Source organism: Apostichopus japonicus, chromosome 17 (assembly GCF_037975245.1).
Source record: "Apostichopus japonicus isolate 1M-3 chromosome 17, ASM3797524v1, whole genome shotgun sequence".
Classification (NCBI taxonomy): Eukaryota; Metazoa; Echinodermata; class Holothuroidea; order Aspidochirotida; family Stichopodidae; genus Apostichopus; species Apostichopus japonicus.
The window spans coordinates 23,593,249-23,664,384 of record NC_092577.1 but is presented as its reverse complement, the minus strand read 5'-3'; the positions used below and the strand labels follow the sequence as shown (position 1 = coordinate 23,664,384).

The following is a 71,136-nucleotide window of genomic DNA, read 5'->3' as shown; positions in this document are numbered from 1 at the left end:
TAGTTCCATTCATAGGGAAATTTCTAACAAAGCCCTAATACAACAACAGTAATTTATGCTCACAAACTTTGTTGCCAAAGTAATGCTAAGCCCTGATATCAATTGCAACACACATCAGTGTGTGAAGACTATCTACCATTATCATCATACCAAGTTTGACGAAATTCCGACTAGTAATAGTAGCCAAGTAATTGCAATTTGGAGTATTTCACTTTTGACCCCATGACCTCATTAATATTCATGATATGAGCACCAAAATCAACAGGGTTAATCTACTTACTATGGGCCACCCACTCACCAAGTATGGTAATGATTGGTCATTCCCTTGTTGAGTTATTGTGCATACAAACTTTTCATAACAAAATAATGCTAGCCCCCCCCCTATAAACATGCATGATATCAATTGCAACACACATCAGTGTGTGGAGACTATCTACCAATATCACCAAGTTTGACGAAATTCAAATAAATAGTAGCCAAGTTATTGCAACTTCGGAGTTTTTCACGTTTGACCTGTGACCTCATTAATATTTTTTAACTTCGTATAACTTCGCACACGAAGGTAAGGGGGTCAACCCATTGACATTTATGATCAGAAGGTACCTTTGACATCTGAAAATTACATCGAAACTGTAAAAATCCCCAAAACACGAAAAGGTCACCAGAGGTCAAATTGAGGTCAAGGGTCACCCAGATGCGGGTCGACAACTGGATTACATTGAAGCAACTCCCAACTTTGACGGACAGTTCGTTCTCAAGTTATCACAAAAATACTAGTTTTTTATCATTAATTGACCTTTGGTGACCTTGGATCACATGACCGTTAAGTTTGAAAATATTCCCCTATACCATTTGCAACTTGTCCCAAAATATCAACCATGTCACACCTTGGAACTGGGAATTATTGCACTAAATGTCTGAAAATTTACTTTGACCTCATATAACTTCACACACAAAGGTCACCTGGGGTAAACCTATTGACATTTTTGATTGGTGAGACGTGAATATAGCATTAAAACTGTAAAAATTCAACCATTTTTTTCTTTGCCCATTTTCTCACCCAAAATACTACATTTTTAACATTAATTGACCTTTGATGACCTCGGATCACATGACCGTTAAGTTTGAAATAATTCCTCTATACCATTTGCAACTTGTCCCAAAATATCAACCTTGTTACACCTTGGCACTGGGAGTTATTGCATTAAATGTCTGAAAATTAACTTTGACCTTCTATAACTTTACACACAAAGGTCACCTGGGTGTCAACCCATTGACATTTTTGATCGGAAGGTACCTTTGATATCCAAATCTAGCATCAACACCAAACATTTTCTTTTTCGCCCGTTTTCTCCCAAACTAAGCACATTTTTTTAAATGTGACCTGACCTTTTGACCTTGGTTTCAAATGTAGTTTCATCTGCTGATTCCAAAAATCAACACAAGTCTGTACAGCCATCCTAACTCCGACCGAAAACTTTGACCCCATATAAGTTCGCACACAAAGGTCACACGGGGGTCAACCTATCGATATTTATGATCGGAAGGTACCTTTGACATCTGAAAATAGCATCGAAACTGTAAACATCCCCAAAACATGAAAAGGTCACCAGAGGTCAAATTGAGGTCAAGGGTCACCCAGGTGTGGGTCGACAATTGGATTACACTGAAGCAACTCCCAACCCTAACGGACAATTCGTTCTCAAGTTATCGCAAAAATACTACTTTTTTAATATTAATTGACCTTTGGTGACTTCAGATCACATGACCGTTAAGTTTGAAAATGTTCCCCTAACCAGTTCACAACTTGTCCCAAAATATCAACCTTGTCGCACATTGGCACTGGGAGTTATTGCAGTTTTAGTATTTTGGGTTTTTGGACCAAAACTGACCTTTGGTGACCTTTGTGGGCACCAAAAACAATAGGGTTCATCTACTCACTATGGGCCACCCACCCACCAAGTTTGATCATGATCAGTCAATCCCTTGTTGCGTTATCGTGCATACAAGCTAAAGCGTCACACACATACACACACACACGCCAACCTGAATACATAGGTTCCTTTGCTTTTAGCAAGGAACCAAAAAGCAATAACAAAATACAGAGTAACAGAGCACAACCACTGCAGCACGTCAGCTGTTGATATATCACGCTGTTGATATATTTTCCATTTTAAAATCACGTTCCTCGCGGCAAGGCAGTGTTCTAATTATGAAAAGAAAAGCCTACGGCACCCAGTATTCCCAGGCGGTCACCCATCCAAGTACTGACTGCGCTCTACGTTGCTTGACTTTGGTGATCGGACGAGAACCGGTATAGTCAACGCGATATGGCCGTAGACATTAGAAGAAGCCAATGTTGGTTATTGCAATTTTTCATCGTCGTGGCAACATAATTTTATCAATTATGAAAAGAATAGCCTACGGCACCCAATATTCCCAGGCGGGTCACCCATCCAAGTACTGACTGCGCTTTTACATGTATATATATATATATATATATATAATATTATAATATATGAAAACAATCGAAATATTTTTTAATATATTCCATTTTAAAATCGCGTTCGTCGTGGCAAGACAGTTTTTTAATTATTAAAAGAAAAGCCTACGGCACCCAGTATTCCCAGGTGACGTCGGTGATCGGACGAGAAGCGGTGTAACAGAACATTTTTTCCCCCTAACAATTTTCCCCCAACGGGGGGAATTTTTACTACGATAAATTCACCCCCCCCCCCCACCCTGAAAATTTACTCCCCCACCATAAGCATGATCAATGTTCCTGCCAGCACCTGCGCAAGTCTTTAGCTTGCAATGAATTTCATAATATGCCTATATTCCAATAGGCGATATCTCAAATTGAGTGTATGATGAGATGGTCGATCGCTTGTTCATGGCAATTAAACGCTACGAATATATCCTTCACGTATTCGCAACATTTTGTTAGTGGCCAGCGGACAGTTAGTTGCAAGGATTGGTGCAATTTAGCCAGTTGAGAAAATCAGTAGCCAACTCCCAATATCCAATTTCATATCGAGGAAGTTCAGTGTCTAGAGTAATTCAATGGTGTTCAATCAGTTTCTTCTTGCTTCTTCAAATGGTTCACAGAATAAAGTTTATCCACAGTGAAGTTTACTATCTACATTGATTGGAGTTGATAATAATCTTTAACCTTGTTAGTGTAGGGATTTCATTCAGTCTTGTTCAAGTGGGGAGAATTGTCATCTATTGATTGAGGTTAGACTCAAATCATGATTGACATGGAACAGGGGCGTACGCACGGGGAGGGGGGGTTGGGGGTTCAAACCCACGTGTTATTACTATTGATTTTGATTAAGAATGTCGGTACCCAACGGGGAAAAGAATGAATCAGTCAGTCACGATATAATATTTATTATATATATATTTATTATGCAACTTATCAACATATCGAAACTCCACTACTGGTAGAAGAAAATGAAATATCATTATTACAATGAATTGCCTGAAGGAAAGAGTTAGTATGTAAGAAAGTAGAGGTAGCTGAACTCTCTTGGAATATATAATGAAGTCCTGAATAATGTTACATGTAGAATACAACATTCAATCTGTTCATTAAAGCCCCAATCAGCCTTTATTTCATGTATTCCTTTCAAATAGAGGATATCGATAGTAAGGGAAATTGAAGATTGATCACCATTTTTCTCCAAGACCACAGAAGATAGAGTGCTATAATTTCGGCTGAATTACTTTTCAGGGATGGGGTATCGAATGATGGCATTCGTTTTCGATATCATTGATGTTTATTTCTGCGAATATCTCAAAGGCTGATTGGGGCTTTAAGTTGGCATCCCTTTCATATGTGCAAAATTACACCAAAAATGTTCCCCCTGCTATGCATTATATCTCATAGTGGCCTTAGTGTTAGTCACACCACATTACCACACGTTTTCCTTGATGATGGATGTACACACTCAGAGTGACATTCAGGTCATGGTGTTGTGTGATGAAACTTAGTACATATCAACCTAAAAATGTGACTAGTGGGCACTGGTTTACAACTGCCTCTCACAATATATTTCAAACTCAACAGTGTTAATGAGTAACAATTAGGACGCACTGTTCACTCCATTCTCCAACTCACACAATGTTGAGCTTACTAGGCTACTTACAATTGAGACACATTGATTACATATGACCTTCTCCCACAGACAAAGAAACATGACATCGAACACTACATCTCTGACACACCTTCATCGATCTGCTACTTGGCAGCCGACATGGGCACGACAAGTCTATCTTGAAGTTCTCGGTTGGCAGCACTGGGGGGAAAACTCCTTCTTCATACTCCGGTCATCACTCCTTCTTGCAGGCATCGTCTCAGGTGTGCCCTCAACTGGGTTCTGTCGTAGAATGTTGCACCCGGATCTACACCAACAACAATGGTCATTGCAAATGCCAGAGCATACGCCCACAGTCTGAACCATTTGTCTGCTTCTGAGTGGATGGCATCTCAACGGTGATGGCCTCAAAGGGGGCTCTGTAACAGGCTGGCTATGACTCTCCTTGTCATATACACGTACTTGACCTGGCTTACACCCAACAGTGGATATGACAATCCAATGGTTCCTGTTGGCATTATGTACTTGGATGAACTCTTGCGACTGGACTCCAAAGCAGGTTCTCCCCTAAACATGTATCCTGGAGGCCCCCCGCAGCTGGGTACTGGTGTCTTATCAGTGCCTGGGTAGCATTCATTTGTGTGTCCCGCATCCAATACCGAGGTTTCACGACATCTTCCAACTGCTTCTTCCCCAGTGGCCTGAACTTTGGTCTGGTCGATGGCTTGAAGGTGCTGTCGGTGGACTTCCCAGTGATGACACAATCCTCGGTCTCTCTCGCTGCTGTCTCTGCTTCTGGCTTACATTCTACCTTGTCGGCCTCTGTCTCTCCGCTGCTGCCTTTCCACCAGATGGATAATTGTCTGTCTTTCATCTCTTTGTTTCTGGCTCAGTCTCTATTGCTTCGCTAGACTCACGCTTACAGTACACTTTGAGTCTGCTTGCATTCACTGTTTTCTTCATGGTGACATCATCCTTCTCTAGTCTGTAGACACCCTTCTTTACCTCGCAATGAATCAGGTATGGGCCAGTGTACCTTGGTGCCATCTTTCCACCACACCTGTCGTGGTTCTTAACTACCTCCATCAGCACTTGGGGTCCAGCTGTGTGAACCCCTCTGGGTTACAGCGCCTGTCGTAGTTCTTCTTCTGCCGTGCCTGGGCCGTGGTTATGTTTTGCATAGCAGTGTCTGCCGCAGCTTGGCGGAGAGTTTCCATGGCTTTTACTCGATCCTCCATGGTAGCTCCATTTTGTTCTGTTGGTCCTCTTGCATCATCAGTGTTCTCGTCATTTCCAACTGGTAAACGCGGCTGACGACCATAGAGGAGGTAAAAAGGGCTGTAACCAGTTCATGCATGCCTTGACGTCCGGTAGGCAAATAGAACACTGTCCAAGATGTCAGACCACTCATCCTGATTATCCAGGTACTTCAACAGTACATTCTGTGTGGTCTGGTTCTGCTTCTCTGCCAAGCCATTGCACTGGGGATGGTAAGCTGTTGTTATGCGATGGTCCACCCCTGTAGTTCCTCAGACACACGATTAACGAGCTCCCGACTTTGGTCTGATAGTTGAATTTGGGGGCAACCATGCCGACAGATGATCCGATAGATGAATTGGGCCACCTGTGTAGCACTCTTGCTCTTTGTATATGCACAGATCGCTGTAGCAAAATACTGATAGCCCTCTCTTGTCTTGGGCAGTGGACCCACTAGATCTATTCCGATTCGCTAGAATGCCTCGGGTTTCACTGGAAGTGGCTGAAGTTACCCGCGTACTTTCTTGAACGCTTTGTTCAACCCTCTGGCACGTGTCACATGTTCGAAGGAAGTCATGGACATCTTTCGTAATTGTGGGCCAGTAAAACCTCTCCTTGATTCGGGCCTGGTTCTTGTCCCTCCCAAAGTGTCCACTTAGTGCTTGAGCCTCCTTCGTGTCTCCGAGTCCTTCGTGGCATGCCGCAACTATGCGTTATTGCTCCTCTCTACTGGATATCACCCGAGCCATCTGATCTGTGAAGGGAAATGACAGTAGAGCTAATTAATAAGTATTTTTGGCTAAATTGCATTCCAATATTTGAAGATGTATATATAAACCATTACAAGCCAACTGTATATGGGAATGCTGTACAGCCAAGAAAGCAGAAAGTTAACATTTGGAATGTGACGTCTGAAATACATACATACCAAGCCAAAATATAGATCGCAACAAGCACAAACCTTTCTCAAATTACATCATGTAGGATGAGCGACTAGCAACAAGTAATTTTTACAGGCATACACCAACCTGAAAAGTCAGTTTCCTACACAACTCTTGTATATATCTCTCAGAAAGACTGATGTGAAATATTAATTCAGTTGTTGCTGTATGATAGTTGTACTGTATTCCCTCCAGGATGTTCACTTCCTATTTACATTCCTTATAGTTTATTTGGGTTGTCACTAAAATCTGTTAACACTCATCTATTCGGAACTTTGCTTTTACAAAAATAATGCTTTTGCTCTCGGTTCCATATATACATGTAGCATAAAAAACTCCACAGTAAAGCTCCAACTTTCAGGTTTCCATTGAATATAAAACTTGTGCTTTTTACGTGACCCGTCATACGGGATACAAAACGTCACGGCCAAACGGCACTACCAAACCATCCCATTCTTACAAACGAACCTCAGGTCAAGCGAGCCAAAAAAAGTACATACGCTCACCGACCTGCAGAGACAAAACGCCCAACCCCCCACTGAAATATTAAAAAACTACAAAAGGACGACCAGCACGCAGCGAAACAAAACACCCTTCCCCAGCACACCACCGTCCAAAAAAGGCAGCCCTAGATAAACGGCGAAAATCACCTGAAGGCGAATGTCAGACTTCACCGCCTCCAGGACTGCCTGCCAACTGGCAAATTTCCCCCTAAAAACAACATCACATCTATTCCTCCAAATAAGTTTTTTTACAACAGAACAAACATAAATAATACGCTGCAACACAGCAACGGAACAAACTGGAGGATCTAATCCATACAAAACAAAACCCCGTCCTACCGACCAGGAACGGTCTCCCGTTAAACGGTCGGTCCAGGACTGAAACCACTCCCACAAGTTCAAAACAAAGGGGCAATGCCAAAAAACATGGGCAGTACTCTCTAAGCTGTCACAGCCGGTCCTCGAGCACAGTCCATCACCCAATAGCCATTGATACCTTTTCAGATTGGTCACCAAGGCACCGTGTGCAATTCTCCATGCAAGGTCACGGAGCCTGCAACCATTCAGCCTTGAATGCACCGAACGCCATACTTCGACAGGATGACGTCCCTGTACAAAAATTGCATTCAAGGCCCTATCCCGCAACGAAATGTGAACGAGGGCCGGCTGTGACAGGTCAACAGGGGGCAACTCAATCAGAGCGGAGCAAATGACACGCACCGCCCTGTTTGGAGTACTACTATGCGGTTCTCTGTTGCTAAACAGCGCCGGGACCCATCGACGCAGGTGCAAACCGCCCCAAAAACGTACAAAATATGAACAAGGCAACCCTGGGTCAGTTACCGCTACAAACAACTGCTTAAATAACAAGCAAGTTAACTTACTTCCCAGATGAACCACCCCTAACCCACCCTTCTCCAGTTTTTGGTACATTACCGCCCTTTTGACAAGCTCTGTACCACCCGACCAAATAAATGAAAATATCGCTCTCTCCAACCGCACCAGGACGCGACGCGGAATTGGATACACCGCGCCCGGGTACCACAAGATGGGCGAAACAAAACGATTAACTACGGTGACTTTCCCTAGGATCGAAAGCCAGCGGGTGCCAAAGGTTTCGAGCCTGCTCTCAAATACCTCAGCCCTCTCGCTCCAGGTGACATCACCAGGTGCATCGTAGCCGAACCATATACCATTAATTTTGATATTCTGATCCGACCACGACGCACCGAATGGTAAGTCTCTGTATCTCCAGCTACCAAGACGAAGGCCCTTTGTCTTTTCTGGATTCAACTTCGCCCCGGTAGCTCTCTCAAAAATAGATAAATCCTGCGAGAGTGCGCGAAAGGAGCCCAGACTCGAAACAACACATGTCACGTCATCTGCATATTGAGCGCATTTCACTTTGGCACCCCCTGGCACAACGAATGGAACAAGTTTGGAGTCCCTTTCCAAAAGACGAGAGAGGGACTCGCTAAACAAAACATAAAGTAATGGAGACAGAGGGCACCCCTGGCGCACCCCCCTCTCTACGTTAAAAACCTCCGAACAAAACCCATTTACGATAACAGAACTGAAACTTTCTTCATACAAAACAGAAATCCATTTACCAAAATTTGGGTGCAACTGAAACGTCTCCAATACGTTCATTAAAAAACCGCGATCCACCATGTCAAAGGCCTTCTGCTGGTCCAGAGACACCAATGCACATGGCAGATCACGCTCAATAACAAAGTCGGTCAAGTCGCGCATCAACCACAAGTTCTGCTGGATGCAATGACCCTTCACTGCACAAGTCTGGAGATCACCCACAAGATGCGGCATAGCCAGTGCAAGGCGGTTGCACAAAGCCTTAGCCAGCAACTTGTAGTCCACATTTAACAAGGTGATCGGACGCTTGTTACGGGGATCCAAGGAGTCCCCAGACTTGGGCAGCAAAGTAATCATGCCCATACGTTGACTTTGGTTTAACAGTCCGTTTTGGAAGGCGTCCTCGAAGACGGCTCTGATGTCGGGTCCTATTATTGCCCAGAAGGTTCGGTAGAACTCCCTCGGAAGCCCGTCCGAACCCGGGGACTTGCCATTCTTCATCTTCGAAAGCGCCTTCCAAAGCTCAACAGTGGTTATTCCGCCCCCTAAAATATCATTGACATCGTGGGGAACGGTTTTTGAGATTCCCCTCAATAATTTAGCCTGTGCCGACAAGTCGACATTGCCACGCGTAAACAAACTCGAATAATACTCTCTATATACGCGGACAATGCCGTGAGGGTCACTAACCACGCTCCCATCAGTAGCGCGCACAGACGGGACGCGTCTGTCACCTGCCGATGAGCTAACGGACTGGTAAAACCTCAGTGAAGGGCGCTCCTCGGCTTCCACCGCTTCGACACGGGCCCTGACGCGGGCACCGTGGTACTTTTCATCGAGATAGGTCTGCAAAGCGATGACAGCCGAAGGGTCGCCAAACTTCACCTCCGCGCACAGCTTCGAGAATTTTTCTCTTCGACGCCGTGCGCGGGTCACGCAATACTGAATTGCGTAGCGTTTGATGCGCAACTTGACATCATCCCACCATTGGGATGTAGAAGCAAAGGCCGGCTTCAATGTTTGCCATCCTTTGTACCTGGTCTCGAAACCCTGGCGGAACTCTGCCTCGCCAAGAATCCGACAGTTAAGCTTCCATAGGCCCCGCCCGATGGGGAAAATGGAAGGCAAAACAAAACGTGCTACCACAGTGTCATGGTCAGAGAGCGGACAGCTGAGCGTCTCGCAACCCGAAAAATTAAAACTTACGGGCGCATACACTCGATCTATCCTGGAGGCATCTTCTCCGTTAGGCTTCACCCACGTATACACCGTACAACACGGGTGCATATGCCTCCAGACATCGGCTAAAAGGTGTGCCGAAGTGAATCTTTCCAATTCTGTGATCCCAGCGTCAGGACTAGCAGACACAGAAGCCCCGAGTCTGTCAAGACCCGAGTCTGGGACACAGTTAAAGTCTCCGACCATGACACATGGTGCACTACCAGGAACAAAGGAAGGCAGCGTGTTAAAAAATTCTCGTCTAGCAGAAGGCCGATTGGGAGCATACACATTGCAGAGGGAGATGTTACCCTGTGGATACTTGAAAAGAATGCAAACCAATCGGCCCTCGTGATCCGTCTCCACCCTAGTGGCACAACCCGCCTGACGAGGTGACAGAAGGATGACAGTGCCACAGGATGAAGACGAACCAAACGAAGCATGCAGCCCACCACCCCACTCATAAGCCCATAGAGGGACATCTTCTTCCAAAATATGTGTTTCTTGCAGGCAAACGCAGTCGACCTCCATTGAAATACAATATTGGAAAATGCGACTGCGCTTGCGATGATCCCTCATGCCATTCACGTTCAAAGTGGCAACTGAAAATGTATGGGCCATGAGAGGGCAATGGGGCAAAACTACGCCGACGACGATTCTGTAAGCTTCAAGCGCGCTCTAGACGACATATCGTCGTCCGAGTCGTCACTTGAGGCCGACCTTTTTAGAGAGGGTTCCCCCATCTCGTCGTACCAGCTCGTCCCAGTGGCACGTTTTGGCTCGACGATCACCGAGCCCCCGGAGTCGCTGTCAGACAGAGCCTCCGGAGACCCGATGACCACCGAGTCCCCGGAGTCGCCGTCGGACAGAACCTCCGGAGAATCGATGACCACCGATTCTCCGTCAGACAAAGCCTCCGGATCTGGCGATACCGGCGGCGGACTGGGGACGGAACTGGACGAGTTGATGGGGGAAGCTGGTGGAGACTTTCTCGGTGCGGGCACGGGGTTGGGGTCTGCAACGACGGGGGAGGGTGAACCAGGTGCAGGGGAGGGTAAAATCCCACCAGATTCCCCCTCCTCTCGTGAAGTACTAGGTGCGTCGGAACTTGACTTACCCCCACTCTTAGTCCTAGAGACATAAGAGGAGGGACAAGCTCGAAAGACATGTCCCTCCTTCCCACATAGTGAACACACAACCTCGTTTGGGCAAGCGGTACTATCATGCCCAAGACGAAGGCAGCGCCCACATTTCTTGTTTGGGCAGCCCTTGGCTTCGTGCCCGGTCTCCCCACACCTGAAGCAGGTACGGGGCTGACCGGGATACCGCACGTGGGCTTTGTGCCCTGCTATAAACAGGAAGGAGGGAATGTCCTGTTTCAGGTCGATCCGAACCTGTCGGTGCCCGTTCAACACCCCAGGGGCTTGTGCATAGGAGCACATTTTGGCAGCCTTGACAGCCCCGAACCGACCCAAAACCGTTACGACAAGTTCCTGCCGCACCTCTAGTCCTACGTGGATGATAGTTACCCATACGGATCGCTCGTATGGAGTAACTGTCATCCCCTCGACGTTACTCAGCAACGTGACCCCTTTCTGACGGGCCACGTCACTGGTAAAACGTAAATCGTACGTATTACGACCCTGGAGAGCTTGCAAAGCATCAACCTCTCCAGGCACAACAACACCCTTGCTCTTCAAAATACTAAAAACTTGCACCGGTGGAACAGCTTGTTCACCGGTGAACGACAACTTAACTATCCGAGAATCACGGCGCGATGCCATGATACCGAAGGTGGCTAGGCCACAGGGGAGTAACACAAAACAAACAAAAGACCGGATAGTGAAACAACAAACGATATACGAACTGAGGAAAACACACGAACACAAGCTATCACACCCGCCTGGCGGGAAGTATAGCACAGCACAGTACAAAAACAGCTGTAACAGATGAAGAGCGAGAGCGAAAAACACGTCCGCACTCCACGAAAGCCAACTGCCAACTCTGCCAACTGCCAACCAATATAAAACTTGTATTCATGTGTCAGAACAATGCACTAGAACTTTCCACAATGGCTTCATTTTTGGCATCTCTGGTTGACACATTTGGTATAATAGAAACCCTAGCCATTAAATGGGTTTCAGAAATTTCAGTGCATTGTTGGAAATATCATTTGTACTTGTCTTTTTTTCAATGCCAGCTGTCTAATCATTATGCATATTTGAAAGAATAAATATATACCTTGTTTGTGTCCAATGTAGAAAAGTGCGCCATCCTTGATAGTGAAATTCCGACAAGTTTCTTCTGAATTCTTTCTTCTGATCACCGCTAAGTCCCTCAGGATATGCTTGATTCAAGCAGTAATCAAATAAATAATCAGCAAATCTATCACTTCCTTCAGTCTCCATGGTATAAATTGAAAAATTGTGATGACCAGGGCATTTGGGTCCACTCTATATACCCAACATTCCCACACCATATCAATCAGGACTATCTGTGGAACAGTATGTATAATTGGCTTCAGTGCAGCAATCCCTTTCATGTTCACCCTCATAAGCCATGAATTAAGATAATCGATTGAGCTTCACCACAGCTCATAATCAATAATCAATAAGTCAACCCCTTCCCAATAAACATGGAATCCTCCTGTGGAACCATCAGACCAACACAATGAAATAGTTTGAATTTACAATGATTATACTTGACTACATCAGTAACATCAGAGCTAGTCCCATTCCATTCATGGCACTGCATTCATGGCCTAACCCTAATTAGGACCAGAGGACGACCGGGACCTAAAAATGGACGACCGGGACCTACGACCCAAAACAAACTTTTTTTCTCGTCAGTCCCACCCCCGGGAGTCAAAAAGAAATGTTGCCCCCATGAATTTTTTTTTTATTCATAGAGATGCGGCTGGACGAGTACAGTGACCCAAAGTGACCATAAAAATAGCTAACGTTATATGTATGTAAGTCCCGGTCGTCCATTTCTAGGTCCCGAGTGTCCATTTTTGGGGGTGGAACTGATGTGATAGGTCACCCCCTCAAAGCTTGGGTCTTTTTATTACAGCCAAAAAATGCAGTTGACTGTGTATACTACCTTACTGTTTCATTTTTGAAAATGACCACCCCTAGGGTTAAGGTCGAAAATCGTAAACTTTGACCTTTGACCTCCAAATTTCTCGTGGATGTTAAGGGGGAATAGGGCACTGACATATGCAAAGGGCAAGTATATGTCACTTCCGGTTCATGTGTTATAGGGGGTCAAAGGTGAAAAATGTCGTTCCTTCCAAAAAAGGTCAAAAATCGTGAGAGTTACCGATTTCCACGAAAATTGCAACGATGACCTGTGAGGTCATGAGGTCATCGGGTCAATCACAGGTGAAAAATGTAGTTCACTTTTTTTTTTTATTGGATATCATAAGTCGGACCACCGAAAGTGGTCAAAAAGGTTTTTTTTTACCTAAGGTCATACCAATCCAAGATGGCTGCCACTCAAAGTTAAGCCCAACCCCTAGGGTTAGCTACGGTTAGCTTGGGGTTAGCATATTCGACTCCTGTGTGTACACGATATAGTTTTTCGGGACAGAAATTGCTGTCGTGATGTAACTCGATGCGTACTATCACGTGATTATCTTAAACTTTACTTTCTGAATGAGGGCGCTTTAAAGTTTTACCTAGGGGTCCGTTTTTTAGACGGGAGGAATGAGCTATCGACCTGTAACTCACACCGAAGACTTATCACTTGAGTCTGTGCAAAATAAGTTCCGCTTTTGACCTTTTTTTATTCTGACCGGAAGTGACGTCACAAAACACATTATCATCGATTTTTACAAAACTAGATAATCGATTACCTTTTAAATAGCAGCAAAAATATATCGCGACATGTTGTATCGATTCTGTGAATTTAACACATTTTCAGGAATGTTTGACAAAATGGCGGATATTAATAAGAAAATAAATATTAATCATATTTAACAAAAGTATAAAAAATAATGAAAGACCGGAATTAGATTAAACGATGTTTATATAATCTCTAATTATTAGTTTTAACTAAATCTGAAACTTCAAGCAAATTGGGTGAATTTGAATTTTTCACAGAAAATAGCGCCACCACCGGATGACGTCAGAAAATAAAAATCGCGCGAAATACATGAAAATATTGTTCCCGATAGTTTCGGACATGCTGAGTCCATTCGTGCTATTTTGGGAACGATCGAATGTTCCGTTGTTGAGATATGGGTAGAGATGAGTCGAAAAGTGGGTCGATGTGCTACATCAAAACCGGGGATCCGGTGGAAACGGGACATCCGGTGATAATAGGTCACACATAGGGCTATCCATCGATTATAACTTTGGGTAATTTCCATTTGACCTAAGGTGGTAAAAAAGATACTCAAAAGTTGACGTCGGCGCTGGCGTCCTTGTTTAGGGTTATCATAGCTACCACCGGTGAAAAACACCTATTTTTCGGGGGGGTGTCCAAAACGTATAGACTATACCCCCTTCCCGAAGATTAATGCTACCGTATGAGTTGTCAACACGTAGCTACGACTCTCGTCTCCCACATAACAAAAATTCAGCCCAGTCACATACCCTGAGTGGTACTTTTTGAAACTTTTCAAGACAAAAACAGCTATTTTTGGCGCAAATGGAAATTATATAGACAAAAACCTTTTTCCGGTCAGATAATTACACGAACTTAGTGTATGACAATGACAAGGGTGTGTCTTCTACTCCACGTCCAAATTTCATGTCGATGGGTACTTCAGAGAGGAAAGAAGGGGCGGTTGACAAGAGGGAGTTTTCCAACTTTTGCACGTATGAAGAACACGTATTTCTATCGGGTCCTTTGGGACCACGTATCTCCCGAACGGAAGCAGATATGGACGTGCAAGTTGCAGATTTGGGCTCCTGGGCATCCATTACTTCCTGTCACGTAATTTTGACGAAATCCATTTTTTGGACAAGTTACGGTTTTTTGGGGTGAAAAGAATTTTTGACGCAAAGACGGGCAATGTGTATCTTTTCTGATTGTTCTCGACACGCTGATCACGAATCTGAAGTTTATTTTGGAATTAGGTGTTGTGTTGGGGCGTGAAGGGCAAAAAAACCATTGGGAGGGGGGCAGGAGCAAACACAAAACGTTATTATATCATTTTTAAAAGAGCCTCTAAAATATGTTTTTTATAACGATAAATGTGGTGCTATAAAATCGTCGGCATAACGTTTTCTATGAGATATTAATGTTATATTAATGTTTGAACGAAAATTTCTTTTTAAATAATAGCCTGATCACGAATCTCAAGTTTATTTTGGAATTGGGTGTTGATTGTTAATATTGAATTTCTTCTAAAGCAAATTTACACTTTGTTGGACTGATCGGAATTAAGTCCATTCTAGACTACCGTTGTCGCAAAAGTGTCTATAGGTAATGAAAACGTCCTCTCGTAAAAAAAATCATTTACGAAAGGTTTATCGTTACATTCAACTTAAATTAAGAAATGAGTGTTAGGTTAAAGGTTATGCTTAGGATTAAGGTTCGCTGCCTAACACACGAGGTCGTTGACCTGTAACGTCTTCAACTGACAACGCTAAGTTCCAAGTGTTTATATCTTCGGAGCATTTTAAGAGCCATTTGGCTTAAATCACCGTTTACATATTAGCATTTCAGCTTTGAATAAAATTATCTGCCGTAATGAACACAGAGATATTCTGATGGAATCATTCCATATTTCTATCAAAATTCTTTTACACAGAATGTCCGATTCATCGAAGCGAACCCCATGGAGACCTACCCCAAGCAATGCCCTACCTGCCTTGTGGCTTACACAAAACTGCCACGGCACTGAGGCAGGTGCACAAGGTGAAGCGGAGACGCCGAGTGATGGCGAAGATGGCCCAGGAGGAAAAAGAGGGCCGCCAATACAAGGCCCAATCCGGATTGCGCCAGTGTCCAGTCTGCCTGGAGCACCGGGGAGACGTCAGGAAGCACCTGTACAGGGTGCACGCTGACAAGTCAAAGAAAGGAAGAGGATCATGAGGATAATGAATGACCTGCCCGTGACCTCTTCATCCGAGTCTGATGAAGAGGTGAACCTGACCACCCGTACCAAAAGACAAGTGAAAAAGAGACCATGAAGATGTCATGGCATCTTCGTCGTCGGAGGAGACCCAGGAGGAGGATCCGATGCAGGAGGAGGAGTTCCAGGAGGAGGAGTTCCAGGAGGAGGAGCAGGTGGAAGAGCAGGAGGAGTAGGAAGAGAGGGAGGAGATGGAGCAGGAGGAGCAGGAAGAGAGGGAGCAGGAAGAGGAGGAGGTGGAGGAGCAGCAGAGGAAAGAGTTAGTACGCGCCCATACAACCGCGTACAGAAAATGGCTCCGGGGTCGAGAAGGCGGGTCTCTCGACAACGGGAACTCCGCGGAACACGCTAGAAAGATCCGCCGGATGGACAGTTACGTGGACGGGACCATCGCTCAATTCCGTTGAAGGTCGCAAATTAATTTAATATTCACACAGATGCCCAAGGACAGAGCACAGCAGCCGGGGACCGTGGCTGCATACATTTTTGCATACATCAAATTCTTAAAGTGGTTGCGCCTCGAGAAGGTATTGACAGATGAGCAATTTCAACGAGTCGGAGACTTGCCTCTCTGGAATAAAGTCATCCGTGTACAAAGAAAGGAAACAGAGAGGGAGGAAGATGGAGGCAGAGGCCGGCGAGTTGTTGATAGACAGCGCAGACATCGAGGTAAGTAATACTACAGGGGGAAATATGATTTGGATTCTTTTCTGTCTCTAGAGGTGGACAACTGCTTCCCTAAAAGTTAATTGTATTTTGATATCATTTACGTCGATGTCTTCTTTCTCTCACAATCGATTGCAAATTGATTTTATTCATATTTCACCATTCTCTGTTTTATTTGACAGACATTTAACAGTTCTGCATACAGAAAAGCACTCCAAAAAGAATTGCGGCGGTGCGACAGGGATGGCAATATCGACCGAACCACACATGATGAGAATAGGAACTACCTCATGCTTGAGGTAGTGTTGGGTAATAGACAGAGGGCCTCGGCTGTAGCCAACATGACCGTCGGCAACTTTATGAAGGCCAGAAGGCAGAGAAACAAGGAGGAGAGGACATGTGGACGATGCTCGTGTCAGACCACAAGACGGCCACAACGTACGGGGCGGCAACCCTGGCCCTAAACCGGGAACTTGTCATGGACCTCACAAGGTAAAACCCTGTCTTATTGTAGTATGTTATTGGCACCACATTTGCTAGTTTCGTAACAAAGTGATAACCGTAACTTTTTTTTCAATTTCCCACAGAGGCAGAATCCCCTAAAATAAGTGGGAAGTGGTCGATGGACCCATGTGGGTCAAATACGACTCTGGCAAACCAATCACCTCAAAGCGGGTCACCAGATGTATAAGTGCGTGCTGGACGAACGCCGGTTTCACGTCAACGATCTCGACGACGTTGCTGAGAAAAACAATCGTGTCCAAGGTAAGACAACGAACTTAGCTTCGCAGTGAACGATACATCTCGATATATAGAGAAAAAGATCGTGTTTTTTTATATCTGTTAGCGTTAACATTCTAAACCGGTGTAAATGACTTTATACGTTTTACATTTTTCAGTGCTTCGAAGAACAACCGCATGATCTACCTACTCTGGCATCCCACATGACACATACAGAAAAGGTGCAGCAAAAGTACTATCTGGATAGCAAGAAGAGACAGAACGCTGTGGACACTGCTGATGTCATTAGGAGCGTGACCCAGAAGGTACGAGTTATACAATAGGATTTCGTTTTGAACCATACAGAAGGTAATCAAACGTGTAAAGGTTTTTTTTTCCTTTTCTAATCATACAGAGCAAGACGCCGACATACAGGTCCTGGGCCGAGTGGGGAAGAGTTTCGGGGAGCAGCAGCCAGGGAAAAAAAATGAACAGGTAAATAACCCTTCATTAGAAACTGCAGTAAGGAAGAGGAATCGGATGTCTGATTATCTGGGTTTTTTTCTTCTGTTTTTGGTTCCTTGCTAAAAGCAAAGGAACCTATGTATTCAGGTTGGCGTGTGTGTGTGTGTGTATGTATGTGTGTGTGTGTGTGTGACGCTTTAGCTTGTATGCACGATAACTCAACAAGGGATTGACTGATCATGATCAAACTTGGTGGGTGGGTGGCCCATAGTGAATAGATGAACCCTATTGTTTTTGGTGCCCACAAAGGTCACCAAAGGTCAGTTATGGTCCAAAAACCTAAAATACTAAAACTGCAATAACTCCCAATGCCAATGTGCGACAAGGTTGATATTTTGGGACAAGTTGTGAACTGGTTAGGGGAACATTTTGAAACTTAACGGTCAAGTGATCTGAGGTCACCAAAGGTCAATTAATGTTAAAAAAGTAGTATTTTTGCGATAACTTGAGAACGAATTGTCCGTTAGGGTTGGGAGTTGCTTCAGTGTAATGCAATTGTCGACCCACATCTGGGTGACCCTTGACCTCAATTTGACCTCTGGTGACCTTTTCATGTTTTGGGGATTTTTACAGTTTCGATGCTATTTTCAGATGTCAAAGGTACCTTCCGATCATAACTATCGATAGGTTGACCCCCGTGTGACCTTTGTGTGCGAACTTATATGGGGTCAAAGTTTTCGGTCGGAGTTAGGATGGCTGTACAGACTTGTCGTGTTGATTTTTGGAATCAGCAGATCAAGCTACATTTGAAACCAAGGTCAAAGGTCACATTAGAAAAAATGTGCTTAGTTTGAGAGAAAACGGGCGAAAAAGAAAATGTTTGGTTTTGATGGTAGATTTGGATATCAAAGGTACCTTCCGATCAAAAATGTCAATGGGTTGACACCCGGGTGACCTTTGTGTGTAAAGTTATACAAGGTCAAAGTAAATTTTCAGACATTTAATGCAATAACTCCCAGTGCCAAGGTGTAACAAGGTTGATATTTTGGGACAAGTTGCAAATGGTATAGAGGAATATTTTCAAACTTAACGGTCATGTGATCCGAGGTCATGAAAGGTCAATTAATGTTAAAAAACTATTATTTTGGGTGAGAAAATGGGCAAAGAAAAAATGTTTGAATTTTTACAGTTTTGATGCTATATTCACGTCTCACCAATCAAAAATGTCAATAGGTTTACCCCAGGTGACCTTTGTGTGTGAAGTTATATGAGGTCAAAGTAAATTTTCAGACATTTAGTGCAATAATTCCCAGTTCCAAGGTGTGACACGGTTGATATTTTGGGACAAGTTGCAAATGGTATAGGGGAATATTTTCAAACTTAACGGTCATGTGATCCGAGGTCACCAAAGATCAATTAATGATAAAAAACTAGTATTTTTGCGATAACTTGAGAACGAATTGTCCGTTAGGGTTGGGAGTTGCTTCAATTTATTCCAATTGTCGACCCGCATCTGGGTGACCCTTGACCTCAATTTGACCTCTGGTGACCTTTTCATGTTTTGGGGATTTTCACAGTTTCGATGCTATTTTCAGATGTCAAAGGTACCTTCTGATCATAAATGTCAATGGGTTGACCCCCGTATGACCTTCGTGTGCGGAGTTATACGAGGTCAAAGTTAATTTTCAGACATTTAATGCAATAACTCTCAGTTCCAAGGTGTGACATGGTTGATATTTTGGGACAAGTTGCAAATGGTATAGGGGAATATTTTCAAACTTAACGGTCATGTGATCCGAGGTCACCAAAGGTCAATTAATGATAAAAAACTAGTATTTTTGTGATAACTTGAGAACGAACTGTCCGTTAAGGTTGGGAGTTGCTTCAATGTAATCCAGTTGTCGACCCGCATCTGGGTGACCCTTGACCTCAACTTGACCTCTGGTGACCTTTTCATGTTTTGAGGATTTTTACAGTTTCGATGCTATTTTCAGATGTCAAAGGTACCTTCCGATCATAAATGTCAATAGGTTGACCCCCGTATGACCTTCGTGTGCGAAGTTATGCGAGGTCAAGTTAAAAAATATTAATGAGGTCACAGGTCAAACGTGAAAAACTCCCAAGTTGCAATAACTTGGCTACTATTTATTTGAATTTTGGTAAACTTGGTATGATGATATTGGTAGATAGTCTCCACACACTGATGTGTGTTGCAATTGATATCATGCATGTTTATAAGGGGGGGAGGGCTAGCATTATTTCGTTATGAAAAGTTTGTTTGCACAATAACTCAACAAGGGAATGACCAATCATTACCATACTTGGTGAGTGGGTGGCCCATAGTAAGTAGATTAACCCTGTTGATTTTGGTGCTGATATCATGAATATTAATGAGGTCATGGGGTCAAACGTGAAATACTCCAAATTGCATTTATTTGGCTACTATTACTAGTCGGAATTTCGTCAAACTTGGTATGACGATAATGGTAGATAGTCTTCACACACTGATGAGTGTTGCAATTGATATCAGGGCTTAGCATTACTTTGGCAACAAAGTTTGTGAGCATAAATTACTGTTGTTGTTTTAGGGCTTTGTTAGAAATTTCCCTATGAATGGAACTAATGAACAGCAGCAAGGAACCATGAAATGTTTTCATTCTGGTTCTTTCTTGCAGGAGAGCGACAACCAATCGACACACTCAGACGGGACCACGAGCACCAAGAGCCAGATGTGGACGGGCATCCGACATAGTACACGACTTCGACAGGATACATCATGGACCGACAACGACGAGTTGCTTTTGCGACTAATTTTTTGGACCTATTTCACTGAGCAAAGGACACCGACGACACAAGTTAAGGAGGCACTGGACCAACACCCGACGACCAAGCACACGCTCCTTAACAAGCTGACGCTGGAACAAATTACACTTAAATTGCAGTATAGAATTTCTAAGCTAATCGCTCGTAACTGATTTCTTTTTTTGAGGTTCCGGGTGGGGGGGGGTGACGGGAGGGGAGTTGCAGTTTTCACATTACTCGAGTTATTTGTTTTATAATAAAACCAACAATCACATTATTCCTGTCTCTGTCTACTTTATTCTGTTCAAGTGGACACTCGGGATCTCGGCATGTTCTCTTACAAAACCCAAACAATCTGACCAGGACCGTTGCAAACATACAAGTTTCATTCAATTGTGGAAATTAAAACGCCCAACGGCCGATGCCCGGAAACGATGCGACTTTTCTGCCAACCGCAGTTGCGATAGTTACGCTCCTATTTTTAAAAATCGGCTGATAACCTATATGATAACAACATTATCGGTGAAAAACACCTAGTTTTGGGTGGACCTCAAAAAAGTATAGACTATGCCCCCTTCCCGAAGATTAATGCTACCGTATGAGTCAACACGTAGCTACGACTCTCGTCTCCCACATAACAAAAATTCAGCCCCGTCACATACCCTCAGTGGAAAGGATGGGGTATAGAAAAGAGGTACTTTTTTAACTTTTCAAGACAAAAACACCTATTTTTGGCGCAAACAGAAATCATATAGACAACAAGAGCCCAAGGGCACTGTGGTTCCTTGCGTAGGGGTGTATGACAATACACATAATATTATCAAGCAAGATTGGGCTCAAATAGTCAAGTAATTGTGGTACCCATAAAGTTACCAACACTATAGCCAGCACTTTTGTGATCACAAATTGTAATCGGATTTTCATGAAAATGCACTTTTGAGATCTGAACATGGCGTCGAAAATGTAAGAAATATAAGGTCACCTACAAGCGGGTCAACAGATATGATAACATTGGTGACCACAGATGACATGACCGTTAAATTTGCAAATGTTCCACCACCCAATTCACAACTTGTCCCAAAATATCAACCGTGTCACACTCTGGCATTGGGATTTCATTGCATTAAATGTCTAAAAGTTAACTTTGAACTTGTATACATAACTTCACACACAAAGGTCACCCGGAGGTCAACCAATTGACATTTTTCATCGGTGAGACCTAAATTGAGCATCAAAACTGTACAAATTCAACCATTTTTTCTTTGCCCATTTTTCCCCCCAAAATACTCACAAGCATCGAAACTGTAAAAATCCCCAAAACAAGTAAAGGTCACAAGAGGTCAAATTTAGGTCAAAGGTCCCCGAGATGCGGGTCGACAATTGGATTACATTTAAGCAACCTCCAACTGTAATGGACAATTCGTTCACAAGTTATTGCCAAGAACTAGTTTTTTTTATCATTAATTGATCTTTGATGACCTTGGATCACATGACCGTTAAGTTTGAAAATATTCCCCTATACCATTTGCAACTTGTCCCATAATATCCATGACACATCTTGGCACTGGGAGTTATTGCACTAAATGTCTAAAGATTAACTTTCACCTCATATAACTGAACCCACAAAGGTCACCTGGGGTCAACTTATTGACATTTTTGATCAGTGAGATGGAATATAGCATCCAACTATAAAAACTTAAACATTTTTGTCTTTGCCCATTTTCTCCCCAAAATTCTACTTTTTTAACAGTAATTGACCTTTGATGACCTCAGATCACATGACCGTTAACTTTGAAAATATTCCCCTTTACCATTGGCAAGTTGTCCAAAAATATCAACCATGTCACACCTTTCAACTGGGAGTTATTGCTTTAAATGTCTGAAAATGAACTTTGACCTTGTATAACTTCGCACACGAAGGACACATGGGTGTCAACCCATTAACATTTTTGATCTGAAGGTACCTTTGATATCCAAATCTAGCATCAAAACCAAACATTTCCTTTTTTGCTCGTTTCCTCCCAAAATAAGCAATTTTTTTGTAATGTGACCTTTTGACCTTGGTTTCAGATGTAGTTTTATCTCCTGATTCCAAAAAACAAAACGTCAAGTCTGTACAGCCATCCTAGCTCCGACCGAAAAACTTTGACCCCATATAACTTCGCACAAAAAGGTCACACGGGGTCAACCTATTGACATTTATGATCAAATGGTACCTTTGACAAGCAGAAAATAGCATCCAAATTGTAAAAATCCCCAAAACACGTAAAGGTCACCAGAGGTCAAATTGAGGTCAAGGGTCACCAAGATGCGGGTCGACAATTACGATTACATTGAGGCAACTCCCAACCCTAACAGACAATTCGTTCTCAAGTTATTGCAAAAATACTATTTTTTTATCATTAATTGACCTTTGGTGACCTCGGAGTACATGACCGTTAAGTTTGAAAATGTTCCCCTAACCAGTTGTTCCCCTAACCACAACTTGTCCTAAAATATCAACCTTGTCGCACATTGGCACTGGGAGTTATTGCAGTTTTAATATTTTCGGTTTTTGGACCATAACTGACCTTTGGTGACCTTTGTGGGCACCAAAAACAATAGGGCACACCTTCTCCATATGGCGGATCTGTAGTCCAAGTTTGGCCTCAATCCAACATTCCCTTATTGGGTAGAGTGTACCAAAGCAAGTGTCACAGACGCACACACACACACACAGAAACCTGACTGCATATAGGTTCCTTTTGCTCTAAAGCAAGGAACCAATAATAATCATGTAAAGAGAGACAAAGAAATATCACAGGAATTGTTGTTGTAGAAAGTATTTGTTATACTAACAAAATATATTTCCTTTTGAGGTGGTGAAGAAATAAAACTATTTTAAGAAATAAAACTATTTTAAACATGAAGATATAACATAATATGTGATATCAAACAATGTAGGAATGCAAATGATAATTGTATGTTTCTTTCGAAAATGGTTGGGGAAAATGCATACTCTTTAATTTGTCTTGTGGAACACATAGATGCAGTTGCATAAGAGCGCAAGTTGCACTTACAGGTATCAGAAGTTCATAACGAGCATGACAAAGTAAAACTATTATTTGAAAGTGTTTAAAAAAGATATGTTCATAGAAATGTTTTTCCTATTCTGTCTAGATACAAAATTGAATATAAACACCTACTACTTATAATAAGAATTAATGATTGAAAAGTGCAAAAGATGAATGTGTTGTTTCCAATAACTTCTACCTATGGCCACTGCTAAGATGTTTGTAAGATGTACAGTAAGAGATATTACTGGAGCACCAATAGTGCAGTAGCTCGACCATACTGCAAAAATAATGTATTTTTCAACATATTAAAATTTGGGGATAGGGACTACCAAATATTAATGACAGTGGTTATGTTTTCATGTGAATGCCCTGAAGAATCTTTCTTATTTTAACATTAAGTGATTCCTGATGGCTTGTAAATGACTTCTTGACATGTAACAAAGAAAGTTGACGAATTTGACCAAGTTTGTAAACAAATGAAGCTGTTTAAACATGAAGATATAACATAGCAAGTGATAAAAAGCACTCGATACTTATAGCTAGTGTAGTAACTACTGTTCATGTTCCAGACTTGTGCATCAGTAACTACTGCGGTGTGTTCGCAACTCGGTAACATGTGTTACAGTTTGCACAGTAATTACTGGAAGCTCTTACACTTTCAAGTACGAGTCCGACAGGTGAAAATTTGCACTAATTTGAAAGGAACTAAATTTTAAATTGTAATTTTGTTTAATGTTTATAATTCAAAATGTTTACATTTCTAAATTTGCAGTAAGAAAAGATTTGCAGTTATTACTGTGCCACCTGTAACACATGTTACCATGCTGTGGAACATGAAGAGTGGTTACTGTACTAGCTATGAGTATTGGCTGTAAAAAACTATTGAAGAATGCAAATGATAATTGTATGTTTCTTTGAAAATGGATGGGGCAAATGCATACTCTTTGACTGTATTGTGGAACACATAGATGCAGTTGCATAAGACTACAATTGGCACCCAGTGGTATCAGAAGTTCTCATTGAGTATGACAAACTCAAACTAATTTGAACCAAAAATTAGGTGTAGTGCTGCAAAATTGCAAGAGATTAATGTGTTCTTTGCAATAACTTCTACTTATGGCCATTGGAAAGATGTTTGCAAGCTGTACAGTGAAAGAAATTACTGGAGCACTAATAGTGCAGTAGCTCATATTACAATGTCTTTGCCACAGATTTTGTATCATTGACTAGGCCACCCTCTTTCTGGTTTTCTTCCTTCTACTGCTACTTGAATACGCTGGAAACAATGTCTTATTTTGTTGGTAAATGTTCATAAATAGTTCTTACATGTTTGTTTGGAAGATGGTCAATTAATTAGAGGGTGGGCTATGTGTCAACAAGTAGGGACTGGACAGGAGATGGTACATTTGATGCATATATGGGTAAGTTTCAGCAGGGAGTTGTTATGGAATGGAGTTCTGTCTTCCAACCTCCTTTGAACTGATGAAGTTGCCGACAAGGCCATACAAATAAAACCCGTCACTGCAGCACAGCAGGTGGACATCGCCTGCAGGCGTAGTTTGCATAACTCGGCAACGTTCGTGACCTCGGGTAACCAGGGAGTTGTAAACAAAAGCCTCATATACACACGCGTACGTACAGCCAGGGATTTGTTGTGGAAACTCCTATACAGACACAGTACTATAAATCTTTACTTACCAAAATGGACGCCAACGAAACACTAGAATCATTAGATTTAACGGAATTCTTCGATTGGGAAGAGTTTGAGACGTTGTCTGAGACCAAGGATGACACCAATAGCGAGACAGTATTTTCGGTTTGCAAGTGTAAACTTCCGTCGACTGAAAATTTGTTTAAGTGCAACCATGAAACTTGCCAAACTATATGGTTTCACACAACATGTATGCTGAAGGCTAGGCTTGTGGACTGCGCACAGAAAACGCTGGAGGAGTGGATTTGTCCCTCTTGCAAAGGTACGAGTAGAAACCAGGCATCGGCAAAGTATTTGTAACTGCTATTGATAAGATCCAGCATGAATCATTCGCCTTTATATCCTAGGCTTATCCTAGGCACAAGTGTCCCATTCTGCCTATTTCCTTGCCTCATTCATTGTTAATGTTACTAAATAAAATCTACTGTACTAGGCCTATACACCACAATACAGTATGTTGTTTGGCGTAGGATGAAATGTTACTTGTTAGTCCTGTTGTTCCTAAATTTAGCGAAATCCGAAGTTAGGCTATGCATTGTTATAGACTAGCCTACTCTTAAAGTGTGTGCGTGGCCTTTTTATTCACTGAGGCCTAGAACCCTGTCAGTTCACTTGGAATTGGAAATATGGTTTCCTTATTGGATAGGCCTACTGCTGTGCCATCGAAAAATCTGTAGAAAACATATGTTACAAGACAGTTAATTGTGTAGCATGGTAGGCTTGTATTTTAACCGTGCTCTGCTGCAAATAGTTTTGGTTGCCCGCTTTGTCCTTGCTTTGTTAAAATTTAGTCATATTTGAAGGTGTAACAATAACAAACCATTACTATATATAACAAAAGTTAAGCTCCTAACTGAAGTTGTCAATATGACAGTGTAGACTAGGGACCGATCCAAGTTCCAGTCTCAGGATCTCCTATTGCTAGAGCAATAAGGATGCTATTCTCACTGTCAAAAATAACTGCTTTTCATCCTAACCTTAGCATTACACGATCCCAAAAATAGCACAATACTTATCTCACCTCCAAGTAGTGAAACCTATTTATTTTACTGTGTTATCTATACATCTGCTCTACATCATGGTTATTGACAGTTAAGCCTTAGTGTGGTATTTATTGAACTTCCAAAAAGGTTTTCTAAGCCAACATACTGTATACATGAGGTACAGGTTTCCTAGTTATATATCAATGAGAAATTTTCATCAATGTTACATTCAGTTGGAAAATGGACTCTTTAAAAATCTATTTATCTTTCATTTAATTTTTCTTGTAGAAACTTCTTCTCAAACATCAGAGAGGACTGGAATAGAGAGTGGACCCTCACATGAAGCCACATCTGGCCCTACCACCAACTTAAGTTTAAATTTCTTTGTTGAAGTTTCCAAACTTTACATATTGGTGGAGTTCAGAAGCAGGAAGTAACTTTTAAGAATGATTTGAAGGAATATTGATATTCTTTGGTGGATGCGTATGGAGAGGTAACAAGGTAGCATTTGGACACTCACCTGTTAACAAAATATCTGGGGGTGGAATATAACTTCCTTTGAAGAATATTTGTTTTATTATTTACATCATTTTTATTATCATACGTTAAGAAATTATTTGAAGCAATATCCATAGGTCACAACGTCCAGCACGGAATATAGAGTGATGTAATTTCTTTGATTCTATTATGAAATTAGAAGCTCAATTTTAAGTGAATCATTGTTCTCTACAATTGTTGCTATAATGAGGCATATATCTTGATTATTGATATTTTAGCTAATATCACCCGACCCATAAGGAGGAAGTTCTACTTAGACCCCAAGGACTAACAAATGGATACTCGTGAATATGAATTCTCTTTCAAAGTTGAAACATGCTGCAGAATCATTTGTTTTTTTTTAAAGGGATGGAAAATAATCCTCACCAGTTACAAGACATGTAATTTATGACTGGTGTTTCTTTAAAAATAGCCTGTTCCTTGAAAACTGTCATAACTCTTTCATTTACAGGAATGCAGTATCCAGCAAAGACCTTTAGGAAGGCTGATGCTTCAGTGCTTGCGATGGATTTTTTTGAAGCTGCCATCAATAACATTTTTGAAGACGACCTCTTCAAACTGAAGACCCCACTAACATCAAGTGTCGTACAATTAGCAAGAAGAGTGATGCCTCATACAAAAGATGAAAAATTTGGCAAGTTTGCTGCAGAAACAGTAGAACAGTTATGGTCCATAACCAAGAACATAAGAGGGACCACATTTTCTGATAAAGTGAAGAGCGAAATGTGGCATGATTTCCACAAGTATAGGTCTATGGATAAAACATTAAGAAGATGGCAGAAAGTACTGAATGAGGTGGATATTGAAAGGGAAGCAGAAGAAGTATTCTTTCTACAGCATGCCCTGGAAAAGATGTTTTCCTCCCTCTTAGCAACCTTGCTGGAAAGTGACATGCCAGCAACAACCTTAGACGTGACCCCTGAAGCAATGACTCAGACAGAGGACCAGGCATTGCGGTACTGTGCTGGTTATGTACCATATAAATTAATAAAAAAATACAATAAAATGCAAAGCAATGAGGTTGCTGCTCAATATGTCAAAATCTTATCTAAGTGGTGTCAGGATGAAAGCCCAGCTGCAGACTCATTTCTTGCTTATTCAAATGAGTGGATTGAAATACAGACTAGAGGCGGCTTATTTCTAGTCAATGATAGTGTATTTATTTTCTTCAAATGTATGGAAGAAATTGTAAGGACAACTGTACAAACTAAAAATATTGTGAGCTTACAAGATGTTAACCTGCAAGATTTATTAATTAAAAAAATGGAAGGTAATCAGCAACTGTTGTCTACATGGAGTGCTGTTTGTGACATTCTTTCTCAGGAAGCTAGTTCTCTGCTTCGTTGTGAGGTTATTAAATGTTTTATCAAAATGAGATGTGAATCCTTTATGAAAGTATATATAAATATAAATAAGCAAATAACAGACAAAATATCCCAAAAATCTGACAAAGGACTTAGAAAAAGTTTAGGGATGTGAAGATACCATTGATATGAATAGCCCTAGAGCATGAAGGGAGGCAGGATGGGTGCATAATGCTTAACATTTTACATCAAGTTGTGTTTGTCAAGCTGAAACTTACACTACAAAGAGTTAAACCCCTACTGATAATTTAACACTCTATTTTGAAGGTTTACCCCTCTTTTTAAGATTAAGTATGTGGTTTTAATTGTCAAGGTCTGATAAAAAGGGACAAGAGGGGGTGGGGGGAGGCAGGGTCTTAGGTTAACAAACCTTGGGGATAACTAACCCATAGTTCATCTATTCCATATAATGTAAATATATTCTTTTAATTTATTTCCCTCTTTGTAAAGTTTTTGTACAAGTTTTAAGTTAACAATGAAGACTTGACAACATAATCACATTCTTGTTTGGTGTACTTTCTTTTCATTTAACCACTTAATGCTCTAGTTCAAAGCCAGCATGGAGCATGCATTGGTATCACTGTTAGATGCATTCACTATTAACACTTTTAACTATTAACACACAATGAAAATATAGCAACAAATATATCAGAGACCCCCCCCCCCCTCTACCCCAATTATGATCGTCAGTAGTCATAACAAAAAATACTTAGTCCTATAGCAACGCTTTGTTACGGTTACCCTTCATGGGATTAATAGGCATTTCAAATGTAATGAAGTATACTTCACAAGAAGGTTCACTTACAATATCAGTTACAATTTGGATCTTAAATATTGATATATTGAATTATTGATACTCAATGCAAAAAATTGACAGACTAGGTGGAAGTCATGCCATTCACCTGATTTCAATGCATTAGATCATGACAGCTGGACATTTTTTCTTCAAAGAAAGTGCATTAGAACATATTTAAGTCTAGTGCCATCAAGCAGTAAATAAATAAAATCATAAAATAATGGAACTTATCAGAGCCCCCCCCCAAAAAAAATATATGATTGACAGTAGTCATAACAAAAATACTTAGTCCCATAGCAACGCTTGGCTACAGTTAACCCTTTCACATAACATGGGTTTAACAGGCATTTCAAATGTAATGAAGTATACTACACAAGAAGGTTCACTTACAATATCAGTTACAATTTGGATCTTAAATATTGATGTATTGAATTATTGATACTCAATGCAAAAAATTGCAAATGTATATAACTTTTAATGAATTTCTCACCTCAAAATGAAAATGTATATATTTTTTTTTCTCTCGCTGCTTATCATGCCCTCACCCCCCTCCCCCTCCCCCTGTGAACCCAATTCATCATACCAAAGTTAGCGCTTTTTTTTGGGCAAGGGCTCATCACTTATATCCTTTGAGGGCTGCTCACGGCGAACATTGGCTCTCCTGGATGCTGCAGCATGACTACCTGCAGCGATATTTTTCATCAAGTGATGGCCAAATTGTTCAGCTGATGGATTGTCATGATGACCACCAGCTGACCGTTGTTTGGAAAAAAATTCTTCCACAGGATCCTGGTTAAGTTTGTCGCTGAGGAAGAAGTTGACTCCATCCATGGCCAGAAGAAGCTTTGTAATCTCAGTGAAAGAGTGAACTGTAAAAAGGACAGAGAAAACAAATTGAAGTGAATATTCATAGACATTACATAGTCTTTCAAGATTTATTAAATCTATGTAGGATCTTAAAGAGCAAATAAACATAATTTCTGGCACCTCTGATAAAAAAATGAGGATTAGGGTGGAAGCTTGACAAGTCTGCCTGATTTGAAGAGTTTTGATGTAGGTACGCATATATGTTAAGGTCACTTCTCCATTCTCAACAACAATTCTATAGACACACATGTCATATTTGGACTTCAAACATGGATATATATTTTGTACATGAGTTTATCCCTACTACTGTACTGAAACAATTTCACATATTTTTCATTTGTGTCTTTTTTACATCAAGAAGTTGTGACAGCAGTTGTTTGATTGCAAAGATTTATGTTAGAATTGAATTACAAATAGTTATAAAGTCATTAAAGAATATTTCACAATATGTAACGATTAACATAAAGAAACAATAAATAAGACAAAACATACCTGCTATGTGACATCCAGCCAATGTGGGTACACTAAGATGCAATGCCTGCTTTTGCTTCGGTGTTAACCCTGGAAGGTGCTCACCTTCTTCAGTCCACTCTTTCAAGAAACCCAAAAATTCTTCTGTAAGCCACTGTTTGAAAACAAGAAAAATTCATGAGACATTGTGGTGGTAAAAGTGTAGTTTGTTATTCTCCATTTTAAAGCTTAAGAAGAAGGTTTTTTAGAGATACAAGCATATTTTTTTTTCTCTTTGAATACCATTCATACGTGTGCTTTACAGTACTTTACAATTGGTTATGTAAATTGCAAGTAGGACAATATAGGTGTATGCTGTATTACCTTTGCAATAAGACATTTTTACTTTGACACACTAATTAGTGTCTTTATCACACATATCATGCACATGTGAAGTAAACTATGAGAGATTGAATGTTTCAAGTACTGACCACAAGTCTTTCATCATCAACAGATGTGTATGGTTTGATGTCTGTATTCTTCTTTTTCAGCCACAGTGATGTAGAGCCAACATTAAGGCAGTCCAAAAACTTGTTGACCATCAAAATAAATTTGATGGTCGATGAATACACTAAACTGTCCTTCAATTGTAGAGCATTGGCCACTGTCTTGGACATCACCTGCAATGGACAAAGTAACCAAATTTGTGCTGAAATCAATTCTTAACAAAAGTAACATTTTGTCATAAAATATTGTAGTAGGTTTTTAAATATATCCATACTGCATGTCAGGAACTTCTTTAGTTTCATGTTAGACTAGTTTCTTGGTTGTCATTTCTTTGCAAAATCACAAACCACTAACAATTGTTGCAGCTAATTAAATCAGAAGGTAATCATTCATGACAAATTCCTGCCTTCTCTAGTGTCCTTTACTGAGAATTTCTTTGGTAACCATTACATTACAGCACAAGTGTTCAAACAGTAAAACACTGTAAGGTGCACAACCTTGCCTTCTACTGTTATCCACTGTAATAAATTGCATAATCCCTGTAGTGTGGTACTGAATACTGATGACATATCCAAATTTGTATAGTTTTTTTCTTCTCCGTAAAAAAATGCAACACTAATTCTACAGTAGTGTTATTGACGGTCCCACCATAGAGACTGAAGGGACTCTTCAAGAAACAAAGTATTCAACAAGTACTGTTTTTACTGATAACTGAAGGTATAATATAAAACATACCTGAGCAGCTAAGCTGACCTTCATTTGCAAACCCGGGTTCAAATGGAGGTGCTCATATGAGAGCTTCGGGAGGAGGACCAAACCAGGCGTTTGTCTTTTGCGCCCTTTATCCCATTCCTGAAGCTGCAGAAGGTGGATCCATTGGATTGGCTTTCCATTATACTGAGCATGAGGGGTAAAAAGAAAGAAAAGAACAGTAAATATTTACTGAGAGGCAAATAAAAAGTACTTTACTGGAGGTCTTTACTCTTCCAGTTCTTATCAGACATTCTTGTTAAACATGCAAGATGACTGAATGTCCCAATGAGGTAAATTTCCTCCAAGGTGGTTATAGAAATAGAAATTTTGACCAATAAAGTACTTTACATTCTTATACCATTTCTCCTTATACAAAATGTATACACATACACATATAACTTTCACTGAATAACCCTACTTCAATTTTTTTATTTTATTAAACTTGACAATAAAAACAGTCATTTACCACAAGATTTCTTGTCTTCCGGTTCCAATTGGAATTTTCAAAATTGTTCCGAAGTGTCTTCAATAAATGTGGTGCGTCGGAATTAAAATATATGTACTGGTTCTCTTCATAAACATTTTTCGTCTTGTAATGAGGAGTAAGTGGTGAAGAGGAGCTTCCTGACAAAATCTCATACAGCTTTCTGTTGCAGCTTGCACCATCTGAAGTCAAACAGAGAACTGTAAGTCCTAGCAGCTTGAGGGCTTTAATGCAATTCATTGCCATCTCATACAGCTGATGGCCTGGTGCACTGTTAGTGAAAAAAAAAGCCACCGGAAACTTAATGCTTGAAGTTAAGCCTCTAACCATGAAGAGAAGCACATGCGAGGCCACATTTGGGATTTCAGATTTTGATTCAGTGCATCTGGCTTCAAAACGTTCCATGTCTTTACTGACATCTCCAACATCAATAAATCCCACTAACTTGCCATTTGTTTTGGAAAAAACAAGTCCTGCCTTAATTTTCATTTCATCAAAAATCAAGTTTACAAGCTTTTGATGAGGTTCAAGAGAGCTCAGCTTCAAACTGTCGAAAAACCTCTGTAGCAAACCAACATTAAGTCCAGATGATGGCGGTGTAAAATGTGTGTACATATGAAGAGTACTTGGATGAGGGAGAATGAGAAATCCAGAATCTCTAAGGATGTCATATGCAGATGATGATTTTGAATGCAATGCAATTGCCCACTTGATTATTGCTGGATGCCATCTCATACCTTTGGAGGATTTGCTTTGCAATGCCTTTTTTTGCTGCTCCCAAAGTAGGGCACAATGTGTGTTAGCTGGTAAAATAGACTCCAATTCCTTTTCATTGCATTTGATAACTTTCAGGAGTTCTTCAGAATCAATAGTCACACTTTCCTTTTCAACCAGATCCCTAATGGTGCTCTTCAACCTTTCTTGTCTGTTCCTTGATAGTTGGATCTCTGTCTGTAAATGACTGACTTTGTTGATAAGTTCTGGTTTTGACAAGAGAATGGTTTTGGTTTTCTTCTTTTGTCCTCTTTGCTGATGTATTATCAGCTTTTGATGTAAATTTGCCCTATAGAATTTACAAACAGCACAGCACTTACTGATGGCTCGGTTGGACTGCTGTACATCCTCATTTGAAATTATCAGATGGCATTTATTATGGCGTATTGTTAGTTTGCCTTCTAACTGGTCCCCTGTTCGAAGAGTTTCTACCTGAGCCACAGTCTGACCAACAGTTCCTTTCAATCCTTCTTCACGGTAAGCCTCAGCTAAAGTGTCAAAATCATGGTTTCCCACACAGATTTCTGAATCCAAAATTTCAGTGATGGCTTTAAATGGACTACTGTGGGATAAGTTTACAACTTTTCCAAGAATGAAGGCAGTGACTGAGTTATCACCAATTATAATTCTCTTCAAAACTACTTCTCCTAGGTCATGCATTACTACTGCAATCACTTTGCCATCTTTCGACATCCATGACAGAAATCCTGTCTCTCTACAAAAATCTAAAAGTATTTTCTTGTCCAAATGATTGGTTGTACAAATGGCGCAATTGTCCTCTGAATGTTCGGAGAATTTATGAAGCTGTACATTAGAAGTACACTGTTCGTTTTTCTTTGACTTTCTGGATGCAGTCTTACAGCGTGATAGTTTCCTTCGACAAGTGTCACAAATGGAACTAGGATGGACACCTGGAATGTCTTGATTAATGTCCACTTGCATAAATTTTAAAATATCCTTCCCATAAATTTCTTTCTGAAAATATGTAGAACCTTCCCTTTGCTTTGCTCCACATAATCTGCACAAGGATTTCAAAATACACATATGAAATGCCATAACAAAATTTCACAAAACACACATCTTTAAAGCAATTCCAATGTTGATAATAACAGACCCACTTGCAATGTGTATCCATTCCACTCATGCAGCTGTTTTTTTATAGTGACTGAAGCATTGTGAGAAGAGATTGCTGCTTGCAATGCCTGGATCCTGTTTAACATCTTTGACCACATTATTTGGCCAGTGTTAACAACTTCTGCACAAAATACAATACCTGCCCTATGTACAATGCAATTAGGACCATTGTTGAGCTTGAATAGCAGCATCTTCTTACCACAACATCCTGCTTCAAACTGAAAAATACTTAAGCTGTTGATTCTTGATAAAAAACAATTGATTTTTTGATAAACAGAAGGCTGTTTCCTTCAACTGGACAATGCATTTGAACTTCACACAGAGCTTCTTACTGAGTGACTTCCTGAATATGGAGGCATGGAAGTCAGTACCTTTTCTAAGACTATACTAGGATTTACGAGCTCAAACTTATACAGATATATATATATTTTTTAAACTCAAATTGGGTTACAACTTCAAGCAAGGAGTTGTGATGGAACAACTCCCTGCTTCAATATTGTTTTGCTTGGTTGAATGCTTACATGAACCCATCTTAATATTCAAATTAAGAATGACTTACAGTATTTATGATGTTACTAAAACTTAGCCAAGCTGGTATAATTACAAAATCTGTATCTTATTGAGGTAATATTTGAACAAATTCCAGCCGATTCAATTAATAAACTCAACTCATTAAGTTGTAACAGAGTTAACAGTTTTGTACTTGGGCATGAAAGGGATTAAGCATATATTATATTTTTTATAGACTATTGATAGGAGGTTTTAGTAGCTAAGTTTCGTGGGTATTGCAAACAATGTAGGTTGGGTTTTCGAAGGATACATTTCTCAAGAAAACAACAATGTATGAGTGGACAGGACTCCAAACTCATTTAAAGTTTACCTTTTTATTTCATGCAGTAGTTCATACACTGTGTGTTTCTCTGCAAATCAGAGGTTATTGGTAATCCTAGGTGTATAGCACACCCCCTAATTTTTCCATCCCATGATTTCATGCATCCCATCATTTGCCCTGTGGACACCTGGTAAGAAGGCCAACGTAACCTGCAAATATGTATCATTTCAACATGACAGTTCCCATGATAAAGTGCCTGAGGAACACTAAAGATAGATCAAATTTTTGTATGATAAATTGCATACAGGCTGGATTTAGACTTATTCCTTAAGTCTGCTAAAATCACCAAGAACAAATAAGTTGACTTATTTGTTTGGTATGAAATATTCTTTTTGCCTAGTGTATAGGAAAGCTTTATGTTCATGCTATGTACACATGCATCAACATTTATTTGGATTTGTTGAAGGATGAAATGCTGCTACATACAAAGAAAGGTGCCATTTGCAGGTCTGTAAATATTTTTAAACTGTGGTGAATAAAATTTATTTGGAGTGGACAGAGTGAAAATAATCTACAAAATTTTGACAAGTCATTACCTGTAGCCTGAGAAATATCATTCAGAAGCATTGGGCAAACAATCATGACATATGGTAAACCATGCAAAGGAGAGAGAGCCGCAAAATACGTCTACTCTCTCCAAATCACACACTGAAGCTAATCCTCAATTATACAATCTCAAGTAGTTCCGTAGTGAAGTGTAATGGGGAAGTAGAATCACTCTCATTGCTCACTTGCACGACTAATAGACCAAAATATTATAGGGACTATCTGCAGGCCTAATCTTAAGTATTCAGAATACAGTAGGCTATTTATTTGGCTAATTTTATGTAGGTTAGAGCTATTTGTATAAATCTAGCATAAGGATAGACCTTGCTACGTTTCCACTTAGCCTAAGTCTTGACTTGGTAACCAAGCAGTAACCCGTTCTCTCGATTGAAACTTTCCGGGTTATAATACCCGGTAAAATCACTAAATTTCCAAAAACAACGAATGAAATGTTGTTAAAACTTAAAATTGACAACTAACGTTAGTCATGGGCTTACCACATTACCACTAGTAATACCACAGTTTATAATTGCATCGTGAAACCATGGGCGGCGATCCGTATTTCCGAGTGGGGGGATATGACCTTGTTGACTATCTAAGCGTAGCGCCACCATGAGTTGGCGCGAAGCGTACAAGAAAATTTTGGGATTTACAAACCCTCTAGATGGCCGGAAACGGCACTTACCGAGGTTTCCAAGCGGCATATACCCAACTTTAAAATAGGGATATCATATCCGAAATATCTCATAATCAGGATCCAAAATACTTTTTTTTTAATTTTGGGTGTTATTTTGGGAAACTTGCCCCTGTCAATCTTGTTTCAGGCGCTACGTTAGAATGTTCGAGATCTCTTTTATATTATTCGATGAAGAAAATGGCCTAATGCAGGCTATTATAGGCCTATACACATGCAATACACAATTACACATAGTTACATTCCTAGGTACCGATTGCTAGGGCATCCAGGTGAAACGTGTATTAATCATTACCCTGGTAACATGAAATTCTCAGCTGTTCGAGGGAACATGTACAGTACGTGTGTAGGCCTACTATAGGGCCTATATGAATCATCGAGGTACCTGTAAATGAATCTGGGGAAACTATCACACAGTAAATACGCGCGAACGCGCGTACCATGCATGGAGGGTCATGTGATATGTTCCAGGGCGGTACTAATATTTTACTCTCCCCTTTACGCATGATGATTTCACCCAACGAGTACGTAAATGTGTATGCGTGCTTAGAGCAGCAGACGACACCCGTTACCTAGCAGTAACCGTGCCTGTAGCCTAACGTGATAGCTATATTCCGGCTGAGCAGCATTAGGCTCTGTTCCATGGAGAATTCCGTGGTTGCACTGAACTAAACTTTTCCCCACAGCACCAAACGCTCACCCTTGAAATACAATTCAGACATCCACATTTCCCGCTGCAAGCCCAATGTATCTGTACTTGTTCTGTGCCAGCATGTCTAACGTTAGCATATTAGCACTATTTCGTAGGCCTGAAGTACCAGTACATTCTTACGCCGTTACTTCCCATGTTCGATCCGTCTTGGTGCAAATCTTTCACGAAGTCACTAACACTATTTTCGAACTGCTACAGAGTAATATCAGTTTGGTACCACCTGGAACACATCACATGACCCTCCATGCATGGTACGCGCGCCCAATTGACATGAATCCTCCAGATTCATTTAACTCGTTGATATGAATACTATGAGGGTGCATATATGTACTATATCAATACCGTGGGCGCAATAATACATTTTGTTGTTATAGACCCAATGAAGCCTACAGTCAACTATTCTTGCTTTATAAAGACGCTTTATTTGAAAAGATCGCACTGCGTTTATGGTAGGAGAGAAATGAAGCTAAAAAAGAGCCGTACATTCACGATGATGCATAAATGTAGGCATGAAAATATTATTATCCTGGCATTTGGTGGGGGGGATATGGTGTATTACATCCCCTCCACCCATTTTCATGGGGGGATATATCCCCCCATCCCCCCAGGATCGCCGCCCATGCGTGAAACCGATTCCTACACTAAATAGTCTATACTGGTTTCGCCGTTATTGCCAACAAATGGCGCCAAAATTTTAACAATCGTTTAATTACCATGGTAACGGACGTCGAAATGAATATTTTGACATCAAACTATCCATTTTTTCTCCAAATTGGCAGTGAGTGCCACAACTTTGCGATCCAATTTTGGGGAGGTAAGAGATTAATGAACACTACACTATAGTAAAAAATCGCCGAAACGATGCGCAAATTGACTAAAAAGTCCCTTCTTTCTAGCCTAAATTTCCCAGTATTCCGTACGATTTACGACAAAACAATGAAGAATAATTTGGCATAACTTACCGAAAAAAAATCGGCCGAATTTCGGGTTTCCACGAAAAAAAAGGTAACTGTTTCTTCTTCAACTGCACATAAGTTTCGGCCATGACACCAAAGAGAATAACTACTGCGCATGCGGTAAGTATCAGGGAAAGCCCCATGAAGTAATCGGCTAGATACGGTCAAACGATAGAGGGCGTTTTGAACAAGTCTCCTGAGTCGGCAACTTCATATGGTTCAAAGGAAATCTGATCGCTCTCTGGGGAGGCCTGACCTTCGTGTTTAGTCATAGGGTTAACATAGGCTGCGTAGTGTATCCTGAGGTGGTTTTAAGGACATGGTGATAAAATCACTGAAGACAGAACTCCATTCCATAACAACTCCCTGGTTTCAGGGTTAAGGAAAGGACAATATAGGGAACTTGCAAACCTAATTGTATAGCAAAACGTATTTGAGATAACAAATACTGGACAGCCCTTTTACACGACTTGCTAAATTCGGGTGGGTTGTAAGCGAGGCGGTCAATTTGAAATACACAACTGTAGTGACTCAACACCAGGGTTATATAAATTTCAGACACACATGCGGTATTTGCTTCCAACATACAGAAACTGTTTATAACTTGACTACAAATTAATGTCATATGGAAAGAAGGTGAAGAAGTGCATGTTAATTTGAGAAACATTTACTGCTTTTTCAGTGCTGTTGAGGATGAAGGATTGCTGGTTGAGGATGTTGAAGTCAATGAAAAACTTTCAATATCTGAGCCTCTCACTGAAAAGACGAACTGCTCTTCACTGATATCTTCTAAGGTTTTTTCAACTGTTTTACCCTTCAGCAGTGCTTCAGTTTTAGGTGGTGACAACGTATACTGTGCCAATGCACCATCGTCCGTGAAAATGGTGATCAACAGGCTGTCATTTTGTTCCTCAATGCCGACTATACCTCCTTTTTTTGTTGATGGCGGTAGCACATGGATCTGCAAGAATTAGATAAAGTAGAAAAGAAATCTTATTTGCTCATGAGGTACATTGCTGATAATTCATTGTTAGTTGAGCAGACTGACCATACAACACAGTATTTATGTAATAACGTTAAAGCTTGTCCTTTCATAAATATGCAGAGATGTGTTGGCATTTGAAACACAATATCAAAGAAGAACGGAAACTTTCAGTTATTGAGGTAAATGTCATCTGTCAACACATTAAAGATGTTAATTTATATCTTGAAAATAGGAATTGCCTAGCCCAGTAACTTAGGGCCATATATCATTGATTCCTGTAATTATTATTATATTCATACCTGTATTGAAGCCTTAAACCTAACTATGATTTTGTACCTGAAATGATGAACTTAGACTTACGGTTACGGTTGTATCAGTCGTGGTTGACAGAGCCAGTTTTCTTAAGTATTTGTCATTTCGGGGAGACACGTGTGATATAGTGATTTTGTCACCAGTCTTTGCAGGAGAATGACTGGCTTTATTCCAGAGGGTGACAGGAAATGTTGTTTCATCCTGCTTTATTATGTTTGTGACTTCTTGTGCTGCTTGGCCGACAACGTGAGTTGCTTCATCCTGAAAATGAAATGTAAAAGTTTATCATTCTATGTTTCTGAGAAAAGGTAAGTAGCCTTTGTTGGCTGCTGGGTATAAAAGAATCATTTCAAGTGATCATAAAATGGCTGTTAAGTCCATATACATGACACTGGACTACAAATATGTGGTGATGATTCACTAGTCTGGCAAAATCTAGACAACGTTCGTTAAAGGTGATGAGGAGAAGCATTTTAAGTGATTTCATAAAACGGCCTATATATTGAACTTGATTTTCCTCAATGTACCACTGCCATAGTACTTGTACTATGTGACAAACCCTCAACAATGTAACATGTAATGTTTTGGTTTTTTGCATAATGTTAGTAGTAAATTGGGGGAGGAACAATACTTTATACTTTTCATGGAATTATGGGGCCATTGTTATCAACCTTGCGGTTATCGGGCTTCTAATCTCACCAGGTTATGCGACAGTGCGATTTTGTTTCATTGTATTGAAATTGTAAGCCCTCGAATATTGTTTGAATACTTTAACAGTAAAGATTGAAGATGATATCCTTAGGCTGTTATAGATTTCCTATTGGATGTAGCGCATATATTATGCAAATTATCCTAAATGATTCTTGGTGACCTTTAAGTGACTTGTTCTGTATGCATGTTTACTATACATGTTTGTAAGAAGTGTCAAGTGAATTCAGCAGAAATAACCTGATGATTTCTAAGCGTCCTCCAAAATTGTTTGCACTAAATGTTTACTATAGCATGCAAGTTTAAACTTTATCTTCTTATATATCTCCAAATACTGCACTTAGTTGAATATTGCATAAATTAGACAAATTAGAATGAATTACCACAGTCTGCTACTCATTTAAAAAAAAAAACATGATGTTGTCCTTCCAAATTTCTTCAACATAGCTCCTATGGTTCAAGATATATGGTGTTCACACAAATACGCATGCACACGTGTATACACATTCTGTAATGTAATGGTCACTAAGTCTCTTGTGAACATAGTTCAGGCAAGACAGTATAAGTGTACAGTATTGCTAAGTTCGGAACACTGCAAAGTTCCAACATCCTCATTTTTATAACATTTCAGGGAGGAGTATGTAATAAAACTGCTAAATGAATTTGATGTACGGTCACACCATTTTACGATCTTTCCACAAAATGTGACATTTGAAGAACATTCTCCTCGGGTACTGAACATTGTGTTAACTTGAATGGAATAACGCAAAACTCTTTTCGAAATGAACACTTTTACCAATCAACGACATTTTACTGTGAAAATATGAAACATATATATGAATTTAAGGTAATAATAGAGCAGTCTATAATATTCCATGCCTATGAACTTTTAGCGGCCACTTTAGTAGGCCGTTCAAACTTAGCAACATTCGGACATTGCCAACTTAGCTAATGTTTCCTTTACAAAAAGTACAATATTTTCTGCAAATATTTGCCGACTTTTTTTTAAACCCCCACAATAATTGATGTCTACCAAGCTGATCAATAAAGGGTGAATTTTGTTTCATTCATACAGGTATTTCTTCATGAGTTGAAAATGCCCTCTTATTCTCTTATGTCTCCAAACTTCGCGAGTCTATCATATTATAAGTTTATAAAATATGTTGTTTTTACCTGAACTACTTCACCACAGACAGTCAACAAAGGGGCCGCTATGCCGGATGGTGAAAGAGAAATATCTTTCAGTGCCACAACTGCAGGTGGAGGAGGAGTCACCAGGCACTTTGCTTGCTCCAAATTACTTGGTTGTATATCCTTCAGTGGAGTTGTGGGTATGACTTGTGTAGTTTTGTTCACAATCAGACATGACCTTCCCTTCTGAAAGTTCCGCAATAGGACACTTTTGTTTTTTTGTAATTTAGGAACAAGATTCTTTTCGTAACAGATCGCTTTAATGTCACCGGTGGGATCTGCAAGTCCAATTAGAACATTGTTGTCTTGTTCCTTAGCATCTACCACAAGGACTCTTATTGCTTTTGGGTATGGTCCGTAAGAATGAGGGGCCTCCGAAATGGATGATATTGTTTCCATCTGTGAAGACAATTTCAATAAAAATTGATAAGTTTTAGAAATCATTTAAAGTAAGTGTATTAAAGATAGACTGTCAATGAATATGATAATTGATGAAAGAAATTTGCTGTTTTTATTTAGGGGTTGTGTGGGATGAAGGAGTAACATTGTTGAAGTTATTTGTTATATATAATAAATTACAGATATTCATGTTTTCAAAGTTATAGTGTTTTGAAAAATTCAAGAGGAAAGAATTAAGAAGTAATTTTTTTTAACACTAGGGATGCTGGTCTCAACTTCAGCTTTCCTACATTGTCCCTAATTTCAGATATATATTCTCATAGTGATGTAACTTGCCTCTGACTATTTACCTTTTGTTTGCTCAAATATCTCTTTGTCTCAAATAAGCTGCAAGTATAGTCACTATGGGATGACAAGCATATTCCACGATGCAAGATCCCTTGCCCATCACCTATTTATTTCAGTCTCCTAACTGGCCCTTTTGTCTACCAGACAAGAGAGACTATCCTGTATGACAATTATAAGAAATTGCTAGTATAGAGTGAGTATATGTACAGTTTGTTCTGTATGAAAGTGGATTGACAGTAATTGTTCACAATTAAATGAAGTTCTTGGAGTTTTTAGTTGTATAGTGATCACCTAGGACTTAGGTACACATATTTTGGTTTAACTTGTTGTGTTTTCATGGAGGTTTAGCAAAGAAATCCAACTTGCTTTGTGATCACTGTAATAGCTCTCAAGGACTCCACTACCAATTGTTTTACTTGTAGGAATGTTTGTGTACATATGATCTACGCATGAGTTATAATCTGTTGTAGGAGTGAGTATGATTTGTTTGTATTTGAATGTTCTTGTGAATAAAGAGAGAAGGCTGTTTTTGTCTGGCGTGTTTTGGAGTACATCAACATTGAAATCACCAGCAATCAATGTTTGTTGTGAATGATCTATGTGACTTAAAAAGTTAGTCAATGCATCATGGAATTGTTGCATGGGAACCTTTTTAGACCTGTAAATTACTGCAATTTTAATAGTTCCAGCACATGTGTCTTTGGTTGTCAGGGAGATTTCAATATTATTTGTATTCAGTGTATGTTCAGTCAGTGTTGTGATATTATTGTTAGTGTAGATTACAGTGCCATATGGGGAGTTTGAGACAGGAGCATGAGATGGGATGTTTTTGAATAGTGTAAATCCTTCAATGAACAGTTCATCATTTGTTACTGCTTCTGATAGATGGCATTCAGTGAAAAGTACAATATCAGCAGATGTGATTGTGCTGTCATGAATTATGTCAGAAATGTGTCTCTTCAGTGATCTTACATTTTGATGAATGATGGTGGTGCTGTCTGTACTTTCAAATGCATGGCTGCATATTTTCAATGATCGTGTGGAACGAAGGTTTTCTACTTCCTTGACTACATTTCGATCGACATTAATTTTCTCAGGATTAAGATCAAGAATGTGTAATCCATTTATGGAAGTCACTCTACTTAATGCAATATAGTGGATGTGACATTGTGATCTACCACCTGACATATCAACAACTATCTCTTTCATTGTATCTCCTTGACATCTATGGACTGTCTTTGCAGTTGCAGGTCTAAGGGGAAATAACTTCTGCATTTTTGTTGCGACCAATCCTGAACTGTCGACTACTTCTTGATATTGGTGTCCATGTTGAAGCAAGCTTTGAATGATACAGCTCTCTTTTAGAGTGTCGACATGCCTTACCTACACTAATGTCATCGAATTGTACCCATATAGTGTGAATGTTCTGATCATGTACATTCTCTATATACTTGATAATACCAGTAGCACCATTAATCATTCCATCTTCAACTGAAACATTGAGACAGAGGTCAATTCGTTGGTCAATGCCCAATGATAGTTCAGTGAATAATCCTATTGTCTTTTGAGGGTTGTTCGGTATGCAAGTCACTATTTTCTGTTTGACTGTGTTTGGGACATCACCTACGACAATGTCTTGAGATCTAATTGTGAGCTTTAGAGTGTCTAGTTTTGAAAAACTTCATCATTGTGTGCATTCACTCTTGGGTTTGTCTGATAAACATGTGTAACATTTGATGGAACATTGTCGGCTGTAATCTGTGTAGTTTTTAGCAGCCTCAAATCATGATCTGTTTGTATATTTTCTCTTAGTCGGTTCAAAAGTTGAGCAAAACTCTGGTCATATTTTTGTCCCATGATTTCAGTTAGTTCAAAGGCCATAAAATGATCTCTCCATAAATTAGATGCAAGTGGACCATAATCATGAGTTAGATCATTAAATACCCATCCATCAAACACTGGCTTGAGTTGAAAGAGATCACCAACAGCAATAATGCTAACACCTCCAAATATTTTCTTGCTACCCATAATTTGTTGCAGTCTTTTATCTATGTATGTAAACATTCCATTACCAACGATAGATATTTCATCAATGAAAATGATTTTCAAATTTCGGAACTTCATTCGAAGTGAGTTTAATTTGTCTGATGCTAATGCCTTGTAATGAAATCCTTGACTAGGTGGAATGAGTAGAGCACTGTGAATGGTACTGCCTTTAATACTGTAAGCTGCTTTGCCTGTTGGTGCCATTAGAAGAATGTCAGTATCATCTGGATCACTTCCAGGCTGGCTAGAATAGTATTTCAAAAGTGCATTGTACAGAGCTTTCAATACTTGAGATTTTCCTACACCAGCTCCGCCAGTGAGAAATGTGTACAGTGGTTCTTGTTTTGTTTTGCACCAATGCAGTACATAGTAGAAGAAGTCTTTCTGCTTTTTATTGAGGCTGCGTACTAGAGTTCTGTATTCAGAATCAGGCAAGCGAGGTTTTTGCAATTCTTGTATGTTTGCACTATTGACTGCAATTCCAATGTCTTGTCCAATATCATACAATTCAGGTGATTCATTGGAAGGGATTTTCACTTGTTGTTTATCCTTTTCATCTTGATGAGCCTTTTCCATATGTTCTGTATTTGGTGCAATCTCATCATACATCTCAGGGTGTTCTTCATTTTCAATATCATCAATTGCCTGGTCAATGATATCTCCACTGTGGTTATATTCTGCTTCCTTGTCTTTAATCTTGGATTCAACCTGAAGGTATCGTTCTTGGTACGTATCACATGACTCCATGATATTATTCTCAGATCTCCAAGGAAAAAACAACATCAGTTGCTCTCTGTAGTACTTTTCTGCATCATTTTCCTTGTTAAACCGAACATATTTGATGATCTTGGCTATGTTTCTTTTTCTAAAGTTTAATGCACCAACAGTATAGCATTTGACCTCACCAGTATCCTGCATATCATGGTCATCAGCATTATCATGTGATTCATAGTCATGGGTAGTGCTGTCTTTGTTCAATTTGATAGAAGGGTCATCATCATTTTCATCTAATTCATAATCATTGTTAGTGCTCTCATTGCTCTTGTTGTCACTAGTGATATCGAACCAAACTGCAAAGTCTGCAAGGCAATAATGTTGTAGTGCTTTAGGTCGGGCAGCATACTTCCTGATAAGTCCCATACATTCAATATCTGTAGAGTTATCTGGCAACTGTTGAATATATTCCAATGGTTTGATCAGGATTGTTCGATCTTCTAATGGTGAGGTATTTATAAACACAAAGTGCCTGGAGGCTTTTCTGAGTGACATTTGTAATACCAAGTACACTGCTTCTTGAGCACTCATTTCAACATGATTAAGGAATTTTTTTCCAATGTGTCGTACTTGCTGTTTGATGTCCATGTTCCCTTCTCTTGCTTCTGTTGTTGCACGCTGCATAAGGTTACTCATACCTCTTTGTCCTTTTCTAATGTCAGATACAATGTACATGGCACATGCATATGGGTCCAGCACATATTGAATATCCATATTAGCTCTCCAAGTTTCTAGCAAGACTTTATTGTAACCATTAATTCTGACTTCAGATGGTGATCTTTTAAGAAAGATTTTGTCTCATGTTATGGATGAACGTATAGCAAGAATGTAATCTCTTTCTGTGCTTTCCAACTTTGTCAACATATCTTCAAATGTGTCAGTAATGTCTTCAGCAAGTTTCAAATCATCCAAGTAAGCCTTTATGCACTTGTACAATTCTGTAGTTTTGTCATTGCCTTTAACTTCCAATGGTGTTAGAATCATGGTTGTAGGCATTGGTGGGATAGGAAACCCAAAGCGGCAAACACCTTGTCTCTTTTTCCTGCATGTCTTTGCATGGCTGTGAGATTGCAAGTTAACAGTTTGGTTGACTGTGTCAGGTATGTTACATGTGACATATTGATCAATAAAATCTGCTACTTCTGTAGGAGCTGCATTTTCATATAAAGGTGCATCTTTGACCCAAACTAGCATGTGAATGTGTGGGGAACCTCTCTGTTGGAACTGAACTCTGTAGAAATGATCAATGATTTCACCAGTTGGATGATATGAACTATACAGGAAATTATTCAAGAACCTACGAAACATGTAATCAAAGTGACGTGCACATGTGACAGGGTCACTCTGGATAAGGTCAGATTTCTCATTCCAATTCATGTTTAAGAGTTCTTCATCTGTGAAATGTTTGTTTTTGACTGTTCTTCCAAGGATTTTGAGTAGGTGAAGCCACCTTGCTTCAGCAGCAGAGAATGACAGAAACCATGTTGGGATTCCAAGTTGTCGAATCATTGGAAATAGTTCTTTCTTGGACCTTTCCCAATAGGGAGGGGATCCTCGTAATGTTCGGAATACTCTAAATCCTTCATCTAGGGTCAAGATTTGCTTGATACTCTCATTTGTTTTGAAATGTTGAGCAGTTAATTTCTTCCCTTGTGATTTTTTCTTTCGCATACTAAGTGTTACTTTCTGCTGTATTTGGCTGATTTGTAATTTTTTGATTTTGTAGAATATGTTTTGGACAGATTTGGCAAATCTTCTATCTTTGTGACGCAGTTCCCACTTACATATTGTGCTGTAATGTACCTTAACTTTGTTGTCACTTCTTGGCTGTCCACAAAATAATGTTGGAAATGCAAGTCTTGAAATAAGCCCATAGGTCTATTTCCTTCACCTGGTGCTACGCAATAAGCAAGTTGGCTTTGTTCCTGAAATTCTGGTACTCACCCACAGTTGTTTTCCTTTCCAGGTAAAAAAATATCTTAATCCACTTTGTTCTCTCGCCTCGCGTCTTTCCCCAGCTTCCCCAGAAATCAGCTCTCCGCCATATGCAAGTAAGGGTTCCCCGTGTAAAACATTTTTAGTTGTAAAAACTGCTCGACCTATCAGCAAATAGGAAGTTGGTATTATTCAGAAATTAATAGAAAGTATAAATCAATGCAACAATGCCTGAGAAATTCTATAGTCAATCTTTTACACCTGAGGTTGATAAAATGGGTGGATGATATGTAGACAAGCATTTCAATAAGGGTTGGGGATGTTGCAATCCAAATTACATAAATGAAGGTAAGTTTTCCAGTGAGAAAAAGAGATAGCATGGGGACCACCCATAAAAAAACATGACCTCTCTGCAATTATTTAATGATTTTTACACATGTATAGTCACAATAGATCCAACAATGTGCAGCACTTCACATACCTTTTTCTGGTAGTAACTTCACCATAAACCCAGGAGGATCTGCTTGTAGAGGTAGATACTTCTCATTGCGCAGCTGCAGGCGTGAAGTTACCTAGAATTGAAGTAAACATAGAACGCATACATTACAAGAGTAGTCTTAAACTGTAACAGAGAATAATTAATAACTGTGTTGACTACAGAGATTCATAGGTATATTACAGAAAAAAAGCAATCAATATACTCACTCGTTTGTTCATCTTTTGCCCAGATGTCATCTTTAACACTAATTATAGAGACTTTGACAATCAAGGGATTGTTAACTGACTAAATTGTAAAAAGGTACCGTTAAGAATCTACATAGCTACCACATGGTGATTTAATTGATGTAGATGCACAACAAACTGTCTGTTTAGGGAAGGTTTGTAGTATAGCCTTTGCAGTTTGTTTTTAGTATTTGAACTGACAGGTAGAAAAGCAACAGTCTGTGTGAATTTTAGGGTCAAATAATAAAGTCACCAATGTATACTTACACTGCCGATTTATATATCATATTCTTTAATATACGCCACCACAAAAATTAGGAAAACAAAAAGGATGCAACATATCACTGCAGACAGTGCTAACAATAATGAATCTGTGGAAAATCTGTGAAAATCAACAATAAAAACATTTGCTAAATATTATGTACAATATGGTTACTCCAACAATATGCCTATATAGTAGTTTCAAATACATATTCCTAAGAGATGACTTCTTCTTAACTTACCGTAATCATCATGCACCAATGAAACTTGATAAAATTATTTAATTATTAGTACTTGAACAATGCATAGACACCTCAAGTTCAAAGAAACCTAGCATATATGTCAAAAAAAACCTCTCCAAATACTTTCTCTTTTCTAGGGCTACGCAATTTTATCTTACAATTGGTTTGATTGGCTAGGCCTACCTATCCTACATCACATAAAGCCTGAGTTTAGTTGCATATTAGAGATGTTAGGCTACTAGTAATACTGTTAGGTCTAGTAATAACTTGCTTTACACTATATCCTAATAGAAAACAAGTAGCCTACACTGAATATAGCTTGTTAGGCCTGACACAGCTTATCCAAGTTACTTTCGGGTGGGTGTATTACTATGAAAATGGGGAAGAACCTACGGATGAAAGTCACATATACCTAGGGAATATCACCAAAATGGATTGAAAACAAGAAAAAGATATATCCTACCATTCAGTAATCTTCAAATGGTACTGTACGTTTCAGGTTCCCAGTTCCCACATGTTCAATGTCATGTATAGTGATGACAACATGGTCAAATAGTATTAAGCACTGCATATACAAGCAGACACTAATGTGTATTTGGCATTTTGGTATCCAACTGGGGAAGTGTGTTTGCTGCTGTAGTAGTCAACCGGGAAAAACGTGTGTATCTCTCTTAACCTGTTAACTGGGGACATGCGTCATCCGTGTGTATAAAGCTGAGGGCGCTATAGTAATCAGAGCTGAGACACCTACTGTATCTTTGTTAAACAAACACACCAGACATGCGGATTTGAAGTATGAAAGTGGTGAATTTTTTTAATCATTTAGAAAATTAAAGGAGGCACTTCTGCGATGTTGTGGATGGTTTTTGCACATTGAAAATGGGGATTTGACAAATGGGGATATCCCCATTTGGGGGTGTATATCCCCAGTTGGAAGGTGTGTATCCATACGATTATCCCCGATTGACAGGTCTTACAAGTACACACACACACGCCAACCTGACTGCATAGGTTCCTTTTGCTAAAGCAAGGAACCAAAAACCCTTTCCCGGTCAGATAATTACAGGAAATTAGTGTATGACAATGACCAGGGTGTCTTCTACTCCACGTCAAAATTTCATGTCGATGGGTACTTCAGAGAGGAAAGGAGGGGGAGGGGGGTGGTTGTCAAGAGGGAGTTTTCCAACTTTTGCACGTATGAAGACCACGTATTTCTATCGGGTCCTTTGGGACTACGTATCTCCCGAACGGAAGCAGATATGGACCTGGGAGTTGCAGATTTGGGCTCCTGGGCATCGATTACCCCCTGTGACGTCTTTTTCACGAAATCCATTTTTTGGGCAATTACGGGGTTTTCGGTGAAAATAATTTTTGTCGCAAAAACGGGCAATGTATATCTTTTCTGGTTGTTCTCGACACGCTGCTCACGAATCTGAAGTTTATTTTGGAATTGGGTGTTGTGTTGGGGCGTGAGGGGCCAAAAAATCATTGGGAGGGGGCACGAGCCCAAGTGGGTGTCTCCAAAAACGAACGAAATACACCTTTTCTGGTGCTTCTTGGGGCGCTGATTGTGAATCTGAGATTATTTTGGCGGTTCGGAGGCGTGGGGAGTGGTGGGCTCATTTAATGCCTTCCGGGCGTTCCATGGCGCACGCTACGGAGACTTTTTTGCTGACTGTACTTTTTCTGAAAATGACCCCCTACCACCCCGGAGAAGTGACACACCTAGGAGATTCATTCTATTTTGGAAAGGGGACACCATAGCGGTGGTACCCCGAAAAGATGGCCGTAATCGGACCACCCCAGTAACCATGGTAACGTTAAAAAATAGAAAGGTCGGGATTTTCCCGTACATAGTAACACTAATTATTATGACCTTTTCGGATTTTTTCGAAAATGCCCCCCCCCCTTACCACCCCGGAGAAGAGACCCACCTACAAGTTTCATCCTATTTCGGAAAGGGGACACCCTAGCGGTGGTACCCCGAAAAGATGTCCGTAATCGGACCACCCCAGTAACCATGGTAACGCTCAAAAATAGAAAGGTCGGGATTTTCCCGTACATAGTAACACTAATTATTATGACCTTTTCGGATTTTTTCGAAAATGACCCCCCCCCTTACCACCCCGGAGAAGAGACCCACCTACAAGTTTCATCCTATTTCGGAAAGGGGACACCCTAGCGGTGGTACCCCGAAAAGATGTCCGTAATCGGAACACCCCAGTAACCATGGTAACGCTCAAAAATAGAAAGGTCGGGATTTTCCCGTACATAGTAACACTAATTATTATGACCTTTTCGGATTTTTTCGAAAATGACCCCCCCTTACCACCCCGGAGAAGAGACCCACCTACAAGTTTCATCCTATTTCGGAAAGGGGACACCCTAGCGGTGGTACCCCGAAAAGATGTCCGTAATCGGACCACCCCAGTAACCATGGTAACGCTCCAAAGTAGAAGGGTCGGGATTTTCCCGTACATAGTAACACAAATTATTATGCCTTTTCAGATTTTCTTTCAAAGTGACCCCCCTATCACCCAGGAATGAAAAGTACCTACAAGTTTCATCCTAATTCGGAAGGGGACACCCTAGCGGTGGTACCCTGATAGGATGGCCGTATTCGGACCACTCCAGTAACCATGGTAACGCTCCAAAGTAGAAGGGTCTGGGTTTTCCCGTACGTAGTAACACTAATTATTTTGACCGTTTCAGATTTTGTTCAAAATTACCCCCCACCACCCCGGGGAAGTATCGAACCTATTAGTTTCATCCTATTTCGGACAGGTGACACCCTAGCGGTGGTACCCAGAAAAGATGGGGGAAATCGGACCAACCCAGTAACCATGGTAACGTATAAAAGTCGGTACTTTCCCGTATATAGAGTAATTTAGTGTTAGGCAGATAGGTTAATGATTTTTAATTAATTAACCGAATATGCGAATGAGCTGAAACTTTTATGACGTCATCAATAGGATGTAACGGAAGGGTAAAACATGTTTGAAGGTGCCCTCCCAAGTTTTGCACTTGGGGAGGGGGTCCCCCACCCCCAAAATTCACCCCCTCCAATTTTTACCAAAATGGCGCTAATTTGAAGAGGGGTTGCAGGGGTAGCTAAATATATTAATTTCGACACCCCCACCCCCGGGGAAGTATTTCTTTTATAATATTTTGTCAAGTCCCGGTGTCCATTTTTCGCCAGGTCCAGTTTGTCCATTTGTAGGTCCCGACCGTCCATTTCCAAGTCCCGGTCGTCCATTTCCAAGTCCCGGCGTCCATTTCTGAGTCCCGGTCGTCCATTGGTCCTAACCCAAGACATTTCCTCTGAATATCCTTATTTGCAGGAATGATATATTCAAAGTTCATGCCCAAAAAAGGTTAAAATCGTCTTATTATAGTTCCATGATGAGATATCCTTGATAGGTGTACACAAATATAATTAACTAGAATTACATGAAGGTGGGGGTAATTTTTCCAGGTTGGGGGGAATATTTCCTAGGAATAATGCCCACCCGGGGGGAATATTTCGTAGGAAATCTCCACCCGGGGGAAAATTTCCCAGGAAATATTCCCCCCGGAGGAGAATATTTTCAGGGGAAAAAAATCCTGTCACACCGGTATAGTCAACGTGATTTGGCCGTAGACATGCGAAGAGGTCAATGTAGGCTATTGCAATTTGTCATCGTCGTGACAACATAGTTTATTTGATTTATTTGTTTTTCCACAGAAGTACAAAGAGGAGGGAAGTCTATAAAGCTTAGCAAAGTGGAGGGCTCCCTAAAGAAAAAATTATTAATAAATACAATGTGAAAGTGTGTTACATAATATACACAAATTGTTGAAGGAAATAACTCATTTACATAATTGAATATGATGATAACAATTCCTTTTTTTAAACATTTCTGAAATGAATTCTTTGTAGCCTTAGATTTAACTATATTCCCTAATGAGTGCCATAACTTTGTTGCACGGTTGCGAAAGCTGAGTGTACCTAATTTTGTATGATAAAAGTTGCAATGAGCATTTGGTCTATTTCGGGTATTATAATTGTATAATTCCACATTAATTGTAAATAAATTATGAAAGAAAGTAGCCCGTGCCATGCTTTATACGTAAATACAACAAGTTGTAGCCTTATAGACCGGCAGCTCAGTGCACTTTGATCAAACGAACGAGGTACCAATATCTGAGTATTGGAACATTTGTGGAAAAACCCAGTATATCCAAAAGTGGATGTCTGCCGTGGTCGCTCTGCTGCATGTGGCCCCTGGGGCCGGTTAAAGGGGGCCCAAAAATGCATGTGATCAAACGAACGAGGTACCACTTGAAACCAATGTCAACTTAATGCATGAATGCCACATAGTACTGAATGGCCCATGCCAGACAAATTTTCTGCTGCAAAGGGCCCGCCAGACGGCCAAGAAGGGCCCCTAAAAAATGCATGTGATCAAACGAACGAGGTACCACTTGAAACCAATGTCAACTTAATGCATGAATGCCACAAAGTACTGAATGGCCCAGACAAATTTTCTGCTGCTAAGGGCCCGCCAGATAGAAACAATAGGTGGCCCAATGTGGCCCTATATATGGGTGTAAAGAATTGGATATATGTGCCTTGTAACATGACATTTGAAGCTCATGATTACATTGTTTCCAGCATAAATTGGAGTTACTGTACACAAGACCAGTGTTTTATCTTATTTAGCTATTCGCTGCTCTAAGCAAAATAAAGATAACACTTTTTGCACCTAAGCCTCTAAATATTTTGGGATTTGCCGGCCTGGGCAAAAATGACAGTTCCCCACATTCTAATTCTAACACTCTGAGGAAGAGTCTTGCCTGGCTTGGATCCACAGAACTACGGTTGGAAGAGCAAGAATGGGTGCCAGCCCTGACTGGTTGGAGGGACCGGCTCTCCCAGATCATCTATTCCAAGAGGGGGAACTGAGCGAAGATTTTCAAAGTAGCCGACCAGACGTGGCTTCCGAGTTTGATGCCGATGATTCAAGTACTGAACCATCTTGGAGTGATGACTCCGACAATGAAACATAGATTTGAGATTCCATTGTCTTTTTAGAATCAAGTTCATGGGAATACTTAATTTTCATAAACTTGCTGATTCTTTTGAGATCTGTCTGAATGGCAAATGCAGTGTCTTTTTACAATGCACACACTCCAGTGTTTAATTACTGTCAAGAGACATGAATTTTCAGTTCTTATACTTCGAACCTAACATGAGTAATCACAAAGTGATCTTTTGTTACTATCTTTGCCAATTATGATTTTAGTACATTTTAAACTAGCAAGATGACTTTCTTGAAAGGTAAAAGATTCCTTCATAGATGAAAACAAAAACCCTCATCTAGCATTCATATTTCTGAAAAATGGATGCCACATCTATTTGTTGGACTTCTTACAAGCTATTCGAATTGAATTAGTGTAATGATGGAAGATGGAGTAATATAGGCCAATTACTCATTTTATATTCTGTATCAAGGAATGGAGACATACGTGGTGATATCAGTATTTTTTGTTCAATCTTAGCATTTTAAGTCCTTTAAAGAGTGTACCTAGCATAAAGGTACATATACATTTCTATGCTTCAATTATGTATCTTTTAAAAACCATATTGGACAGTTTCAACCCAAACCTTTATCGTTAAGTACACGTTATAAAGCATTTTCACCATTGTTTGATAATTGTTTCTTTGTCTGAGTTTAAGATACAAAACAATCTCTGTTGTTCGACTACATGTATGTCTTAAGATGACACTTAAGCGTTGTTTGTCAAGATTTTAAACTTTGTAGATTTACAATGCTAACGTAAACACAGTGTTTTAAGACACACAATGATTTTGGGTTTGTTATTTACAATACATAAACTGATTTTAATCTGCTCCAGTGTTTCCAGCGAAACAAAGTAACTGCCAAGTTAAACACTGCTCACGATACAAAGAACTGACTGGATAAAAGGGGAAAAAATGGATAAAAGGAAAAAGAATGGATTTGAGAATGCATTATAACTGTCAGGATCTCCCCCAAAGACTGAGTTCGCGTCATTTTTGTTTGGCTCAATGAAATGTTTAGTAAGTGATACACCTACTTGTATACTAATCTCATTATTCCATTGGCCTATGTAGCGGGAAGGAATTTGAATAATTCAGGATGTTGTTGATGGTTATAGATTGGTTTCTTTTGGTATCTTAACTATTTAAACTGCATAATTTTTTTGACATGTGCTGGGCACTTTGCAGAAGAAAATTTGTATTGTATTCGCATTTCTTTACTCTGTGGAATGCTACAAATGTCATGTCACAAGGCACATATGATCTGCATCGATATACAATTCATTAGGCCCATATAGGGCCGCATTGGGCCACCTATACTTTCTATCTGGTGAGACCTATGCAGAAGAAAATTTGTCTTGCATTGGCAGTTCTTTACTCTGTGGAAAGTACCTTTGCATTTAATATTGGTTTTGTGTGGTAGCAACTATGATTGATCATGGCCCATTTGGGGGCCCCTTTTTTAGTGTGTCTGTTAGCCCGTTTGTAGCAGAAAATTTGAATGGCACAACTGCCACATTTATGTCCCTGATGCCTTAAGGAGCTTCTAAGCAATGCCATTCATGTCAATTACTCAATGTGCCATATTCTTGGAAGTAAGATTACGATTAAATACATCAAAATTTAAGTTCTCAGATACTGCTGACCTTGAATGACAAAAAAAATCCTTCTTTCAATTTCAATGACTCATCCACATACCAGATATAAGCAAGGTGCCCATTCAGCTTCCCTTCTTTACATACCTTGCTTTCAGTATTATCAAATTTAACCCTGCATACCACAAATGACGGTAAACCTACACATTTCACGTTGAAGAAAAAGGCTTCTTGTACTTTACATGGTGCATCCAAATATCAAAGACATCCGAGCTTCCCTGCTCGTGTAAGATTTTCAGATTTTGACCATTGCTGAACTGAATGTTGAATAGACTTTTTTTACTAATTGATTTGCTATAATATCCGTATCAACTCATTAAATTACTTTTCTTGTTCTTCATATTCTTCACTAAAATGAGCATCGGGCAAAGATGACAAACTTGAAGAACGGGATCGCAACACGCCTTCCTGGGTAAAGACTGTAATATGTTGTAGATTTTCCTGTATTTACACAATGTAACTTTTTCAATATGTATGTATACATCTATATAATATATTCATATCTATAAATATATGTAAAAATACATATATATATATAAATATATATCAGGGAACGCACTTTAATTGTTGTATATAGGCCATGCATGAAATTTTGGAAATGATACCGCCACCGAAAACAAAATTCAATCATATTGACTACACACCCATGCATGAAATGGTCCAAAAGTGCCATATTAGACATACCATGTGAAAGATTCTTCTGCCCCTGCACACATGTTACCCCAAACATGCAAGCAAGCTATAAATATTAGAAGTATATGTTTGTTGACATACCAAAAGATACTGAGAAATTTATTTTATTTGAATTTATATTTAGTACATCATTTATAATACCCACAATTGCGATATATTCTAAAGATGTCATAATTTATACAGCTGACTTACGTCTTGAAGATCTTCACCAATGGCTGTTATCAAGTCATCCTCCATCACAGGTAAGGTCACTTCCAAATCGTCGTCACTGTCATGAGTTTGCTGGTGAATACATGTCAATGTAAAACTGAAGTTCAAGAAGTGCCTTCAGTGTAGTTTGGGTGTTGTAATATGAGTATTGTTGTATTAATGCAATTCATCACTATATTAAATATGACATCTTTTCAAGTGCGCCTGTCTTGAAATATCATGTTTACAGTTTTCTTTTCTTATCCCAGGTCTTGAGAGGACCTTTAACATCATCCGCCCAAAAATTTCTCCTTCTTAATCATTGTGCTACATTGGTACCAAAATATGCTGTCCAAGCTTCTCTTCTAGCTCTGGTACATACATGATTTATCCCTTAACCCCTGTTGAACTCAAATGACAAATGACCATAAGTATATACAGTAACAATGAAATGAGTACACTTACGTTGATTACAGGAAAAAGTACTCCTGGGGTACCGGATGTTATTATCTGGTTTGTTAATGATGTGCCTGATGGGCCAGCTACTTGTGAAGGGCCATCTTCTTGGGGGTTTCCAGCTGTAGTTGGTTCTTCTGGTTCCACCTGCAGTGAAGTTGTAAAGGATGTTTGGAAACTGAACTTTAAGTCTCAAATCTGTTGGCACACTGAATAAGTAAAACCAGCTGCACAATTAACTAATGTTTTGAAAATTAACAACTTGCTAGGTATTTTTCAGGCCAGTAGTCAGCTCCAGCCTCCTGTTTTGTGATAAATTTATGTTTGAAACTAACATGCTTACTAAACTTTGTCTCATTTTAAAGGTGTCTGTACAGTCTGCAAACTTCAATCAAAATCTGCAACTCTGGCGTTGAGATTGTGCGCCAATCATACTGATGATCTACTGTATCACTGCTGTAGGACTACAGTCCTTTTTCATGTGGACTTGGATTATGCTTGGCCTAGGGATGTTTGGATTCGGACTCATCCTGGACTTGGGATCCCCTGAACTGGATTTGAGAGCCCTTGTCTGGGCATGTTTACTGATGTTGTATCATAAGGATATCAAATCGTTCCACTATTTTTATTTGAATTATTGAATATAAATGTCTTCTGTAACTAGTGATTGAGCAGCAACTAGGTAAACATTTGATTCTTCAATGGACCTCTTGGCTCACCATCCCAGACCAAGTTTATATTAGCCCCTGTCTCATTCCTTGTCCAAGAGTGTGAGAATGTCTATGAAAAAAGAAAAGTCTACATATGGGGAACACGCTTTTGTACACATGTAGTTTCATACATATAACATTTGAATGGTGATATACAAAAGTGGCTTCATGCTCATAGTAGATTATGGTCAAATGTTAGAAGTTGTTGAGAAGCTGCTGTGTCAAGGCAAATCCCGGAGTGCACAGAAAAGGAAGAAATGCCCATGTAAAAATAAAAATAACATGTAAATTTTTTAAATGAGTATTACGCAAATCAGATTAGAGGAATGGAATGCTAAGAGATGTAATTGTTGTCAAACATGATGACAATGTAAGGACAATTGAACTTTAAAATGTCAAAATAGAATAAATCAGAACACTATGACTGGTAAAAGTGTCCCCAAATGTACTATAGAAGAAAATATTAAATGTGAGGACACTATTTGTGTGGCCTCTGTGACTGATAGTAGTAGTAGTGACCTCACATGTACATAACAAGAGCACTTAAAACATGAGGACAATACAAGTAGCATACTATGACTTAGACAGGTAGCATCTCCAGATGTGCGTTTTAGCTGAAGTTGAAGCGAGCTTATTCTAATGATGTAAAGCGTACATGTATCTTAGTGAGAGAAGACACTGCAAGTTACAAGTAGACTATGTAACAGCAAGCTAGTTACAAAGATTTGAAATGTAAAACCATTTGACAGCAGAAAAATTTACTAAATGACTGAACTGATAGCTGGAGAGGATCATGTCAAGAACATGTCATGTAGGCCTATTACAGGTCACAGTGTCCTTATAGGGCAATGAATTACAGTACAATATTTTAAATGATGGGAGTGAGGGTGGTGAACCTTATCCATACAGTGTAATGAATGTGAACATACAGCAGTCATAAGAAAAAGACAACACGCATGATGTATAAATATGTATGTCACATAAGTATTACTGAATGCAAAGTGGTCACATAGTGGAAGGTTGCAAACAATTTATGGTACTCACTGAAATTTGATATTTTGCAGTAACTTCATACTTTAAACAAGTTAACAAATATGTCCCCTTTCAATATGCAACATAACCAAAGTTGCTTGCAATTAAAACTTACCCATGACACATTTACTAGGCATGATTCCTCCAGACCAATGTCAAGGTAGGGTGTTGGATGCAAAATTTGCTATCCGTATTATTATATTGATGGTGAAATTTTCTGTAGCATCTTGCGATGATCCAATCCAGTTGACCAAGTACTGAATGAAGAAAAAACAACACAAGAGTATATAAGGCATATATGTGGCATACACACAGGATTCAGCAAACAAGGAAAGCAATGATAATGCATGTAAATGAAGCTATTATGTATTACAATTTGGTTAGCACTCTGCAGTCTCTGCATGTGATCACTCATGCCATCTGCTCTTTCCTGACATATATATTAAATCTCGCCATATCTTTTGACACTTAGTCGCCATGTTCTTGGAGTGATGTATTATTAGAAATACCTCATATTGCAATTACTGATACATTTACTTACGGACACAGGATCCTCTTTTGTGAATTTTCTTTGTAGGATATCACCACTAGGGAGACGGCACTTGATTTTGAACCCATTCTCAGGTTCCACTAAGTTAGATATTGCACGGTGGCGCATTTCTCTGACCTTCAAAATGAAGTAATGAAACAATACACAAAATAAAATTGAAAAAATGCCTATGACATGACAGAAACAGTCAACAAATGAAAGCAACATAGCCTATTATTTTTAATCAGTGTTTGGGTGGGAATATAAAAATGCCCTCACTAGAAAGACATCATTCTGGTCATTCCATAAAGATGTTCTATTGCATTTTGCTAGTTCTATTAGAGTGCTTTTACACTAGATCCGGATCAGATCTCGAAGTCAGGATCTGATCCTGTGGTCGAGATCACGGCTGTAGTGTAAACGCAGTTCAGAACTGGATTTGATCCTCCTATTTTGATCAATGGCAGAGACCAGGATTTGATCCAGACGGCAAAATCAATTTTACAATGTAAACACTCCCGCATCAACAGTGCCCCAAGATATCCGGTGACCTCATTACATCACATGCATTCTCGCGTGAAATTCCAGTCCTGTATCATGCTTGTGCTAATTCCTACGTAAATTGAGTGCGTGTGGGCCGTGCATAGCCTAGTATTGTCACCCAAAGGCTGTCCCATTGTCTAACACTGAAATATCCCTTTATAAGCAAACACATACCTGTGCAAGATGACGTGATGTGGATTCACGTGTAGCTACCTGTTGTTCCTGAAAGTGAAGAAAGTTGCAACGGTCAAGTCATAAAAGCGTTTTTACAATCTAACACATCATTCAATTGGTATGTACATTATTGAATTGGTTCTGACACTCCCCGTGCTTGCATGAAGGCGTACCAGCGGATCGCCCCACCAAACTGCATGTATTGTACATGTATGTGCATATTGATGTTGCTCCAGTTATCAGTCTACATGTAGAATGCACTGTACTTTATGTATTAGGACTACCAAACTATGGGAATATCTTCACAAAATGAAAGAACAATTACTGGAACTTGGGATAATCTAGTACTTTATTATCCCACAAAAAAGCAAGCTGCATCTTTAGACATAACCGGCCTGACAAAGTTCAATGACCTCTGTCTATAAAGTCGCATGCACCCAACTGACACATACTTATTGGACCTGTTTCATACCCACCAGGACATATGTGGATAGATTTACTGCCATGGAAAGAATTTAAATTAAGCAACAACAGCACATTGGTATGAATTCAAATTAAATGTCTAATGAGAATCATGAAATATAATTGGACCATAATGGCAGTTAACTCGCTGTTTGCGTGATATTATTTATTTTATTCTACGGTTACTTGGGTAAAATGAGCAGCTATATTTGCTAGCTATCATTTGCAACATATTTCTTCAAAGAGCAGGCTAAAATCTTCAGTTGTCTGGATGCATGTGCACACCTGTTAATGTGTGACACTGTTTATTTGTAACCACTCATGAAGTGATACTATGCAACCTTTGAGTTGAAAATAATCTCTTTTACTATTGATTGGTAGTTTATAACCATGTTATCTTGTTGATGATTTCTTTCTTTTCCAACAAAATGCATTGTACATTGAAATAGGTTTGCAAATTAAACTTAGAGCTGACCACAATCAAAGAGTGTACATGCAGTGCTTAAAATAAATGAATGAAATGTTAACATTCAACAACAAAAAATAAAAAAAACTGTGAACTGTTGCACCCTGGTGCCATGCTTTTTGGCCCCTCTGTCTCCCCCCTCCCCCATCTTCTCCAGAAGTTAAAAGTCTGCTGTATATCAGCCCAAAATTAATATTGAATGAACCACTGGACCAACAGGTGGTCAACCAATGAGTTTAAAGACACGGTGATCGTAGAGCCGAAACGTGCCACCGGGACGAGCTGGTACGACGAGATGGGGGTACCGTCTCTAAAAAGGTCGGCCTCAAGCGACGACTCAGACGACGATATGTCGTCTACAGCTCGCTTGAAGCTTACAGAATCGTCGTCGGCGTAGTTTTGCGTCATTGCCCTCTCATGGCCCATACTTTTTCAGTTGCCACTTTCAACGTCAATGGCATGAGGGATCATCGCAAGCGCAGTCGCATTTTCCAATATTGTATTTCAATGGAAGTCGACTGCGTTTGCCTGCAGGAAACACATATTTTGGAAGAAGATGTCCCTCTATGGGCTTATGAGTGGGGTGGTGGGCTGCATGCTTCGTTTGGTTCGTCTTCATCCTGTGGCACTGTCATCCTTCTGTCACCTCGTCAGGCGGGTTTTGCCACTAGGGTGGAGACGGATCACGAGGGCCGATTGGTTTGCATTCTATTCAAGTATCCACAGGGTAACATCTCCCTTTGCAATGTGTGTGCTCCCAATCGGCCTTCTGCTAGACGAGAATTTTTTAACACGCTACCTTCCTTTGTTCCTGGTAGTGCACCATGTGTCATGGTCGGAGACTTTAACTGTGTCCCAGACTCGGGTCTTGACAGACTCGGGGCTTCTGTGTCTGCTAGTCCTGACGCTGGGATCACAGAATTGGACAGATTCACTTCGGCACACCATTTACCCGATGTCTGGAGGCATATGCACCCGTGTAGTACGGTGTATACGTGGATGAGGCCTAACGGAGAAGATGCCTCCAGGATAGATCGAGTGTATGCGCCCGTAAGTTTTAAATTTTCGGGTTGCGAGACGCTCAGCTGTCCGCTCTCTGACCATGACACTGTAGTAGCACGTTTTGTTTTTCCTTCCATTTTCCCCATCGGGCGGGGCCTATGGAAGCTTAACTGTCGGATTCTTGGCGAGGCAGAGTTCCGCCAAGGTTTCGAGACCAGGTACAAAGGATGGCAAACATTGAAGCCGGCCTTTGCTTCTACATCCCAATGGTGGGATGATGTCAAGTTGCGCATCAAACGCTTCGCAATTCAGTATTGCGTGACCCGCGCACGGCGTCGAAGAGAACATTTTTCGAAGCTGTGCGCGGAGGTGAAGTTTTGCGACCCTTCGGCTGTCATCGCTTTGCAGACCTATCTCGATGAAAAGTACCACGGTGCCCGCGTCAGGGCCCATGTCGAAGCGGTGGAAGCCGAGGAACGCCCTTTACTGAGGTTTTACCAGTCCGTAAGCTCATCGGCGTGTGACAGACGCGTCCCATCTGTGCGCGCTACTGATGGGACCGTGGTTAGTGACCCTCACGGCATTGTCCGCGTATACAAGGATTATTATTGGAGTTTGTTTACGCGTGGCAGTGTCGACTTGTCGGCACAGGCCGATTTATTGAGGGGAACCTCAAAAACCGTTCCCCACGATGTCAATGATATTTTGGGGGCGGAATAACCACTGTTGAGCTTTGGAAGGCGCTTTCGAAGATGAAGAATGGCAAGTCCCCGGGTTCGGACGGGCTTCCGAGGGAGTTCTACCGAACCTTCTGGGCAATAATAGGACCCGACCTCAGAGCCGTCTTCGAGGACGCCTTCCAAAACGGACTGTTAAACCAAAGTCAACGTCTGGGCATGATTACTTTGCTGCCCAAGTCTGGTGACCCCTTGGACCCTCATAACAAGCGTCCAATCACCTTGTTAAATGTAGACTACAAGTTGTTGGCTAAGGCTTTGTGCAACCGCCTTGCACTGGCTATGCCGCATCTTGTGGGTGATCTCCAGACTTGTGCAGTGAAGGGTCATTGCATCCAGCAGAACTTTTGGAAAGGGACTCAAGACTTGTTCCATTCGTTGTGCCAGGGGGTGCCAAAGTGAAGTGCGTTCAATATGCAGATGACGTCACGTGTGTTATTTCGAGTCTGGGCTCCTTTCGTGCCCTCTCGCAGGATTTATCTATCTTTGAGAGAGCTACCGGGCCAAGTTGAATCCGGAAAAGACAAAGGGCCTTCGCCTTGGTAGCTGGAGATACAGAGACTTACCATTCGGTGCATCGTGGTCGGATCAAAATATCAAAATTAATGGTATATGGTTCGGCTGTGATGCACCCTGTGATGTAACCTGGAACGAGAGGGCTGAGGTTCTTGAGAGCAGGCTCGAAACCTTTGGCACCCGCTGGCTTTCGATCCTAGGGAAAGTCACCGTAATTAATCGTTTTGTTTCGCCCATCTTGTGGTACCCGGGCGCGGTGTATCCAATTCCGCGTCGCGTCCTGGTGCGGTTGGAGAGAGCGATATTTTCATTTATTTGGTCGGGTGGTACAGAGCTTGTCAAAAGGGCGGTAATGTACCAAAAAGTGGAGAAGGGTGGGTTAGGGGTGGTTCATCTGGGAAGTAAATTAACCTTTTTGTTATTTAAGCAGTTGTTTGTAGCGGTAACTGACCCAGGGTTGCCTTGTTCATATTTTTTACGTCTTTGGGGCGGTTTGCACCTGCGTCGATGGGTCCCGGCGCTGTTTTGCAACAGAGAACCGCATAGTAGTACTCCAAACAGGGCGGTGCGTGTCATTTGCTCCGCTCTGATTGAGTTGCCCCCCTGTTGACCTGTCACAGCCGGCCCTCGTTCACAGTTCGTTGCAGGATAGGGCCTTGAATGCAATTTTTGTCCAGGGACGTCATTCTGCCGAAGTATGGCGTTCGGTGCATTCAAGGCTGAATGGTGGCAGGCTCCGTGATCTTGCATGGAGAATTGCACACGGTGCCTTGGTGACGAACCTAAAAAGATACCATTGGCGATTGGGTGATGGACTGTGCCCGAGGACCGGCTGTGACAGCTTAGAGAGTACCGCTCATGTTTTTTGGCATTGTTGCTTTGTAGTTAACTTATGGGAGTGGTTCCAGACCTGGACCGACCGTGTTACGGGAGACCGTTCATGGTCGGTAGGACATGGCTTTATTTTATATGGGGTAGACCCTCCAGTTTGTTCGGTTGCTGTTTTGCATCGCATTATTTTTGTTTGCTCTATTGTGAAAAAACATGTTTGGCGGAATAGATGTGATGTGGTTTTTAGGGGGAAATTTGCCAGTTGGCAGGCAGTCCTGGAGGCGATGAAGTCTGATATTCGCCTTCAGATTGAAGGCGATTTTCGCCGTTTATCTGGGGCTGTCTTTTTTTGGACGCTGGTGTGCTGGGGAGGGTTTTTTCGTTTCGCTCCGTACTGGTCGTCCTTTTGTGGTCGGCGGGCGTATGTTTTATTGGCTCGCTTGACCTGAGTTTCGTTTTTCAGAATGGGAATGTTTCGGTAGTGCCGTTTGGCCGTGACGTTTTATATCCCGCATGGCGGGTCACGTAAAAAGCACATTGCTAAGCAAACAGTGCAGGCTTATTTTAGACTGAGGTCATTTCATGGCCATGGAAGATAGATTAAGAAATAAAAACCTGGTTTCTGTTGGCAGCAAGGGACTCATTAAATTCCTCATCTTGCTGGCACATCAAACAATCTGCTCCATTGAGGGTCCTTGAACATACCTGACAAGTGGTCTATGATGGGAAAGTCACAGTGTAATTAAAACATACACAACTGAACATACACACTGCACACATATGTAGTCACTAGAATAGTATGGAAAGTCTTGGTCATGTATATGAAGTACTACATACCAGAAGAATATGGAATTTAATGGTCAGTGCATGATAATTTTAAATATCATGGTATTGATATTTGTAACTGTGTCATGTAAATAAGTTTTCATAAAGTAATGATCATTCTAAGGAATGGTTCTATGAATCAAACAGGTTTCAAATTGAATCCCACCACCACATTTCTGGAATTGTTCAATTTTATATTATGGAATATTGACATGGTTAGAACTTGAAGCAAATACTTACTACTGAATGTATGGCGGGTACAGATACTGGCAGAACATACAAACAATGTCTGCTTCTACCTTTCATTTCTGCTGGGCAGGTGCTCCCCTCGGTAAGATCAATTAATTCCCCCTTTGCATTGGCCCTTTTGAATGTAAGGTCCAACCCCACAGGAACTTTTTAAACTCATCACTATCCAGATGGGCTGGTATGGTGCATTCTCTTGGAAGATGTCCTGAAATAATGTATCATTTAAATTTCTGTCATAGATGGTACAAATAGAAAACTTTACATGTTGCCGTTGGAAGAGGGAATTTTTTTGCTACAAATAGCACACTACATGGTTTCTGTCCACTTGAATTGAAAGGTGAACTAATTAATATTCTATCATTATCCACATAAAACTGTACACAAATGTCGTCCAAGTTGCATAAAAGTCTGAAAATTAATTTGCACAAACCTAACCCAGCATTGGACAAGGCCTTCAGTGCTTTCCATGAAGAAGGCCTTGTTGTTGCTTTGGGATCCGACAAAGCGACGATCTTCATTTTATACGCCTTTGCAGGGCGACCACGTTTAAGCCTCTTCGTGGGGTGCCGACGCCCTGATGGTCGGGGCTCTCCCCGGTCCTGTGGTGCATGAAACCTGGAAGTGAGTAAATGGATTAAAATTGTTAGGCCAAAAAGATCACATACTGTACATACTACTGTATCTGTTTGACGAAATACATGTTTCCGGAGTGAGTGATCCACACCGCGAAAGTACGCTATCTTCATTTCCATAGTTGTGAGCTTTGTCGTCTTTAAATTGAAGTTATTATTCTGTTTACCTTGATATGATCCGAGTCGCTTAAAGTGTATTTCCCGCGAGTTGAGTTGTATGAGTGTTCACCAAAATCGTCTGCTGACAAGTTCCATGCCAACACGTTTATTTCTCCCGGTACGCTGTTCAAATTGTAATATTGAATACAGGCTTCCGAATCCACGGATTGTCACCTTCACGTCCAGCCTCCGCTTCGGACTGCGCACCCTGAGTGACCCTCTCAGTACCCGGTACAAAACACCCTTGACAAATAGAATATAAGAAAACCACATCCTAAAATGGAGCCAGGTATGATGCAATTAACCCCGATGTTTCAGAACTATCCACTGCATACTATAATTGTAAATTATGATTCATAAATCTTTAATAAATTAGCATCGCCGAAAACAAAATGGCGGATGCCAATGAACTTCTCAAATAAAACAAAATGGCGGCTCTAATATATCAAAGAATTGAAATACGAAGACCGTTTATGCCCTGCAAATGTTACCAGTGGGTCATTTGCATATCCATAAAATCTACTTAACATGACATAATTACAAACCTCAACCCCTACATACAAATAGCAAAGAATAAATACTTACAGAAAATGGTCGTCAATAAAACACATTTCCTAGCACCCTAACTATCCAGTTAACTTTATTGTTGAAACGTTTCCTCAATTTTCCTCTTCGACAAGGCAAAATCACCCTAGCCAGATTCTTGGCCCTTGGAAATCGTACACAACCGTACCGCCTGAGGTTCTGATGGTCAACTGCCGCCCAAAATCACCAATTCCTAAATCCACCCAACGTTTGGTGTTTGGAATGCTCAAAACCCGCTTTTCAGAGTTTAACCTTTTGTGTCCATGTACAGTCCCTTTAAGCCGGGGGTTGCTGATCGCCTCACTGACCACTCATAATAAGTACTTATCCTTAACGATTATATACCGTGCGACATTCACAGTGAGCTACAACAGTACAAGAGAAAATAAATTACACCCCCTGACAGCCTACTGGACCTTGGAATTGCCGCGGCAGTGCCAGTTTACGTGTCAATATTATAGAATCTTGTAGAATCTTGTTTTCACCAGCCAATCACAGATTTCGTAGCATAATCAAGTGTTACAAACATGTGTGTATGCCCATGTATAGATCAACCATTCTGATTCGTTACTTACCGCGATTATCTATCACGTCCGAAAGTATTGCGCTAAAATGTTATTATTGCAAAATATACGGATGCTGTACACAATTTCGCGAACGATTATATTTGGTCTCGCTAAGCGTTAACAGCAATTCTTTGTTATTATACATAATTTGTGATAAAGCACGCGATAAGTGGTTCACAAATCTTTACAACACATCACTACCACGTGTATTTATAAGAATAACGTGAATGTACATTATAATTACCGATCGGAGTTGTGCGATATACATCAGCGATGGTGCTCGGTGATTCTTTCAGCTGTTGAGCCCGAATGTGCTGCTCAGCAGTCATGGTGTGTTTCGCAACATTGTCCTTTTTTAGAGCACTCCCCGAAATCCCCAAAATGAAACTTCTGCTGAAGTTGCGAAGGCATCTCAGTTGTGGCTCGTATGACTGACATAGTCGGCATGAAACTTTGCCCAGCAAATCCTCTCCCCCGCCCGTCTCGATATTCATCTATATTTGGGATGGATCAAACTTGTTCTGCCACTGTTTAACTGTTGAAAGTTACCTTACTACGTAAATCCCAACGTTATTTATCAGCGAGCTATCGACTGTACATACAATATAACGTTCGCTATATTATGTGAGCTCGTAGTGGAAAGCACACTAACCTATCGTGTAATACACACTGCATTCTGGCTGTGTTAATTACGTAGCCAACATGCCGCGTGTGTACGTAGCTTTTTGTTGTCATAACGTTTCTATGCAAGGGTCGAGGCTGCATGCCGCGCGCATGGGTGTTGTTGTCAGGCGGGAGTGACCGACAGATGTATGGCTTCAGCTTAAACAACAATATACTTATTACGTGTTGTGTCAATGGGAATTGTCAGAACCTGGACATAACTTGAGAAAATATTTATTCGCAACTTCTGCGACGCCAAATTGAAGTTGATTCGCAATTGGCCATTCTTGGGTAGCAAATTGCGATGCGAACCCGGTTATTTCGTCCCTTGAACTGGGTCTTACTGGGTTATGCTGTACATGAGCTAGGTTCAACTGGGTTTGTTCAGGCCCAACTGAGTTTGAACTATGTTTGAACTGATCCAGTTGGGCTTCAACTAGGTTTCACTGGTTTTTGCACTAGTAGGTCGGGATGCAAGGCCCCAAAAGTCGACTTCTTGTGACCACCATCAGACAACTACCTTATATGCTCAGATATTATGTAGAAATATTATAGAAGTCTTGTCTCAAACTCGTCAAACGTAAAAGTTGCGCATTTTATAGTAATTTGAAAAAAACGAGAACAATATTTATTTTTTCACCATGATTGTAAGCCAACCAGCTTGCGCGTTTCACCCACATTTGGAAGGGGAATCCTCTCTTGACCAATCGTATCGCTCATTGCATTTCACCTTCACTGTACAAGATGGACGCGTACACGTCGTCATCAATGTCATCGGAAGCTGATGATTCTGAGGGAAAAACTTCGTCTTACTGTTTCATGCATGTAATCGAAACCCATGGAAGAGTTTAGAGTGTTCCACCCAATGAAAGAGTTAGAGAATCGTCCGGAAAGTGTCATCGCAACCACAGCAGACGGACTTCAATTTGACGATGTATGCACAACAACAAGGTAGGCTAGTAAAAATAGTATGGGCATGGCATGGGGTATGAATGTCTAGATGTGAAATTTATTGTTTTACTGCAATTTAGGTGTCATAAGTTGTATCTGAATTGCAAATTGCATATTAAAATTATTAATATTATGGGGATTTATGACTATGATTATGAGTATGAGTAAAATATAAATTATAAATATACATAATGAATAATGTCAGACTCAGACAATAGTGAGTCAATCAATGATTGAATGTTCACTTCCTACACAAAAAGTAGGTCTAACTCTAAGGTCTAGATCTCTCCTGATATGGTTATGTGTGGCTGCCAGCTGTGCAGAAGTACTTGGCAGAGTAGTAGTAGTAGTAGTACTACTACTGCTAGTCTACCATATATATAGTAAAAGTATGCTGATTGTTTTCAATTCATGTTGAATGATGTTGACTTTATCAACTTTTGTCTTGAAGGATTTTTCTCTTTTTAAAATTTGATTTGATTTAAAGTAACACAATATTATGACAGAGCCAACATTGTATCATTGTGTAACTTGTAAGCTGAAGTTAAGTTAAGCTAGGAAATTTGAGTTTTTGAAGTCTTGATCTATTCTTATCTCGTACTTAAAAAGGTAAGGTAGTCGGTGCTCAAGACGAATGAGGAGGGCATAACATAATGGAAAATATATTTCAGTAGAAAATTGGTATGGTAATCTTGATAGGGATTTCAAATTAGAGCTGTTCATAAGCACAGTATTGTTAATGCTTAATGGAAAAAATTATAATTCATTGATGTGTCCTGATTATTTACATAGAAAACGACAAGGGAGGGCAGGATACCACGTAGATTGATACCGGCACTTCTGTAATCTCACTTCCATCAGGCGAGCCAAGGACAAGGCGAAGAAAGCACAGATATCGAAAGGTAATATTTTTGGTATACATCTTATAGCACAGCTTATTTTACTTTGTAAAATTTTTCATATTATGTTACTTCATTCCTATTAAATTGAAAGTTACATTTATTTATGATATAAAGATTACACCATGGAGCACAGCTGTTAACATTATTTAACAGCAGCAAATGTAACTAGTGGTCATAAGTTTAACAATGATAACAAATTGCAAAAATATATTTTCTATGCTTTAGTATTCTTTGGATGTAAAATACAGGGTATCAGTTGAATGATGTTCACTTGAAATAAATATAGTGTCTCTGTATATTTCAGTATTGAGGCAAAGCTTTGTACTTTTACTACCTTCACAGAAGCTGATGAAGAAGAATCTAAAGCTGCAGGAAAGGGTCGATGTTCATGTCACAGCACAACATAACCTGCACCGATCTTTGCAGGTGCATCAATTGTCAAAATTCAGCTCAAGCAGGGCACAATATGGATGAGGAAGATACAGACAATGAAGATGAAAACTGAATGTCTGAAAGCTTATGTATCTAGACTCATTCATTCACAGTAATGTAAATTTGTTCTGGTCTGAACTTGTTTGACCTCTGGCATAATTAAGTTACCTGTGACCCCGAAATAACAATGAGTTCATTCAGGTCACTGTAGAGCATCTACCATCCAAGTTTGTTTACAAAACGGGCAAAAGATCGCAAAGTCATTCAATGTTTTGCAAGCGTTATGGATGGACCAACAACATTTGGATTCTTACTCTTTCTCCACCCACAATTTGAGCTGTATAAACACTCTATATATCATATTCATGTATAAACATTACTTGGGATGTACATTGTAGTGCACAAATAGTATGTCACTTTTCCAATAGCTTGTGGAGGTTAAAGGGAATTCTTTTATTTCGAGCTGTATTAACAGAACTTGTTTAATATTCAAGTATGAATAGTATGTCACTTGGTAGAGAATTCTTATATTTCGAGTTGTATTAATAGGAAACCAATTCACTTGTTTTATATTTATGTTTCAGAATCACTTGCGATGTAGGCAGCAAGAATAGTTTGTCATTTTTCCAACGACATGTAGAAGTGGTTAATTCTTATAGATGTATTTCGAGCTGTATAAACAGAACACCAATTCACTTGTTTTATATTTATGTTTCAAGATCACTTGCGATGTAGGCAGCAAGAATAGTTTGTCATTTTTCTAACGACTTGTAGAAGTGATTACAGTGCTCGTTTTTTACAGTGCTCGTTTAGAACTGAATTTTGGAATGTTCTGTCCTCAAACCTCAGCCATGAAGAAAAGTTGAAAACGTAAAAACAATAACTACATGCATTTCTTATGTGCCACATATGCAAGTTATGATAACAGTAATGTTATCAATATTATACAATTTGTAGAAGTGATAGAGAATTCGTATAGATGTATTTCGTGCCGTAGTAACAGAACACTATTTCACTTGTTTTATATTCATGTATCAAAATCATGTTTGATGTACTGCAAGAATAGTTTGTCAATTTTCTTGAGACTTGTAGAGAAATGGTACCTTTTTTACAGTGCTTGTTTAGAAATGAAAGTTGGAATGTTATGTCCTCAAACCTCAGCCATGAAGAAAAGCTGAAAACGTAAAAACAATAACTACATGCATTTCTTATGTGTCATATGTGCAAGTTATGATAACAGTAATGTTATCAATATTATACAATTTGAATATGATGATGCTTTTGTACTTGTTTGGATACTTTTTGTCATTCAGTCAAAATTATTTGTCTGCGATGTGTAGAGATGTTGCAGGAAGGGGGTTGAAGGCGAGAAAAGAAGATTGAGATAGAGATTAAAGAAACAAAGAGGGAGAGGTGGAGAGAGCAAAAGACAGTGAGTGCATAGAGAAAAAATAGAATGAGAGAGTCAGGGAGGGGGGAGGGGTGGTTGACATGAGAGAAAAATGTGGATGAAGGATACTTTGGAAAAGAGGATCAGAGAGGCAAGGAAAAGAAAAAGTTGTGATGAGCATACTTGTATAAACACAAAGCAACGATAGTTAAAGTAATTATTCTAATATTAATCAAAATTACTTCGCTAATTATAATAAAATCAAGATCTATATAATTTATCATGAATATCACTTTCAGGTTCATTATCAATATCTTTATTGTTTGTATTATTAAAAATAGTAGTTCATGTAGTATTATCATTTATTATTATCAGATCAGTATCAGCATAATCATCATAAGTATTGGTATAAATATTCCTTCTTAAATTAAAATAAGAAAAACATTTGCAATAACCCCCCCCAAAAAAAAACAAAATCCCTCGAATAGGACGTAAAGCTAAGTTCACACTTTATTCCTAACATGTAAATAACATAGTTCAACATCCTGCACATCACAATCCACAGGCATTGAGCTTATTTTCTCTATTTGGACTCAAGAGGGCGACAAACACAATTATGATTAATTAAAACTATGATTACTAATTAATGTGCAACTTTCACGCTTGACGAGTTTGTGTGGTTATTATTCATATTTTTCTCCATCATTGTACAAAAAATCAGGTAGTTGTCGCTCGGTGGTCACAAAAACCACTAACTAGAGCACTTTCTGATGTATGCATCCCGGTCTATAGCCCAACTGGGTTTCAACTATGTTGACTGGTAAACTTGCCCTGTTGGGGTTGAACTAGGTTTCAACTGGTTTTGCACAAGCCCAACTGGGTTTGAACTATGTTTACTGGTGAACTTGCCCTGTTGGGGTTCAACTAGGTTTCACACTGGCCCAACTGGGTTTGGACTATGTTGACTGCTTTTATTTTAGGCGTAATTATCAAGAATATTATAATGTAAGTTCGTAAGCAGTAACCGTATCGTAATATATTGAAAATGCTAAATTAGCCAACTTAGAGGGGTGTAAAATAAATCTGTCATATTTATCACAGTTATTATTAAACGATTACATTTTTCTACCGCAATGATTAAAAATATGAAATATTTACTCTATAATAAATTTGAAAGAACTATGTGATACTTTGTTCGTCGATTTGAACAATTGGTA

General features: G+C 40.0%; 5 protein-coding genes, 2 long non-coding RNA genes and 1 other non-coding gene across 11 annotated transcripts; 3 read left to right on the top strand and 5 right to left on the bottom strand.

The window, feature by feature from the left end:
- Window positions 1-2,223: 2,223 nt before the first annotated feature.
- Window positions 2,224-2,342, bottom strand: LOC139955596 (5S ribosomal RNA). The gene has a single exon (XR_011788832.1). It is a non-coding gene; the product is annotated as a 5S ribosomal RNA (ribosomal RNA).
- Window positions 2,343-16,990: 14,648 nt separating this feature from the next.
- Window positions 16,991-20,728, top strand: LOC139984493 (uncharacterized). Its single transcript, XM_071998405.1, has 4 exons — window positions 16,991-17,125; window positions 17,260-17,406; window positions 17,496-17,575; window positions 20,221-20,728. Exons 1-4 carry the CDS (start codon window positions 16,991-16,993, stop codon window positions 20,354-20,356), a joined length of 498 nt encoding a protein of 165 aa, XP_071854506.1. The 3' UTR covers window positions 20,357-20,728.
- A 4,276-nt stretch (window positions 20,729-25,004) lies between these two features.
- LOC139984921 (uncharacterized) lies at window positions 25,005-28,140 on the top strand. The gene is made up of 3 exons (XM_071999060.1): window positions 25,005-25,376; window positions 26,386-26,469; window positions 27,107-28,140. Exons 1-3 carry the CDS (start codon window positions 25,106-25,108, stop codon window positions 28,132-28,134), a joined length of 1,383 nt encoding a protein of 460 aa, XP_071855161.1. The 5' UTR covers window positions 25,005-25,105; the 3' UTR covers window positions 28,135-28,140.
- A 146-nt stretch (window positions 28,141-28,286) lies between these two features.
- Window positions 28,287-35,224, bottom strand: LOC139984920 (uncharacterized). 3 transcript variants are annotated; one of them, XM_071999058.1, is made up of 6 exons: window positions 34,665-35,224; window positions 31,859-33,668; window positions 31,375-31,536; window positions 30,624-30,812; window positions 30,175-30,307; window positions 28,287-29,684 (listed from the first exon to the last, which is right to left on the bottom strand). In XM_071999058.1, exons 2-6 carry the CDS (start codon window positions 33,590-33,592, stop codon window positions 29,404-29,406), a joined length of 2,499 nt encoding a protein of 832 aa, XP_071855159.1. In that variant the 5' UTR covers window positions 33,593-33,668; window positions 34,665-35,224; the 3' UTR covers window positions 28,287-29,403. The 3 variants fall into 3 exon arrangements, with proteins under 3 accessions (XP_071855159.1, XP_071855160.1, XP_071855158.1); XM_071999059.1 differs by lacking the exon at window positions 34,665-35,224 and having other exon boundaries at window positions 31,859-32,058; window positions 32,614-34,231; XM_071999057.1 differs by lacking the exon at window positions 34,665-35,224 and having other exon boundaries at window positions 31,859-34,235.
- Window positions 35,225-37,707: 2,483 nt separating this feature from the next.
- On the bottom strand, window positions 37,708-46,318 carry LOC139984922 (uncharacterized). Its single transcript, XM_071999061.1, has 4 exons — window positions 46,292-46,318; window positions 40,763-41,179; window positions 38,930-39,142; window positions 37,708-38,545 (listed from the first exon to the last, which is right to left on the bottom strand). Exons 2-4 carry the CDS (start codon window positions 41,177-41,179, stop codon window positions 38,252-38,254), a joined length of 924 nt encoding a protein of 307 aa, XP_071855162.1. The 5' UTR covers window positions 46,292-46,318; the 3' UTR covers window positions 37,708-38,251.
- An 8,477-nt stretch (window positions 46,319-54,795) lies between these two features.
- Window positions 54,796-63,775, bottom strand: LOC139984627 (uncharacterized). Of its 2 annotated transcripts, XM_071998580.1 has the most exons (7): window positions 63,631-63,775; window positions 63,181-63,282; window positions 58,552-58,599; window positions 57,847-57,972; window positions 57,421-57,562; window positions 55,573-55,710; window positions 54,796-55,200 (listed from the first exon to the last, which is right to left on the bottom strand). In XM_071998580.1, the coding sequence occupies exons 1-5, from the start codon at window positions 63,694-63,696 to the stop codon at window positions 57,461-57,463; spliced, it is 444 nt and encodes a 147-aa protein (XP_071854681.1). In that variant the 5' UTR covers window positions 63,697-63,775; the 3' UTR covers window positions 54,796-55,200; window positions 55,573-55,710; window positions 57,421-57,460. The 2 variants fall into 2 exon arrangements, with proteins under 2 accessions (XP_071854681.1, XP_071854682.1); XM_071998581.1 differs by lacking the exon at window positions 63,181-63,282.
- LOC139984628 (uncharacterized) lies at window positions 63,775-65,753 on the bottom strand. The gene is made up of 3 exons (XR_011799125.1): window positions 65,016-65,753; window positions 64,070-64,673; window positions 63,775-63,844 (listed from the first exon to the last, which is right to left on the bottom strand). It is a non-coding gene; the product is annotated as an uncharacterized lncRNA (long non-coding RNA).
- A 957-nt stretch (window positions 65,754-66,710) lies between these two features.
- LOC139984743 (uncharacterized) lies at window positions 66,711-70,373 on the top strand. The gene is made up of 3 exons (XR_011799173.1): window positions 66,711-67,195; window positions 67,988-68,097; window positions 68,440-70,373. It is a non-coding gene; the product is annotated as an uncharacterized lncRNA (long non-coding RNA).
- Window positions 70,374-71,136: the final 763 nt, after the last annotated feature.

Bases quoted from the DNA above. Each gene is read 5' to 3' on its own strand.
- LOC139984493 (XM_071998405.1), top strand. From the start codon at position 16,991: ATGTGGGTCAAATACGACTCTGGCAAACCAATCACCTCAAAGCGGGTC. The intron at 17,126-17,259 runs GTAAGACAACGA...TACATTTTTCAG, and splicing joins GAAAAACAATCGTGTCCAAG to TGCTTCGAAGAACAACCGCA. The intron at 17,407-17,495 runs GTACGAGTTATA...CTAATCATACAG, and splicing joins TTAGGAGCGTGACCCAGAAG to AGCAAGACGCCGACATACAG.
- LOC139984627 (XM_071998580.1), bottom strand. From the start codon at position 63,696: ATGAAAGGTAGAAGCAGACATTGTTTGTATGTTCTGCCAGTATCTGTA. The intron at 63,283-63,630 runs GTAAGTATTTGC...TTCCCATCATAG, and splicing joins TACCCGCCATACATTCAGTA to ACCACTTGTCAGGTATGTTC. The intron at 57,973-58,551 runs GTATGTGTTTGC...TTCATTTTGAAG, and splicing joins CATCACGTCATCTTGCACAG to GTCAGAGAAATGCGCCACCG.
- LOC139984921 (XM_071999060.1), top strand. From the start codon at position 25,106: ATGGACGCCAACGAAACACTAGAATCATTAGATTTAACGGAATTCTTC. The intron at 25,377-26,385 runs GTACGAGTAGAA...TTTTTCTTGTAG, and splicing joins GATTTGTCCCTCTTGCAAAG to AAACTTCTTCTCAAACATCA. The intron at 26,470-27,106 runs GTTTAAATTTCT...TTTCATTTACAG, and splicing joins TGGCCCTACCACCAACTTAA to GAATGCAGTATCCAGCAAAG.
- LOC139984922 (XM_071999061.1), bottom strand. From the start codon at position 41,179: ATGGAAACAATATCATCCATTTCGGAGGCCCCTCATTCTTACGGACCA. The intron at 39,143-40,762 runs GTAAAAACAACA...TTTCATTTTCAG, and splicing joins TCTGTGGTGAAGTAGTTCAG to GATGAAGCAACTCACGTTGT. The intron at 38,546-38,929 runs GTAAGTCTAAGT...TAATTCTTGCAG, and splicing joins CGACTGATACAACCGTAACC to ATCCATGTGCTACCGCCATC.
- LOC139984920 (XM_071999057.1), bottom strand. From the start codon at position 33,706: ATGGCATTTCATATGTGTATTTTGAAATCCTTGTGCAGATTATGTGGA. The intron at 31,537-31,858 runs GTAAATGACTGT...CCTCATGCTCAG, and splicing joins GGAAGACAAGAAATCTTGTG to TATAATGGAAAGCCAATCCA. The intron at 29,685-30,174 runs GTATGTTTTGTC...TCCTTTTTACAG, and splicing joins GGCTGGATGTCACATAGCAG to TTCACTCTTTCACTGAGATT.